The sequence below is a fragment of the Vipera ursinii genome, assembly GCF_947247035.1.
Source record: "Vipera ursinii genome assembly, chromosome: 2".
NCBI classification, from domain to species: Eukaryota; Metazoa; Chordata; class Lepidosauria; order Squamata; family Viperidae; genus Vipera; species Vipera ursinii.
This window is the reverse complement of record NC_139513.1, coordinates 123,863,810-123,924,352: the sequence shown is the minus strand read 5'-3', so window position 1 is coordinate 123,924,352 and position 60,543 is coordinate 123,863,810. Positions and strand designations below refer to the sequence as shown.

General features: G+C 40.3%; 5 protein-coding genes across 13 annotated transcripts in view; 2 read left to right on the top strand and 3 right to left on the bottom strand.

Moving 5' to 3' along the window:
* Nucleotides 1-296: 296 nt before the first annotated feature.
* Nucleotides 297-9,711, top strand: RAC3 (Rac family small GTPase 3). The gene is made up of 6 exons (XM_083352072.1): nt 297-444; nt 3,811-3,882; nt 6,796-6,913; nt 7,495-7,557; nt 7,863-8,022; nt 8,914-9,711. The coding sequence occupies exons 1-6, from the start codon at nt 410-412 to the stop codon at nt 9,042-9,044; spliced, it is 579 nt and encodes a 192-aa protein (XP_083208198.1). The 5' UTR covers nt 297-409; the 3' UTR covers nt 9,045-9,711.
* Nucleotides 9,712-9,906: 195 nt separating this feature from the next.
* On the bottom strand, nt 9,907-15,024 carry DCXR (dicarbonyl and L-xylulose reductase). Its single transcript, XM_083353008.1, has 8 exons — nt 14,897-15,024; nt 14,699-14,796; nt 12,447-12,601; nt 11,873-11,915; nt 11,537-11,636; nt 11,377-11,441; nt 10,770-10,887; nt 9,907-10,137 (listed from the first exon to the last, which is right to left on the bottom strand). Exons 1-8 carry the CDS (start codon nt 14,943-14,945, stop codon nt 10,034-10,036), a joined length of 732 nt encoding a protein of 243 aa, XP_083209134.1. The 5' UTR covers nt 14,946-15,024; the 3' UTR covers nt 9,907-10,033.
* A 510-nt stretch (nt 15,025-15,534) lies between these two features.
* On the bottom strand, nt 15,535-26,944 carry RFNG (RFNG O-fucosylpeptide 3-beta-N-acetylglucosaminyltransferase). 5 transcript variants are annotated; one of them, XM_083353006.1, is made up of 10 exons: nt 26,640-26,811; nt 25,746-25,888; nt 24,337-25,005; nt 21,709-21,757; nt 20,873-20,975; nt 20,417-20,570; nt 18,016-18,101; nt 17,765-17,930; nt 16,592-16,677; nt 15,535-16,454 (listed from the first exon to the last, which is right to left on the bottom strand). In XM_083353006.1, the coding sequence occupies exons 3-10, from the start codon at nt 24,817-24,819 to the stop codon at nt 16,388-16,390; spliced, it is 1,194 nt and encodes a 397-aa protein (XP_083209132.1). In that variant the 5' UTR covers nt 24,820-25,005; nt 25,746-25,888; nt 26,640-26,811; the 3' UTR covers nt 15,535-16,387. The 5 variants fall into 5 exon arrangements, with proteins under 5 accessions (XP_083209132.1, XP_083209130.1, XP_083209129.1 ...); XM_083353004.1 differs by lacking the exons at nt 25,746-25,888; nt 26,640-26,811 and adding an exon at nt 26,821-26,944 and having other exon boundaries at nt 24,337-25,025; XM_083353003.1 differs by lacking the exon at nt 25,746-25,888 and having other exon boundaries at nt 24,337-25,025; nt 26,640-26,829.
* Nucleotides 26,874-48,352, top strand: GPS1 (G protein pathway suppressor 1; the record flags this gene model as incomplete). 2 transcript variants are annotated; one of them, XM_083353000.1, is made up of 14 exons in its annotated part: nt 26,874-26,945; nt 32,254-32,346; nt 33,923-34,104; nt 40,245-40,409; nt 41,302-41,437; nt 41,725-41,802; nt 42,323-42,383; nt 42,648-42,733; nt 42,984-43,078; nt 43,538-43,643; nt 44,442-44,522; nt 44,652-44,789; nt 45,517-45,651; nt 46,748-48,352. In XM_083353000.1, the coding sequence occupies 14 exons, from the start codon at nt 26,913-26,915 to the stop codon at nt 46,820-46,822; spliced, it is 1,464 nt and encodes a 487-aa protein (XP_083209126.1). In that variant the 3' UTR covers nt 46,823-48,352. The 2 variants fall into 2 exon arrangements, with proteins under 2 accessions (XP_083209126.1, XP_083209125.1); XM_083352999.1 differs by lacking the exon at nt 26,874-26,945 and adding an exon at nt 28,783-28,935.
* Nucleotides 48,353-55,170: 6,818 nt separating this feature from the next.
* Nucleotides 55,171-60,543, bottom strand: part of DUS1L (dihydrouridine synthase 1 like) — a 19,827-nt gene continuing 14,454 nt past the window's right edge. For all 4 annotated transcript variants that reach the window (XM_083352991.1, XM_083352988.1, XM_083352990.1 and 1 more), the window contains 3 exons: nt 59,863-59,900; nt 57,766-57,841; nt 55,171-56,839 (listed from right to left, as the gene is read on the bottom strand). In XM_083352991.1, coding sequence (XP_083209117.1) covers nt 56,691-56,839; nt 57,766-57,841; nt 59,863-59,900 — 263 coding nt within the window. In that variant the 3' untranslated portion in view covers nt 55,171-56,690. The remainder of the gene's footprint in view (nt 56,840-57,765; nt 57,842-59,862; nt 59,901-60,543) is intronic.

Below are 60,543 nucleotides of genomic sequence, written 5' to 3'. Positions count from 1 at the left end.
GAGGTTGCCAGCACGCGCGCCAGTTGCTAAGATACCGCCCGGGCTGCTCCCAAGCTCAGCCCCTCCAGAAGCCGGGAGAGACGCCGGGATCCCGGTGGGGGCGGGAAAGCGCGCGCGCGTGTGTGTGTGTGTGTGTGTTGCTCTCCGCGGCCGCCTCCTTTCACGCGGCGGCTCTGGAGAGCAAAGGGGCGCAGGGAGGGGCCCCCCGGCCTCCCGCTCTGCCTCCGTCCCCCCTCCCCCTCCTCCTCCTCCTCCTTCCCCGGCCCCGCCCTGCTACGGGTCTCGCTCGCTCGCTCGCTCACTGCGGCTGCGGGGCGGCATCCATCGCCAAGGCAGGAGAAGCGCTGAGCCTGGTGCCGCCGCCGCCGCCGCCTTCGTCCCCTCCCAGCCCAGCGCGCTGCCGGGGCAGATGCAGGCCATCAAGTGTGTGGTGGTGGGAGACGGGTGAGCGACGGCGGGGCTGGGGCTTGCGGGGGGGGGGAGGGGGAGGGGAGCGCCGCTGGGCAATCAATCCATGCGCTTGCCTGCCCGCTGGGCGAAGGAAGGGTGGGGCCGGGCTCCGTGAGGAAGCGGGGACGGATGCTGCCGCCTTTTTCCTCGGGGATGGAGGTGGGGGTTGGAGGTCGCATTCAACCTTCCCCCTTCGGTTCGGAAGCGAGCCCGAGGTGGGGAGCCGGCGGCGAGGCGAGATGGAGCTGGGAAGCGCCGGGCGCACGCCCATCCATTCTCCCGGTAAGGCGCCCGGGCGCCTTTCTCCACCTATTGTCGCCGAAGCCGCCCCTTTCTGAAGACTTTGCCTTGCTGGTGACTGACTGCTCCTTCGCCATTCTTCTGTTGCTCAGCTCTGCCATCCCATCCCTCCTGCTGCTGCTGCTGCAGTCTCAAGGGAGGTTCTCCCGCCCCCCATCTGTTTTCCTGGTCCCCCTTAGCCTCGCCATGTGGGTTGATAAGGCTGCTTTCTCAAGCAGCAGCTGCCTTGATCCCTCGCCCTTCAGCCTTGTGCTGTGGCCGGGAAGCAGTCGAAGCCTTGTTCCCCAAAACTTCTCTCATTGTACCGAAAAGTGTAGATTGAGCCTTGGTGGAGCAGTGGGCTAATGCCTCCTTAAAGCAGCGTTTTCCAACCTTAGGAACTTGAAGATGCGTGGACTTCAACTCCCAGAATTCCCCAGCCAGCTATGCTGGCTGGGGAATTCTGGGAGTTGAAGTCCACGCATCTTCAAGTTCCTAAGGTTGGAAAACGCTGCCTTAAAGTAACACCGGCTGCCTGCAATTAGTGCAGGTTCGCATCCCACCAGGCTCAAGGTTGACTCAGCCTTCCATCCTTCCCAGGTAGGTAAAATGAGGACCCAGATTGTTGGGGGCAATTAAGCTGACTTTGTAATAATGCCGCTTGGGGTGTGTGTGTGAAAGCCCTAATAAGCAGGCATATACATAGAATGAAGGCTACTGCTAAGCTTGTAAGCCGCCCTGAGTCTTCGGAGAAGGGCGGGATATAAATGGGATTAAAATAAAAAATAAAATAAAAATGCATCTTTTGAGTGGGATGATGATTCGGGATGCTTGTCCAGCTTGCTTCCAGAATGATGGGAAAAGAAAGCCAGTTTAAAACCTAGGACTAGGACTAGCAGACTCCATCCAGTGCCCAACCCCAGGGATTTTAAGTTCTGGCTCTCTTACATTCTGTGATCCCCTAACAGTGGGTGAAGGGGGGGGGAGGGTCAAGTGTACCACAAGGGGAAGGGGTGGGTGAAAAGGGCTTACTAGGATGACATGGGTACTTAGTAGAGAATAGAGCTTTAAACGAGACTATTGCATACAGAAGATGGTGGGGGCATCTTGAAGCATTAAAAAGCAGGGTTTTTTTTTAAAAGGGACGCTTGGGGTAATTCTGTGAAGTCTCCCTCTGTAATATCTACAAAATACAACAGATTAGTCTGTAGAGTACTGGAATGTTGGACTTGAAGCATTCTAGATTCCTGTACCCAGAGACCATCCATCCTACTAAGCAGAATGAAGCAGCTACTTTGCAGCATTGTGAAAGGGCAGCAAATCGTATCTTAATTTATTTAGTATTGTGCTTTCCTGTTGGGGCAGGGAAGGGACTTGTGGAAGTTTCCACCCGTGGTTCCAGAATAATTTGAAGAGATTTTGGACTGTGGCTGTACAGCATAACTTTGCAACATGTGTTGGGAGGGGGAGGGAATTGGCAGGTGCTGCTGAGTTTCGAGCTTTAGATCCTTGCTGATTGTGCTTTGGGGTAGTCACTGCCATGATTCATGCATCATGCTAACCAATGATCTACTTAATCATGGTTTGTTGTTGGATTGTGCTGTTAGTGGCTGGATGGTGCTTAAACAAGTTATTTGTTTGGTAAGCCATTGATTATTACAAATCATCATGCCTGGATCATATAATACATTAAGTGAAAGCCAAGGAGTTACAGGTAAGCCTCGCTGCTGTGTCTCTGTGTGGTGGAATTCTGTACTGTGGGCTTATTTCTGAGGACGAAAAGAGATAACAGCTGTAGTTTTTTGCTGTTAGGATGCATTAAATAATATAGTTATCATCTGAGTTCAACGTCTATCTACCCATCTAATTTGTGGCAGGCATCTGTCCTCACTGCCCATTAGTTCAGGTACACTGCCCCAATACGAAATTATCTAAGTGGTTTCATTCAAAAGTTCGGGAGTGTTCATAGAGCTCCCTTCTCCCATTTTACAGTAACCTACCCCATGGGATAGGTTGGGCTGAGGGAGACTACCTGGCCAAAGGGAGTTTTTGTCACTGGGCCAGGTGGGCTTGAACTAGGGTCATCCCCATGCCAAACTACTGCCCTAACCACTGCATTGCACTTGTATTTAGTATATGAGAATATATGGACATTATTTTGAATACTCGGACATACTCTATAAGTGCTACACAATTAACAAAAGAAAGTCCTCTAAATTATAATTCAGATCCTTAATCTCAAAAACATATCCCTGGTTCAAAATTAGAAGTGAGAGCCAAATTATGCATTATTTGACACCCTCTTCCTATTACATTTTGGTTTGCTAAAAATGGTGCTGATCTCAAGATAGTCTGTAGAAAGAGCATTAATTGCTTGGGAGCATTGAAAGATAAATAGCAGGGAGTAATATGTTTGCCATCTTCTGAATAGCTATTTCAAAGGCATCCTAAGAAATAGGGTGCTTCAGCACTGTTTTCCTGCCAAATAGCACTCTTATGTGCCAACATGTCGCTGACATTATCTTTGGGCCAAAAGTATGGATTTCTAGTCTACCAGTTTAATCATTGGCTTTTCCAGGACATGGTAAGAAGAGCTCTTGAGCTTGCAGAAGGTAAGGTTACTAGTGAGTTACAATATAAGGTGAAATAAAGTCAACATTAAGGTGTTCTTGGGTTAATAATTCAAAATTTGAATGTGTTACATTTTATTCCTCTAATTTTTAATCTGATTGTGCCCTGGTAATTTAAATAATAGTTTTTGAGTACATTGGAAGAATTGCTGCAAAATAATCTTTATCATCCATTACAAAAAAATGATTTGAAAAATATATGTTATAGCAATATTAACTGTCTTAGAGTTTTGGGAAGGAATCAGTAGTAAGTATACCACATTCAGACTATCTGATGACAAACAATAATAATGATGATATGTAGATGTGCTTTCTATGTATGGGATGCAAAGAAACCTGAGTTAGTAACGAGGTTTAGGGCTATAGAGCATATCTGTTTTTCCTCCAAACTCTTGGATTTATCATCTTACTGTATTTATCTAGCTTAATGTTTCTCCTTTCATGTTTTCAGGGCTGTGGGAAAGACCTGTCTGTTGATCAGTTACACGACAAATGCCTTCCCTGGAGAATACATCCCCACTGTGTGAGTACTGTGGGAGAAAACTTAGGTTTCAGGAGATAAGATAAATGCAAAAGCACAGTGATTTGAACTGTTTCCATATTAGGATTTGGAGACGCTGGATATCAGAAGAATTTGATACACCAAGGGGGCCTTCAAGCGTGACCAAGTTCTATACAGAGAAATAGTAAACTCAATCATGCATGAAGAGTTTTAGCGTGGGACTTAACTAAGTATGTACATCCACCAAGAAGTCAAGATTAGCCACTATTCCATAGTGTAGCTTCACATATGCATAAAGTGTCCTTGGGTGATCTCTGCAGAAGACGAGGTGTTTGAGGATTTTACATTGTTTTGCGTATGAGCATATACAGTGTGGAAATATTATGATGTGACATAGCTCATGTTGGCAAAAGTAATTCCCAGGATTGCCCTCAAACTTAGTTTCACAAAATAAATGTTCACAAGTTCCATTCTATTTTCTTGCTTTAGCTGCAGAGAAGAGAAAAGGATCTTTTCAAGGCGTATCTTGAAATGTTATTATATAACCTATTGGTATGTACCGTAATATACAGATTAACTAATGTTGAGCACATTGTCACTTTAAGACAATGGACTCTGACTGGGCAGAGTCTGGAAAGGAGGAATCAAGTGGTCTTGAGCATGTTACCTGGACTGAGTTCAACCCTGTTTCCCCCGATGACGTGGACAGGATCATGAGGAGACTGAGTTCCACCACCTGTTTACTGGACCCGTGCCCCTCCTGGCTGGTCTATGCGGCTCAGGAGGAGACACGAGGCTGGTTCCAAGCAGTAATATCTGCTTCCTTGAAGGAGGGTATCTTTCCCACCGCTTTGAAGGAGGCAGTGGTGAGGCCCCTCCTCAAGAAGCCTGCCCTGGACCCAGCTGTTTTAAATAACTATCATCCGGTCTCCAACCTTCACTTTTTGGCGAAGGTTGTTGAGAGTGTGGTGGCGCATCAGCTCCCTCTGTTCCTGGAGGAAACGGATTATCTTGACCCGTATCAATCGGGTTTCAGGACTGGGTACAGCACGGAGACGGCATTGGTCGCACTGGTGAATGATCTCTGGCGGGCTCGGGACAGGGGATGTTCCTCTGTCCTAGTCCTTTTAGATCTCTCAGCGGCTTTCGATACCATTGACCATGGTATCCTACTGCGGCGTCTCAGGGGGTTAGGAGTGGGAGGCACTGTTTTACGGTGGTTCTCCTACCTCCTGGGCCACTCGCAGTCAGTGTTGACGGGAGGGCAGAGGTCCGCCCCAAGGTCTCTCATTTGTGGAGTCCCCCAGGGGTCGGTTCTCTCTCCCCTCCTGTTCAACATCTACATGAAACCGCTGGGCGAGCTCATTTGTGGTTTCGGGGTGGGGTATCATCAGTACGCTGATGATACCCAACTTTTTCTTTCCACCCCGAACCAACCCAGTGATACACTCGACGTGATGTCCCGTTGCCTGGAAGCGGTCTGGGTTTGGATGGGGAGAAACAGGCTTCGTCTCAATCCTGCCAAGACTGAGTGGCTGTGCATACCGGCATCTCGGATAAACCAGGTTGTTCCACCACTAATGATGGGGGGTGAGGTGTTACCCCCCCCCCCCCCGGTCGATAGGGCTCGCAACTTGGGCGTCCTCTTGGATTCACGGCTCAATTTTGAAGACCATATAGGAGCCGTGACCAGGGGGGCTTTTGCCCAGGTTCGTCTGGTGCGCCAGATGCCCTACGCACAGTCACCCATGCGCTCGTGACCTCCCGGCTAGACTACTGCAACGCTCTCTACATGGGGCTGCCCTTGAGGACCACTCGGCTTCAACTGGTGCAGAATGCAGCTGCGAGAGTTGTTATGGGAGTCTCCCTATACTCCCGTGTAACACCTCTTCTCTGTGAGCTGCATTGGCTTCCGGTTGCCCTCCGGGTGAGATTCAAGGTGCTGGTAATGACCTATAAAGCTCTAAATGGCTTGGGTCCGGATTATCTAAGGGAACACCTGCTGCCGGCATTAACTTCCCATCGTCCTGTGCGCTCCTACAGGGAGGGCCTTCTTAGGGTACCACCGGTCAAGGAATGCCGGCGGGTTATCCCCAGGGGAAGGGCGTTCTCTGTGGGCGTGCCGGTCCTTTGGAACCAACTTCCCACGGAGCTTAGGACTGCCCCCGACCTTCACTCATTTCGCAGGGACTTGAAAACTTGGGTTTTTGAGCTGTCTGGCTCAGACTGAGGGGTTTTAATTATTTATTAATGGGGTTTTAGTTTAAATTCAGGGACTTAATTTAATCTTAGTTTTAATCGATTTTGACTTTGTATGTTATGTATTTTTAATTTTTCCCTGTAAACTGCCCTGAGTCCTACGGGAATAGGGCGGTATACAAGTTTAAATAATAAATAAAAAAATAAATAAAGACAGTTTTTCTGCAGTTAGTTGAAAGTTGTGTTTTCACAGAGAATTTAATGTATCACTGTATTGCACAGCACTATCTAATCCTGTGGCCAAGTTTTTTTAAAATTTACCAGAGGTCCAACACTAAGCTTTCTGCTCATTGGTTCTGGTTTTCTATTTGTTCCACAGCGGGACTGCTGTTAATGGTCAATTACTGTCTTTGAAGACAGTTTTTTTAAGTCCATATAGTGCTAGCTTACTATAAAAAACAAAACAGAAGTACAAAAGGCATTCAGAAAACAGCATCTTGTAAGCGGCTTACATAATACAGAAGAGAAAACCATGTTTTTAACTAGACCTCAGTCTTAATTGCTTATTGTTTGTACATAGAAATTGTGCTGGGAGTTTAATGAGCAAAAGTAATAAAAGAGATATTTATTAAAGGAGAACATAGAGACTTTTACTAATTGAGAAAAGAGAATTTGAGTTATTTTGAGAATGTATTCATCTGACTAAACTACTGCTGACAAGACCTTTTGCCCTAGATTTGATAACTATTCTGCCAATGTCATGGTAGATGGAAAGCCCGTAAATCTGGGCCTTTGGGACACAGCAGGACAAGAAGACTATGACCGGTTACGACCTCTTTCCTATCCCCAGACGGTAAGTAAGGGGCTGCCACAAGGAAAAGGGGGTTAGCCTATTCTCCAAAGCACCTGAGGGCAGGATAAGAAGCAATGGATGGAAATTGATCAAGAATAGAAGCAACTGAGAACTAAAGAGAAATTTCCTGGCAATTAGAATTAATCAGTGGAACGACTTGCCTCTAGAAATTGTGGGTGCTCCAGCACTGGAGATTTTTAAGAAGAGATTGGACAACCATTTTTTTGAAATGGTATGGAGTTTTGTTCTTCAGCAGGGGGTTGGACTAGAAGGCCTCCAAGGTCCCTTCCAACCCTGTTACTCTGTTCAGTGCTGAAGTGGAATTTAGGTCCCAGTAGGCCCTATTTGTGCAAACTACACTAAACCCATTCCATATTTCATAAGAACCAGACATGAGTAATATCAGTTCCAGTCAATTAACTGTCAGGATGACCTGATATGTCAGTTTTATAAAACCTCGGATTTAGAGTTTCTATGAACTGATGTTGGGTGGGTGGGAAATCCAAGATTTGACGTGACCTGAAAGAAAAGTTTGCAACCTTGACTATTTCACATGAACACTGTTGCTCATATTCTTATAGGATGTTTTTCTCATCTGCTTCTCACTGGTGAGCCCCGCCTCCTTTGAAAATGTCCGAGCCAAGGTAATATTCTTTCACATTGAGCATTGTTTTCCTAAGGAGGGGACTGTTGCTTACATTCTTGCTATTGATTAATAAAGGATATTTTACTCTTAGTTGATGGCAACAAAGGATGCCTCCAATAGAAATGTAATACAAAGGAATTGGATATGGAGGACAATCCATCCTACCCCTCTTTCTAAGGATAACCAGGTTTTGGTCAGCTAAAATGCAAGAAACAATTGTTTGATCCTGAAACCATTATCTGCCACTCCATCTATTTCTTACATTAGTTATCAAATGAATAGATGATTCTGTCTTACTTGTAGTGGTATCCAGAAGTTCGACATCATTGCCCTAACACCCCAATCATTTTGGTGGGCACCAAACTGGATCTGAGAGATGACAAGGACACCATAGAACGGCTACGCGATAAGAAATTGGCTCCCATCACCTATCCCCAAGGTCTGGCCATGGCCAGGGAAATTGGTGAGTCTTAGAAACAGAGTGGAGAATAGGAGTGAGCAATGAGGCCCCCTTTTTTGCAGCTTCCAGAACTCCCTCCCTGTTAAATATTGATGGCACGTTTACTGAAAAGTGGCAGCTGAATTCCCATTCTGTTGCATGAGAAAACACAATTCACTTAAACTGTGAAGAATCTTTTATCACTCTTTTCCTAAACAGGGAAAGATGTTATCCTCCATTTCCCTTTCTCTTAGCGGTCCCCAACCTTTTGGGCACCAGGGACTGGTTCTGTGGAGAGGTTTTTCCGCGGACTGAAGGGTGTATGGTTTTGTGTGCTGCCTGTATCTCATGGATGGGCTTTGCTTGTTTGTACGGCCTGGTTGCTGACATGCCATGGCCCGGTACTGGTCCACGGACTGGGGTTGGGGACCCCTGTGTTAGATTAAGTAGCATCTTTCCTTTTAAAAATGAATTGTGGCGATATTGATCAAAAGGAGAGAGGAGAGGAGATTCATTATGAAAACTGGTGCAAGCTTTCAAGATTCAGGAAAACATTGGAATCATGAAGTGATATTCAAAACAGTCTGTTTCCAAATATAGGACATCCTGAGAAATTCCAAATTCATCTCTGATTTCAGGCCACATTCAGCAATTCTAGAGGGGATCTGGCAGTTTTTAGGGAGTAAACCGCAAACCATTTCCTATTCTCAAAGAGAGTTCCAGAAAACTGCCAGGTCACCTCCCAGCACAGTTGAAGCACTATGGCCAAGAGAGAGAATAGAATGTTTAAGGGATCCCTGTTGTTTTCCTTGTCATAACTTTTTAAAAATGAAATAATAAAAGCTCCATACTCCGATGAAGTCTTCAGAAAGAAAGAAGCATAGTTCCCAACTCATTGATGCCCTCTCCCCACAGGTTCAGTGAAGTACCTAGAATGCTCTGCCCTTACCCAGAGAGGCCTCAAGACTGTCTTTGATGAAGCCATCCGTGCTGTGCTCTGTCCTCCACCTGTGAAGAAGCCTGGCAAGAAATGCACTGTGTTCTAGAGCATTCCTGAGTTCCACATGTTATGGATGACTCCTCTAGGGTCTGAGGAGGAAGAGTTTGTTGGGTGTTCCCACAAGGGGATGGCGGGGTCCCTCATCATGTGTGAAGTCAGTGTTTTTTAAATGTCTCTTTAATTTAACGTGTTGATGTAAAAGGGCCGCATGGAAAAAAAAGAGGAGCTCGGTGCTATCCTGCCCCCAGGGTGGAGCCATGCAACAAACACACACTCCATGGCTCTCTGCTAGTACATAATTCATGAATGAAAGGAACAGCCCTTTCTTACTACTTCTCTTGGTGCTAGAGCATTGTGGTGGGAATATATAACGAACCCCAGGTGCGGCAGGAAAGACAAATGAGACACAGGTTGAAGAACAAGCCATTTGTGCTTTACGAAGTGGGACACTAGCTAAGCCAATGGTCAGGACCACTCTTGTGCTATTCAAAGCTACCACTGCCTTTCAGGCCATTGGCCTGTTGGCTGCTCCTGAGTGGTTTGACTAATCATCAAACTCCCCTAAAGATGGGGAAGAGGGAGGTCTCTTTACCTTGTCCAGCCTCTGCAAAAGAGGGCCACCTGGAAGGAACCTTTCCATAAGACGTGTGAAAGATGTCAGGCGACTCCTTCCTTTTGACAGGAATGATGGGCTGGGGGTTGGGTTAGAGAGAGCTTTGAGGGATTTGGATGGAGACGGGTCCAGTTTTTAATCATCGTGTAGTGATGAGCTGAACACCTCTTATTTTATACAATAAACATTTATCCATAAGTAAGTAGTGTTTTAGAGTCATCAGCTGAAGGAAGAACATTTCATACTCCCTCTTCCTATTAACTGCATTAAAGAAGATAAATTCTTTCTACTACTTTATTGATTTATTGGTATATCATATTGTTCCATTTCATGATCCTTCAGTATTTTGCAAAGGACTAAACCGGATAAATCATGAAGAATTTGGGCTATTCATCCCAAATGAATTTACCCAACAAGGTATTCTAGCCGGAGAGGAATCCTCCATCAATGGGTAGTGTGGCACCAGTGGTCATGTTGCTTTGGTCGCTCAATAAAAACAGGATACCGTTTACCACCTCATCCACTTCTGCAAAAATAGATACATGAAGGATGGTTGAAAGAAATCATGAAGGCAATCAAATCAATAGAAATCTTTGAGCCTTTCACAGACAGGAAGGAATTTCCTATTCCTAAAACCAAATGATACTACCTACTCTTACTTTATCCAGTCAGAAATACTCAACCCTCACGGCTTTTTCTAGCAATTAAATTCATAAATTCCTTTTCACGGGAACAGATGAAAATTTTTGTTGTTGTTAAAATTGTCTGTAGTTGGTGTGATGCTGATAACAGAGAGAATTGAGATGATAAGGTACCAGAGATAAATCTCCAATTGGAAAAAACAATCACCTTCTTCCAAGGAAAACACTTCATTAACTTTATCTAGGTAAAATGGCTTAGGGCTTGCTATGTAAGGAATAGGAAAAGCTCTTCTCCAGAAATGTAATCTATTTCAGCTTCAATATCAGAAGTAGAACAATTGGAAGACTATAGGCCTTGATCAGAAGCTTGTACATTCCAGATGAACAGGCTCTTTAAAGCAGCCACAGCACTGGTGCGTTTCTCAGTGATTGCTAACCACTTTGCCTCTGGCATGTTTTTAGGTCTACAGAGACCCTCTCGTGTCCTCTGACACAGGATGTTTGTATTCCATATTACCTGCAAATTTTCCCAACGGGATGCGGCTAAGCATAGGTCCAGATTTCTGGGGATCACTCCAATTTTGACGTCCCATGTTTGTCATGACAACTGTGGGGTTCACACAATTTACCCGAATCTTGAAAAGTGAAGAAAGGCAATAATGAATGCATCATTAGACTAAGCACCCAGCAGATACGTTCTCTGTTTTTAAGGTGTGGTCTAGAACTGCTGATGGTCTAGAATTCTCATTAATATTGGTAATCTAGAATTATCATCATCCCTCATCAGGCCATGTTGGCCAAGGCCAAATGGGAGTTGGAATTCAGCAACATTTGAAGGGTCACACATTATTCATCCCAGCTTTTTGAGGTTACTCTTCAGGAATTGGCTTTTCACTATGAAAACAGCTAACATTTTAATCAACTGTCTCTCTTGGTGAAATATCACTCTGTCGTACTGAACCTTTCTTCAAAGGAAGGTTCGCATTTTTTTGCAGGTTTGGTTTCTATTAAGCTCTACAAGGTCACCTAAATAACAAAATGTTTTATTTTTGTTTGCTGTTTGCTTGCCCTATAGTTATTGTTTCTTCTTTGCCTTATCTTGCTCTTCAGACAGAGGTGCTTACCTTATGGGGGCCTAATTCCAGAGCCATTGACTTTGTCAGCATATCCAAGGCACTCTTGGTTGCACCTGCAGGCAAACAGAAAAAAATTAAGTGTATTAAAAGCTCCCATTTCTTCCCTCTTCTCTTTGCTTTTGCTTTACTTTCCTGCAGTGATACTCACTATAGACAGTGTGATTTAACATAGCCCGTTGGGAAACCTGGCTTGAAACATTGACAATAACTCCAGGTGCTCCTCTGGCAATCAGTTTCTGGGCAAAAATCTATGACAACAAAGAATTTATCAGACATTTATCATTTGCATTTTAATGATATCCACGGCGTTGGTGTTAAATCTGAAGAGGGTTACCAAAGCAGTGAGGTGGAGATTTATTTCTGAGTAAATGCACAAATCCACCTTCCTTAAGACCATCATAATATTCCATTTGTTAATGTAAGTTTTTGACTAGCTGCTTCTACAGTCCTACATGGTCCTTCCAATATCATGCAGATTTCTCACCTGGGAGACTTGCAGCACAGCCCGAAGATTGACACTGAAAGATCTATATGAAAGGAAAGTCAGATTAAATACACCAAGAAAAGCCAAGTGGGAAATTGCTAGAAGCCCAAAATGCAGGGATTGCATACTAAGCCCCAAGTTGTCTTCCCTATCCCATCTCTACTATAAGGAAACAAAAGTTGCTAAATCAGGTTGCTAAAACAAACAAGTCTGCACTTTTTTCATAGAGGACAAGGAAAACATTTGCAAACTAAAGCAAATTAACACCTGCAGCTTGGTTTTTCTTCCAGAAGAACATTTTATTATATTTACTGTTCAAAGTGAAATGGAAAAGACCACTAATGTTGAAAATCAGAACCCTACATCAGTGGTTTATAAAACCAAATTCTCACATCTCCCATCTCCCTTTAGTTACCTAGTATTAATTGTGGGTCCTATTTTCTTTAAAATTTCTCTCTCTCTCTCTCTCTCTCTCTGTGTGTGTGTGTGTGTGTGTGTGTGTGTGTGTGTACACACACACACTTTGGTCTGCATTTGTTTGTTTGTTTGCTTGCCACCCCCTCGCCTCGATTACCTGTCAAAGGCCTCCTTAGTCACCTCTAGGAATGGCTGCAAAACTGCCACAGCAGCATTATTCACTAACAAATCAATATCTTCTACTGTGCTTAATGCAGCCTCTGTAGCTTCCCAGTCTGCGAGATCAACGCACAATGTCTGGATGCCTGGGCACTGAGGACAGAAGTAACATTAAGGAAGACGGAAACTGAAGCTGTTTGCAAAGTAGGGGATTTAGGACCACTAGTTTTCAAGTGAATTTTCTTTCAAAGTATACAAAGTATACAAAATAAACTTTACCAGGACAGAATACTGATTTCAAACAAATAGCTATGGATATGTAGTTCATTAAATTTGAACTGCAAGGATATTTTCACACAAGGATCCAATTTTTTTTGATACTCAAGAGTATTTTGGAGAGCTGCAATTCTAATTACATTCTTCTATACCCTGCAATAATTGCTTATAATAAAATATAATACGCTATGTGAAAAATGTCCCAAGAATGGCAGAGAGTTCAGTTGGTACAAAGTACAACTTCCCTTTTCATGGCAATTTTGTGAGAAATTTTGTTGTTACCTTACTCCCCCCCCCAAGACTTTTAAACCTTGAATACTACATAGAGAAAATTATGAGAAATGTAGTAAATAGCTTATTTTTAAATCAGTGCTGTTCTGGGGACATAGAGAACAATTGGCTATCTGATAGTGGTAGCTTTTGAGTGACACCTTCAAGGAGGCCAGGCACAAGATTTTAACCTATAAAACCCAGGCATTTCCAGATTAGTTCAAGTCATAAGTGTCCAGATGCAGAAAACAAGGTGGAAGTTAGTTTGCTCTTTTGTCTTTCAGTACAGCCTGAAAGCTAGAGCAGCTGGTAAAAAATGGGACCACTGTTTATTCCTCAATCCCAATAAGTAGGTGAAATGGGGACATCCCTGAAAGCTTTTCTGTGATCTGCAGATTTTGTCTTAAAATATTTCAAATGTTTGGGTAAAGGGAAGGGAGCAATAATCTATAAAAATGGCTAGGATCAGTCAATAATCTCCAACTGGATACTCTGATTAATTGGTTACCTGAGGCATCATAAACATGTAGTTGAAAGACAGGGTGGAAAGTCTGCTTTTGCAATGGTTAAAATCACAAGCCATGCACTTGGCACAACGGTGAGTGATGAAATGTAATAGTATCTGCTTAGGAGTTACAGTTATCCATGATCTGATCATTCTATTGCAGATCTGCTTCAAATAGTTCAGATCTGGCATGTATAGGGATTTTTCAGATATGTATAGGAACATACATCTGGCATGTATAAGGGCTTTTTGAGGGTGGGCTAATAATAGGATGCACTTGGTGTGTAGCTCCATTCACAAACATAAACAAATTTGAAGTAATAAGGGCCCTACAGAATGAAATTCAAGGTTTATCTAGAACCGATTCTCAAAGTATGGTCTTCTCTTTCAAGGGGATGATGGAGTAGTTTATAAATAAGTATTTTAACATTTCTCTGTTTTAATTTCTAATATACTACACATTGTTGTTAGTTGCGAAGTCGTGTCCGACCCATCTCGACCCTGTGGACAATGTTCCTCCAGGCCTTCCTGTCCTCTACCATTTTCTGGAGTCCATTCTCCAGTGAGTCCTTCCTTCTCATTAGGTGGCCAAAGTATTTGAGTTTTAGCTTCAGGATCTGGCCTTCTAAAGAGCAGTCAGGGTTGATCTCCTCTAGGACTGACCGGTTTGATCGCCTTGCAGTCCAAGGAACTCGCAGGAGTCTTCTCCAGCACCATAGATACTACACATAAACAATGATATAACCCGCACAAATTAAAGCTTTTTGGGGTCCTCAATCACTTCTAAAAATGTAAAGAGGTCCCCGGGCTAAAATCTTTGAGAACTGATCTAGTTCAACATGCAGAGACCCCAGTGGGAAAGCTTGTCTTATATTGCTGTTTCCCAGAAGCAAAGCCATCCTTCCTCTGAGCTACTGGCAACCACCCAGGCATGACCCTCCAGGAAGAGAGGATTTCCTTCAGGCTAGAGCAGGGGTAGGCAACCTCGGCTCTTTTATGACTCATGGACTTCACCTCCCAGAATTCCTGAGCCAGCTATGCTGGCTCAGGAATTCTGGGAGGTGAAGTCCATGAGTCATAAAAGAGCCAAGGTTGCCTACCCCTGGGCTAGAGAAAAAGCGAGGACCGGGCCACGCAGAAGCCAAAGGAGATCCACAACTGGGCACAGGCTGAGCAGACAGGAGCCACGCTGCCTCTACCTCTTTTTGCAGGCTCTCGAGATCTGCCTGGGTCCGGCTCACCGCCACCACCTGAGCCCCCGCCTGGCTCAGCCGCACCGCCGCAGCCCTGCCGATCCCTGCGAAGGGGAGCACAACGTTGTTGCACGCCACTAATACGGCGGGGCTCGACCCCGAAGCGCCAGCGTTGCTCCAGCGGCGGGGCTCCGTGGACGGTACCTTTGCCTGCACCCGTCACCAGAGCCCGGCGGCCTGAGAAGCGCTCCATCCTCCGCGGCAGCTGAACTTCCAACCGGTGTTGGAGGCGGCGCCCGAAGGGGTTTGCGCGAGGGGGAAAGCGAGGCCCTCCCTCCGCCGCTGCCGATTTCGCCCCTCTCTTAAACCCTCCCCGTTCCCGGGTGTCGTGTTTGCAGTCCCGCCTGAGGACTCGCCCCCTGTCCCCGTTACGGATCTATGGGCAGCACCCAAGCCTGGTTTCTAGCCTCCCTTGGGGGCACCGGGTGTAAAACCGCAGGCGGGCGACCGCTCCTTTGTCTGAAGGGGAGGTTCCTGGTTCCTTGCGTCGCCATGTTTTTCTCTTGTGGACGGTGGAGGATTCAGATTCACGTATTTGTGGTGTGGCTCCCTATGACAAAATCGGAGTCGTGCAAGGGTTCTTGTGTTTTATGTTATCGGCGCACAACAGTGGAGTAGACTCAGTGATGGACTTGCCATATTAATGGCTTAATTTTTACATCACACTTTTATTTCTTCTTGGTATAGATACCTAGTGTTTCTTCATCTCATTCTCAAATGCACAATTCTGTGTTTTTGGTGAATGCTGCTATATTTACAAGAAGGATTCTGTACCATAATAGTGACTCAGAGATATCTTTTATTAAGTGACTGTCAATCATGGAACCAGTGGAAAACCCTCCAAAAAAAACCCCCTCATGTTCCATCCTTTTACAAATATGTTTGCTAATACTCATTTTCTCAAAGATCCAATCTACTGGGTGTTGGGTATATATCATCAGGAAGTCTAGATGCAATATAATATGTAAGATTCATATGATGGTCCAGCCAACAGAAATATCTGTTTCAATGCCTTGAAACAATTAGTGGTTAGAAAATATTGAAGACCAGTTGGGACTTGACTGTAACAGTGGAGAACTTCCAAAACGGTAAGAATGAAAGCCAATTTTAAAGGGCCCTGAAGTCAAGAGGTTAATGTATAGAGTAGAGAAGTTGCTAGGGACTGGCTTGTCTCATATTCACTGTAAGAGATGACATTTCTAACACTTCTACTGTGGTTCCACAGGAATACAATTAGTAAAGCAGAATTAACAAAAAATACTTTCTTGATTATACTACCTTCCCAAATAAGAACATTTGTCTTAACAACAAAAAAGCTATGCTTTGCTCCAAACAATTACAATTATAAATGACTACTTATCAGCCATATTGCTACAGTGCCAGACTGCAGCTTTACATTGAAATTGTACTAATAGAATGCAGGGAGGGTTATGGCTCGGCAAAGATATATTTAAGACTCCAATAGAAACATTGCAGATATTATTTATAATGTGCCCCAGACCAAAGTTCTCAAGTATTATTTTGACGAATGGCTGATTTATTTGGGATTTGCTTTGTCTTTCGTCTTCCTCCGAAATACAGCTCTGGCTATTCATTTAAAGAAAATTGTGTAAGATTCACAGGAAAGGGGAGATATCATTTCACTATTACAGTAGGGCACCACAGAGTTTCAGGGTAGAGGAGGCAGTGAACAGATTTGAACCTGCAAAGAGTAAGGTAAGAAGTTATAGTCTAATCCTGCAAATATATTATCCGTCTATTTTTAGTTGTCATGTTTGAATTTCTTAACCAGACAAGTAGGATAGGAGATTTAAGATATTTAGAACATAATGTACACACCGAGTTGGATCTTGTTGTATACTGAATACTTCACTCACACTGACAACATTGCGTTTATTCTCAGGGCCACCATAACTCAAGGTAACCTAGAAAAAACACATATTCAAAATTGCACTTGTTAGAAATTATTTTTTAAAAAATATTTGGAACACAGTCAAGTCCTAAAATTGGTTTCTCCAGTTAGTAAAATTAGTTACCAGGGATTGGAAATATATTACAGTCTCTCTACGATTAGAGCCAATTGAAACATCTTAGTTGGGGAAGGGGAAATGAACAGAATTCCACAACTGCTGCTATCAGGTTAAACAATCCTTAAACTCTTATAGGGAAAAAAACATTTTTATCTCTTTATCATAGCCATCTTTTTACTTAGAAGAAAACAAATATTTGCTTTTTTATCTGGATGTGAAAGTAAGGCCAACATAATCGGGAATAGTTTTGAAAATTCAAGTAATCCTTGTTTAATGAACATTTAGCACTGGCAACTTAGTTATTAAGTGGCTAGTAAGTAAAATTGCTACCATGCTTATGTTCTTTCCCTTCCTTTCCTTTCCCTTGCCAGCACAGACCTGTGAAGGTAATAAATTTGAGGATTCGTTGCACAAATATTTTTTCATTACTGCTGTAACTTGAACAGTTGCTAACCGAGGCAGTCACTAAACAACTACAAGGTATTCATAAAGTTGACTAAAGTTCTCTGGAATTCCAGAAGTAGAGTGTTGTATCTACTTCCTGTATTTTTCTTTCGCTTTAAATATTGCTACATCCTATTTACTGTTTCCCCCTTCATGGATCACTGCCTTGTCATGTACTCTTTCACTTCCCTGTTTTACACACATAGTATAGAGATACGTACAAATTCAATGCTGACATTTAACTTCATTCCCAATTGTTTTTTGCATAACTTCAAAACCTAGTCTTCGCCTCAACAATAACTAGCAAGAAACCTATTATGTTTACTTGGAAAATGCCCATCGTTTCTCCTTGTTCTTCCCGTTGCCATGAGAGAAATTCACAAAAGGCTTTTGTATTTTGTTTGTACTACATCAATACTGTCGCAGATGACAAACTTGCAGCAGTTTCAGTTAGAAACTCCCATGAAACGGACACTTTTAAGGAGGGAAGAGGTGGTGGGGGTCAAGAAGCATCTGCTTAGAGGAGAGTTGTCCTTACTTGTCTGAGTACAGCTCCACCCCGCAGCTGCTGTAGGTTTTCCAGATGAGAGTGAAATAAAGGGCTGTGCAACAATTTCACTTCCAAGAGCCCCTCAATGATGTAGCCAATGGTGCAATCATCAGGGAGGCGAATTCTCTCTGCAGTGCTGATGAAGCTCCCAAGGCTACCAAAATAGAAAGTCAAGGCATGAATCTCTCCTCAGTTCTCTTTGGGCCACAGGGGGGAGCAGGCGTTCCAAGGGCACCTACCTAGCCCAGGGGCTCATCTTGAGGGCCAGGCCTCTGCTGATGCAAAATCCAGCACCGCCTGTGGCAAACCAGAATTTTGTAGTGGTCTAGCAAAATAAACAGAGACTTGTTAGAACGACTGAGCATTCCTTTTGTGATCAACTAGAGACTGGCAATTCCATTTGACACTTAGAAAGCCGCAGAAAATTGTTGGAGCTTCAGGAAACCAATCTTAAACCAAACTTGAATTTGAAGAAACGTACTATCTGTGGACATTCTTTGTGTGTAACTAATTCTTCAGATAGCTTCAATGAAATTGGTTCAATCAGACTTATGGAAGCAAACATGTACAGGATTTTAATCATAATACCTATTTTTGTATGGCTGTAGAACAGAATAATCACTACAATTAATTACAGAGAAACAGGCAATTGTAAGTAGAGGAATGAAATCACAACTGTAGCTATAAATTCAAAGTTGAGTTTTGTAATTGGTTTTAAAATGTGAAAATCTGCACATTTATTTCATGTTAAGAAGCTTAGATCTTTTAATTTCAAAAATATTTTTTTCTTGTGTTGTGTTCTGAAGTGTTGGGCATTTACAAATATATGTTGCCTATAAGTTGCATAATTGCCTAATTAGTAAAAGATCTAATTATTTCCATACTGTGCTCTTTACTGTAGGATACAAACAGAAAAGATTGGAGTTGCCCAAACATGACAGCATCATCTGAATTTTCCCTATAATAACAGCAAAATATGCATCAAAGTGAGCTGTGTTTCTCTAAGGCAAACCTGTAAAGAAAGTTTTCAATTTTATTAGCCTGCTATGACTGACAGTGAAGGATGGAAAAGATGGCATTTAATGTAAGCCAAAAAAACTGAACTGACTACCTCTAGTGCTTTTCTGGTGTTTCTGCTGGATATTATTCTTCTTCCATCAGTTTACTCATTTTGGCCTACAAGACATACAGGTAGTCCTCACCTAATAACCCTAAATGGGACAGGCAGCTCCCCTGAAGTGATTTTGCTTTCTGGCTGGAGGCAAGACTAATCAGTTTCTCACCTTGGACTTTTGTTTGCCTCCAAATTGTTCCCCCAGTGCCTACCTCTATTTTGTACAAATCAAAAGCAATGCGATCACACTGGCAGTCTGGGGCTGGAATCCTCAGGTGCACTATGGAAAGAGCTTACAGTACTCTCTTGAAACCTCTTCCTCTCCAATCTCTCTGTTCTGGGGGAGGGAGAAAAAAGCAAGCATTTTTGTAGGCAATCTCTGCCTGAACCTTTCCCACTGCCAGTGCAATTCCATTGCTTTCAATGTGCAGTAGAGCAAACTACTTGCTCTCTTAAAATCCCTCTCCAATCTGGGGGGGATGCAAAGAAGAAAAAAGGACGCGATTTCTGCAGGCAGTCTCTCCTCTGTCACTGCCTTCCCTGGAGAACGGATTTAGAGTACAGTAAGCTCTTTGTGTAGCACGTCTACACTTGTCATCCCTAGGCTGCTGCACAATTCCACTGCTTTCTATATGTAAAAGAGCAAACAGGTGTCTGTCTTGCAATCTGTTTTTTTTCCAATCTCTGTACTGAAGGGTGGGGAAAATCACACATTGGGCACAAGATGAATACTGATTATAACGGCAATCGCATGATTGGGGGACACTACAAAGGTTATAAATTGGGTGTAAAATTATTTTTCAGTACCGTTGTAAATTTGAATGGTCACTGAAGACATGGTTGACAAGCGAGGACAATCTGTAATCAGCTTTTGAATGGCATATTGAGACTTGCAAAGTGGGTGAAATGGGAAATTCTTCAAAACTTAAGGTACCCACTTTGTTCCTAAAAAATCTTCCATCCTACCTAATCCCAAATGATGCCAAAAGAACCAGCTGAAATTTGCTAGTTCTGGGAGTTTTAAGAAGGGATGTCTTTTAAACTTCTGCCTGAATAAGGGTAACTCCAAGGGAAAGATCATAAATACGGTTATTATTCTGAACCTATTAAGCACCTATGCCATAAAGTCCTGTTATGGATTGATAAACTGGAAGGATTGAAGGCCATTCTACACCTTGTTTCTGAAGGATGCAACCTTTTATATTATTCACAAACGGGTTATACTATATGGAGGGAGAGAGCAGTAAATTAAAGTCCGGGGGGGGGGGGGCACTGCTACTGGCAAGAAAATCTTATCAGCTACCAATTCAGTACAACAGAGGAAGCAATGGTAGTCTGAAATAACATCTTCAAAAATCAACCTCAAGCCATGCCTCTTAGGGAAGTGTTGCCCGCACCCATGCTGGTGGGCTAGAAAAATAACAAAGTAGGATGAGGAATTCCAGATGAAAGTAAACATGCAAGACTGTACAAGAATCTGCTTTTTTTCCCGTTCATGAAAACCAACAGTAAAAGAATCTGCTCACTGATCCATCATTCCGGAGATGGTCTGCTGCTTCAATTGGATGGTCCAGACTTGGTCTTCCTATATATATATCTTGGCTGTGTGAGAAAGCAGATAAAAGACTCAGGAGGCTCTTCAAATTCACATAGTTGTCATCGTCTACATGACAAAACCACCTGCGGGAAATTCAGAGAAGAAGATTGCAGTGGAGGTCATAGCAAAGATCTAACAAAGCTCTCTGTGGAGAAGACCTCATCTTTCAAATCTATGCATTATTAACAATGCAAATTACATAATTAAAATGCTAGGGAGTAGGGAGAGAACAAATGGTGAAAATCTTTTAAACTACGTAAAATTAGATCAAACCCAGCACACTCTTATATTATATACTGATCAAAAGAACAGCAAATGAAGATTAATTGATGAAGCCCAAAGAGCACTGAAAGTAACTATTAATGAAACAGTTATTTCCACTTACTTTTGCCCAGACTCTAGAAATTTATCATATTCCACCGACATCTTGCAGCAGAGAGCTTGGCGGGTATGAACAGCTGAGCAGTTGGTATTAATTATATGATCCCCTATAAAATAAAAAGGATTCCATGTAGTTTCTGATAGCAAGTATAATCGTACTCATATATGAAGAAGAGACTTGAACTGTTAGATTACATTTATTGTTCTACGCCACTCGGAGGGGCCTTAGGTGAGATGGGGTGCTATACAAATTTGATTAATAAATAAATAAGCATCCAGTGCTAGCATATGATCTAGCATATGAAATGAAAAAAGCAAATGGGCAAGCATGATAGTTTTACTTAATGCTTCTGAAGTTTTCACCAGGAATGTAAGAAAATTATTGCAATCTTTAAAAGTGTTTATGGTAGTATTTTTTGCAATTCCATGTTCCACAACTATAAAGCTGCAACATATATTAAATTGCTCTCATTCATATCTGCAAGCGCTATTTATCATTACTGCGTTTGGAACACTAATAGTCTGAAGGAATTTAAAGTATTAGCATCAATGCAAAATTCTCAATGCAGGCAAATAGGAAGCATTTCAAAAACAAAATAATCTTTTTGTACCCAGAAATGGAAATAACTGAATATAACATCATAAACAGCACTATCTATTTTCAATCCTTTAGTTCTTAGGACGGGAACTGGTTCCCGCATTCCTAAAGACAATGAGCTGGGGATCTTCTTTCTGCGAAGCATATGGTCTATATAATTCCTTCTCTAAAAAGACAGTGGCTTGTAAGAGTGATTTGTATCTTATTCTAAATATAAACTTGGAAAGTGAATAACAATTTACCTGCTCTAAGCTGCAGCTCACCATCTTCCCCGTCTGTGAATACAAACGTCTATAGGATACAAATCAAGAATTATTCATCTCCTGAAGATTTCAGAATAATGTCACTGCTAATTTCAGTCAGAATGTTATTATTGGTTTCCCACAGCCTCAGCAAAAAAGGACTCTCTTTTTCCCCTTATAGGTTTCAAGCTTGTTAACCACATTATCTGATAGGCCAGTGGCCCCTAATCTTTTGGGTGCCAGGGACCGGTTCCATGGAGGGGCTTTTCTGTGGACCAGAGAGGATGGTGGTTTCGTGCGCTACCCGCATCCCGTACGTGTGCGGATGGGGCTTTGCTGGTTTGTACGGCCCGGTTTCTGGCGTGCTGCTGCCGGTCCACAGCCCCAGGGGTTGGGGACCCCTGTGATAGGCAGGAAGGAAACCAAATCTATTGTCTAATATGGTACAAGAAGCAGTCATGTAATTCTTATTTTCAACTCAGCAAAAATCCGAACCAATGAAAGATCAAGGGTTTCATAACTAGTTTGGTCTAGTGCACAGGTCTGCAACCCGCGGCTCCAGAGCCGCATGCGGCTCTTTCAGCCGTCTCATGCGGCTCCCAGTCCTTTGCTATGTGTAGTCCAAAAAAAAAAGTGGGACTAAAAAAGTTCAATCAATTCAAATATGCAGGGTAGGTGCATATCTTGCCTTGGCTCCACTCTTCAGTCAAACCCTGTTCTGCGCATGCGCGCATGTACGCACATGCACACACATTTTTTTGCGGCTCTGAGTTTTTCCTTTTGTGAGGGAACCGGTTTCGAGTGGCTCTTTCACTGTTTCAGGTTGCTGACCTCTGGTGGTTAAGGCATCAGACTAGAAACTGGGAATCTAATCCTTTCTTAAGGATAAAAGCCAGCTGGGTGACCTTGGATCAGTTACATTGTTTCAGCCCAACTCACCCCACAGGGTTGTTTTTGTGGGGAAAATAGGAGGAAAGAGAATTAGGAATGTTCATCAACTTGAGTTATTTATAAAAAATAATAAAGATGGGATAAAAACATTCTCAACTGAATTATTGTATAACTACCATAAATAGCCAATTATGATCTACCTTCGTGCAGAAGAACATGTCAGAATCAGCATGCATGCATGCGGAACTGATCTGATGCACGGTAAATCTGCAGGGTTGCTTCATTAGGAAGAAGGGACGGGGCTGGCTTGAATAGCCCTTGACTTCTGCAATGTATTATTTGGTCATGCCAGGAATTCCCTGTTATGGAGGGCTCCTAGAACTCTAGGGCAGGGCTTTTCAACCATTTCACAGATTGTACCACTTTTAAGACATGACAATATTCATGGTCTGACGGGATGGGGTTGGGTTTTTTTTTATAATTACCGTAGTTTTAACTTTTAATATGTATCAATTACTACGGGCATAGTTGTTTACTCACTTTTTAATTTTTGTATCCTGTTTTTTACTATGTATTGCCCTGTTCACCGCCCTGAGTCCTTCGGGACAAGGGCGGTATACAAATTAAATTATTAAATTAAATTATTAAATATTCAAGTACCACCAGTGCTTAGCAAGGTGTCAAAAACTTGATAACTAAAAAAAAAGGCTAGTGTATACTATTACGGGAAAGTAAAAAGTTGAGGTTCAATGTTAATGCTTCATTCTACTGCAACAGAGGAAGTTGGAAGTCAATGCCTTTTCTTTTCTTTTTCCCTTCTCCCCCTCACTTTTCTTTCCCTTATTCCTCCCCACTGTGTCCTATTTGGTTTTGTATTTTTGTACTTTATTCTATAATCTAATGAAATGTTACAAACCGTTAAAAAAAGGAAAAAAAGGACCGGTTTTACTCCTTCTATATCCGCTCTTCTCTCCCCCCTTCTCCTTTTATATCCTCTCCTCTCTTCCCCCTCCTCTTTTATATCCTTTCTTCTCTCTTTGATATCCTCTCCTCTTCCCCCTTTTATATCTTCTCCTCTCTTCGCCCCTCCTCTTTGCTATCCTCTCTTCTCTCCCTTTTATATCCTCTCCCCTGCTTCTTTTATATCCTCCTCCTCCTCCTTTTATATCCTCTCCTCTCTTCTCCCCCTTCTTCCTTTTATATCCTCTCCTCTCCCCCCCCCTCCTTTTCTCTTCCGGGTGCGCTGGAAGTGCCAATCAGCTGGAGCTGTGGGCACCAATCCTGGGCTCTCAGCAGAGCCCCGGCAACACTGCTGCTCCAGCTGAATCTCCACCCAAACCCTGCAACTCCGGCTGATTCTCCCTCAGGCCTGTCTGGTGCTGCCACAGCTTCAGCTCATCCACTTTTACACTTTTTGTTACAGTGCTTTTCAACCCATCATATGTGTACCACCTGCCAGGTGCCTAAGTATTACCAGTGGTACACGTACCACAGGTTGAAAAGCCCTGCTCTAGTGTCATTACAGATAGGAGGAGAAGTATGGTAAAATTATCATTTTTACTTTAATTGGATGACAGGTTTAATTTCAACTATTGTGCTATCATAAAAAAGAAAACCATTTCTTTCCAACATTATTTTCAACCTATGAAACATGCTTTAACATGCTTTATACATAAACTGTTAATAATAAATATCATTAACAAAATAATACAACTGTTAAATAAATAGTGTTCTTACCTGACTTTTGGCCTGAGATATCCATGTTTGGAAGAGCAAGTTTAGCCTTGTTTTATGATATTTCCTTGTAGTTTTCACAGCAATAAAAATATCTTTCAAATCCAACTTTTCTTTAGCAGAGACCTCAGCAGATTTCATACGTATCACATTGTATGGCCTTTTATTTATCTTTCCATTAGCTTTCAGATGGGATCCACCAGTGTCTGTGAAATAATGATTCCATTTTTCTAGTAGATTTTCTTTAGTTAAGGGCACTATATTGTCAATCTCAGCATCCAAAGGATTGGGGGAATTGAACTCCACCTGCTGAAGTAGGGTATCATCCTTGTTGGAAGTATTAAAAACAAGTGATGGACGAGGCTGAGGATAGATCTTAAATCTCCAGCTGGATTGGAATTTGGGAATTAGCAAAAGAAGAACTGTGCAAGTGATTACGGAGAGCAGGAAGCATATCTTAGTGAGCCTAATGCAAGAAAAGCTCATTCTTCAGCCCCTAAGGGCATTTGCCATCTTGTAAAACTGGGATATCACTTCCCAGTGATGATGAAGCCTTTGAAATGAAGCTCAATTGTGTAGTTGTGGGACTTTTATAGCTATACAGTATCATCTTTGTGGTATTCAATCATTAGGAGTTGATTTCTTTCTATACCTGGGTCTGGATTTGTTATCCTAAAATACAGGATTTGTCACTTGTTATGTGTGAGAGAGAAAAAAGGAAACTTGAATGTTTTAAGTAACCATGAGATAAGAACCAAAGTGCCTTAAAATAATCAAAGATATGGTTAATATGGACTCACATATGAATATATGAAATTGCTTTATACAGAATCACAATTGTTCTTCCTGTTCCAGTATCATTGGGACTGACAGCAGTTCCCAGGCCTTTTCAATTATCTGCTGTTTTAGTTAGAACTTTAGTGTGTGGGATATTGTTGAAACTCTGCTATTACAAAAGAAAAACTGGGCATTATGCAAAAAAAAGTGTTTTAGAGCTTTATGTTCATTATTAATGAAAATGACTTTAAATAACATTTAGGAAACATGCTGAAAGTGAAATATAATTGAAAAAGAATATTGTTATGCTGTGAGTTTCTGTCACTTGTTCTACTGATTTAAGCTTACTTAAAAAGGGGTCTACAATATATAATTATTGTATATAATCTATATATACAATCTACAGTATATTTAATTTAGTAGAAACTCCCTCCCCCAAACTAAGAAGATAAACTTAACTGCATTTTTTGTATGATTAGGCTTATTTTGGGGAAAATAAGTGAAACCAAATTAATAATTGAAGTTAGATGGTTTATTCAAGAGAAGAAAAAAGAAAGACTCACATAAATGGTATACTGTTGGACCACATAGCATTAGTGGGTGTTGTCGAATTAAAGCAATGGATAATATATTACCTCTTTTCCTAACACCTAATTTTTCTTCATGATGCTCCCCCTTTTCTCTCTTGTTGACGTTTTCTCTTTTTCCCATCCAGCAGACTTCCAGAAAAAAACAGATTAACCTTGCATAACTCTCTGAATCAAGTCTTTGCAGACTGCTTTTGAAATAAGGCCAAAGAATGCAAGAAATTAAGGCAAGAACCACATTGGCCACCCCCCCTGCTTTATATTAGAGGGGTTGTGAAATACATTGTAGAATTGCAGTCCATTCTGCACAGAATCAGATGCATTAAAATCAATTGTGCTTAGGAAAACCCTAACAGGGCAAACAAGTGAAATTTACAGATTTGCTTTTTAAGTGCACTGGTGCCTCGGTAAAGAAATCATTCCAGTAAATAAACAAAAAAAAAAATACAGCATATATTCCGAGCAATGTTTGTACTTTTTTTCGGAAAACGACAACTGCTTCGTCCCAAAGGAGGCGGCGGAGGAGGAGGAGATGATTGCTACAGGTTGCTACGCGCTATATAATCTTTGGACAATTCACGCAAAAACAAAATCAAATAAAATTCAACGAGTAAGCATTTATTCTTAAAGTAAATTTAGGATTGCGGCCTCCAGACCATTTTTAGGGTCGATTGTAATTTCAAGCAGAAACAGTTTAAAGCCGGCACATTTAGAAACAACTCCTAGGGATCGTCGGGGCTTTTTCGGGAAGACCACCTTCCGGGCGAGGCCTCTCTAGGGACCAGGTGTCCCAAACTGGCGGCCTCGACTCCTCACCATGGCAACAAGCACACACACCTTGACGCTCCCCCTCTTCTCCCTCCCCCTCCCCCGCCCGTGAGAACGCTACGGGAATTCTACCCCTCCCGCTGCCGGCCAGAGCGAGGCTTCCTGGGCACCTACCGGCAGGGCCGGCTCCGCTCCCGCTGGCGGCGGAAGAAGCCGGGCCGGGCGCTTGGCTCTCGTCGCGCCCGCCGGCCCAGGCTCCGAGCCCTCTCCGGGCCGAATCAAGAGGATCCCGGGGTAGAGGGCGGGTCGGGGAGGAAACAGACAAGGGGGGTTACGGTCCCTTTAAGGGCTTTACCTGTCGCCGGCTTGACCCGCTTGCGTAAGTGATCCGGACGTGGAAGTGGGAGGGGAGGACGTGACCCGGAGGTGCATGGTGCGAGGGTCAATATGCCGCTACCCGTCCAAGTCTTCAATTTACAGGTATCGAGGAAGTTTCGAGGGGTCGGTCGCGGGGGTTCGGTCGCGGGGCGTGTCTCGTGGTGGCTCGCCGCGCGTAATTAACGGCGGCGGCGGGAAGGCGCCTGTTTTGGGAGCGGCTGCCGAGCGGCTCCGCCGGCGGATCAGCCCCATGTGTTGTGCTCGGAAGCTCGCCGGGCTGCCTGCTTGAAGGAGGGGAGGCGGCGGAGGCAGGCGGGAGGCAGGGGCGGCCTCGAGCGAAGACAGATCCGTTACCCGGAGTGCGAGGGGTTCGGCCGCCACGGCCGCCAGATGGAGAGGCCCCGCCGCCTGGTGCGCTTGGCTCTGCGGCTCCCCTCCCCTTTAAGACCTCCCCCTCCCTCCCTTCTTTGCCCTGCCTTTTTGGTTGTGTGGAAATTGTAGAGATGACCTCTCGGGGCTGCTGGCTAGCCGAAGGATCAGTCCCGAGTTTCTCACTCCGCGTACGGACTGAGAACATGTAACGTACGTCTGTGTGGAAATTCCCCAAACAGAGCGGATAGTTTTAGTTTGAATGCTTTAAGGCGGGGGTCTTAAAAATTGGCCCTTTGATGATTTGTGGACTTCAACTCCCAGAATTCCTCAGCCAGAGTGCCTCTGGCTGGGGAATTCTGGGAGTTGAAGCCCACAAGTCATCAAAGGGCCAAGTTTGAAGATCCCTGCTTTAAGGGGTCTGTTTCTGCCTTCATTTCCACCACCCCTCCCAGAGTTGTGTGGTGACACTACAGCGTTAAGCGGGGAAGTAGATATAAATGACTTGTCATGACCGTCTGTCTACCCTACCCTAAATATGACTGAAAGAGAATTGCACTGTAGCACAATTTGCATAACGAAGAGTTGTTTTATTATCTCCTGGTTATGAAATGCAGTGGCCAAGCAAGTGCTGCCACTCAAAAGTTGGAATAAACTGACTGGGGTTTTTTTGGGTTTTTTTTTTTTTTTTTTTTGCTGCTCTTGTAATTGTGCATTTGCTTCCGGAGATGAAAAATCAACCAAAATGATGCCTGAAATGTAATGAGAGAAATTGAAGTACCTGTGAACAGACATTTGGGCAAACGGTCCTATCTCCTATGTCAGAAACTTCACCCTTGCTGGTGCATTAAAAATAGTAGAATCACAGGACAAAAATAAGGATGGAGGAACATTTTCAACTTTCTGTCTCCTTCCTGGTTAACAGTCCTCTTCCCAAAAGTTCTCTTTTGTTTCTCAGGGTTTTTGGTCTTTCTGTTGTTGATTTTAACTGATGCCGGAAACCAACAACCTTGAAAGATGACAACTGAGAGAGGAATTTGGATGTTGAATTTTCTCTCTGATCAGTATCTCCTAAAACATTTTTCAAATGTCATAGGTTTGCAGCATTAAGAAAAGTCTTAGAAATCAGATTTTTTACTTGCCCCTCCCAAAAATCCCTCCTCATCTTTCTTACCTTAGACATGCCATGTATTTTTCTAGCTTCTCTAGGGGCATTATGGAAACTTTTCTGCACCCAAGTTCTCATATTACCATGTCACAAGTGTCATGAAATGTATCTCTTCTGATTTTACTATTTATAATACAGTACATAGGTAGTTGTGCATCCAAGCCAGTGGATTTGACGTTTGTTACTTGTTTAATGTAGCACATAAAGGCTAATTCTTTATAACCTTAAGATGGATATTATAAAGGCCTACGCGGTAAAAGAGAAAGAAAGCCAGTTCATATTATTCTAAGCCTACCATGAATTATAGCTGTTTATGACTGCAGGGGCATTAACTTCCTTTCTTTCCTTTAGCAGCTGGCGAGCTCTGTGTCAGGGCGAGGGGGTACAGAGAGTCAGGACAGGATGAGGGATAGTTCAGTTCCAAGCTCAGCTTCCTCGTCAGTGACAGATCTATACAACACTCCCCGCAGCAGTAGGTCAGACCTCTTCCTCCCAGGTACATCTGGAGACTTCAGCCTGAGTGCCTGCTTATCAGCCTGCACCCTACTTTATGAGGTATCTCAAAGGAGAAAGCACTCAAGGATGTCTGAGTGAGAATGACTTGAGTTTTATCAACATTAAGGCATATTCTTTTATTTTTTTAAAAAAAACCCTCCTTTCTGTGAATTGGATGTATTTCAAATAATAAAGGATTTTATCACCTGCTGTTGAGCTGCTAATAAAGATATTTGTCTCCCATTGTTTAAGAATAGTTTGTTTGCAGAATCAAAGCAATGGGTGACACTATAATTTTCCACAGCAGTTTTATGGCTTTACTTTTGTTATGTATGTAATTTATGTATTTTAAACATTTTTCTACTTTTAAGTAGTGATTTAAACACAACATTGCATATTATTTTTTTTTCCTTAACAAATGTCATTACTTAAAATCAAAGTAATTGACATTAACACAACAGTAGGATCACCCGACTATAAAAGCTAAGAAAATTGCAAGACTGGTTTGGGATCCATTGTTTCATGGTGGGAGGGAGGGAGGGAGGGAGGGAAGGAATGAATCCATAGATGAGGTACTGGCATGAAGAAGGCTGTCTCTTTGGAAATAATTGCCCATCTTTTATTAGAACAGGGATAAGTGGTCCAGAGGCTGCATATGGCTCCTGTATTGTTTTGGTTTGTTTTTAGTGGCCTCCAGAGATCACATAGTTGAAATTTGGCAACAGATTGCTGAGTAATAAAGCGCAGCATTCTAATCCCTAGAAATAAAAACAATATGTGCAAAATATATAGTCTAGCAGGAATCCTTTCTGCAATTCTCAGAGAATTGGGAGAAGCCAAAAAGCTAGGCCTTTTTAGATAGTTTTTGGAGAAGCTGGCTTTAAGAAATATTGCCTTACAATATTTCATCTCTTTAAACCTCCAATAATTCTTTCAAAAATTGAGTTGTGCTTTTTACTCTTCTAGGTTTTGAAGTATGCCATTAATATATCATTATAGTTTAGTACTGTACATTAATGGAGCTGACAGAAGGAGGTGTCATCATGGTATTGCCCTGTCCAATGTGACATTCAGGCACCCCCAAATTAAAAGAAAGTAGTACTTTGCCTTATTCACAAAAGGCAAGGCACCCCCAAAACAAGGTCTAAATGATTAAGAAGATACATAAATAGTCTGCCCTTTCTATATGTTCAGATACCCCACCTTTAATTATAAAGAACTCAAATTATGTTTTCGTCTTCTGAAAAGACTATACTGTGAAAAAGTACATTTTTCTTGAAATGTTGTTTGTATAATATGCATTTCATATGCAGATAATGCAGATTCTCAGTGGGAAAAGTCTTGGGCAATACAAATGGCTTTGAGAGAGGTTTTGGAGAGTTTCTGCTAACCAGACAAGACGGGTTATGAAACCTGTGGCCCTTCACATGTTGCTAGGTTAGTTACTTCAGTCCCAACCTTCCTAACTAGTGGATATTTCTAATAGCAAGTGTAGTCAAATGGCATTTGCAGAACTTCAGATGCCAATTTACATTCTATTAAGATATATTGACCAATGATCTGACACTGATACTATATCTTCAAATGTTCATCTAAATTTGGTGGCTCCAATGTTTGCAAATGGAATGAATCTGTAAAGCCTAGTTTTTACCACTATTTTATTATCCAGACCATTTGAGGTTTATGGTTAATTGAAAACAAATGGTGATCTCAGCTTAGGTGAACGCTGTAAACCTTGGCCAGGTTCATGTAGCTAATTTATAATCACAGAAGGCTCTGTGAAATTGAACATTCTATTGTCCAGCCTTTTAATGTATCCTTTGAATTAATAGGGTTCAGGTGAAAAGTCACAATAGCAGTATTTATTTCTTCAATTTATATAGCCATCCATCTCACCTAAATGACTCTGGAAGACTCACAACATTATCTCTTCACATAAGAATACAATTAGGATCTCATGGCAATAAAGTTTTCTTTGGATCAGAGATTTTTAGTCTTTCTTTGTGAGGCTTATGTCTCATCAAAACAATTTTCTAATTAAAGTAGGTAAAATATCCTTCATTTTCTGCTTAAAATGACAAGTTCCCAAACCTGTTTTTGTTGATTTACAATTAAAAAGATTTAGAAATAAAGGAACCTTATGATATCATATTCAATCCCTGCTGTCACACCACAGAGGAAGATTGTGGTAGGTAGGCTGTCATGCTATAAAACTAATTTTCTTTCATTTTTCATTGGTAAACTTCTAATAAACTTCCAAGGAAGCCTAGATTTTCTTGAATCTCTTGCCGTCCTATCCTTATGGGCTTTCTAAAGGAACTCAGTTGGCCAGAGTATAGAATAAAAATAGGGCTTTGATATGATCTAATGAGATTCCTGATACTGATGTTCTTTAGGTCAAGATTATATCAAATAAGTGTGCAAGATGACATCTGTGGAGGTTCAGACATGGCTTTAGACAATTGTGCTTTTGTACGGTTCATATTTAGCTCCCTTGGTTATAAATAGTTTTCTTTGCATTTCTAGCCGTGTTTTTGATGGGTGTATGCTTGCTTGATTTATCCATAGTATATAACTTTGTAAATTTGTATGTATGAAATTGTAAATCTGCATTTGCTCATGCCATGTAAAGTTACTGCTTTTTGTTTCAGTTGTTGAGAAAATCCATGATTTTGCCCTCTCCCCAAAGTCTGAAATGCCCACTTATAAATCCAGCCCTGATCTTGGATAATGAACTACGTATTGCAGAATAACAATAATAATTTCAGACTATAGCAGTATTGTGGACATACAGTATATTCACTACTGTATACATTATACGTATATGTGCTCTTGGGTTTGATTGACATTTTTTTCCATAAAGATTTAAGTTGATTTTCTTGTTAACAATTATTTCCATTCATTACGAATGAAAATAAAAAGTATACCTAGAATTTTCTATGACTTATATGAAACAATATAAACTTTAGATAATAAGCTGACAAGCCAGAAAAACATCCCAATTTAGTTATGCTAAATTCTGTTAATTTCTTTCCCAATATAACATTATTCCATTTGCTCACCATAAGAACAAACTTTGTAGACATACTTGGTAGATACTGAGGGGATTAAACTGCCTTTTTTGGTTCAGAAAATGGTTAATCATCTCCGTTTTATTATTGAGAGTGAGGAAATCTATTGAGTGACTTAGTGATACAAAGCGAGAGTAGCATTTCTGGCAGGCCTGGAGAAGAACTTCATGGAGTGAAAATCCTAAGTTATAGATGCATTGCTTAAATGTCAAGTTCATTTATGTTTGCTGGTGCAAGGGAATCTTCCCCTTGGGGCTGGGAGGGAGACTCCTCATTCCTGTTTCACTCACATGCTTTGCTGTTACAGGGTGCGGTAGAGCCCATGCAGATTGATGTAGATCCCCAAGAAGATCAGCAAAATGCACCTGATATCAACTATGTGGTGGAGAACCCAACTCTGGTATGTGCTTGAGGGCAAAAATGACAGAACGGGCTTCTTAGAATTGTCTTCCAAAACCTAGGTTCTCCATCAGTCCTTAATTTAAGCAAATGCTATCTGTTCCTTGTTTTCCTTGTAACCTTTGCTTATAAGTATATTGAGGAAAATTGATTTATATTGTCAGTTAAAATGGCGGGCGAGGGGGAATTGAATTACAAGTGCTAGAAACTTTCACATTGTGTAACAAAAACAGTCCACCGTTTTCCTCTTCTTCTATTGATAAAGTGACTTTTGAGTGGAGCTTAACTATTAGGAGACCTTAAGATACATTCATTGTTATTAATTATTAGCTTTATTACTTTTATATATATATGTATATATATATATGTATATATATATATGTATATATATATATGTATATATATATATGTGTATATATATATATATATATATATATATGTGTGTATATATATATATATATATATATATATATATATATATATATATATATATATATATATATATATATATATATATATTTACCCAGACAATATGCTGTTTGCCAAATAATGAATGTTTTTTGGGGAAACCTCAACCCTCACCCACAAACTCTCCTGTACCCTATTCCAAATTCCCATTCCCTTACCCCCCCCCCCTTTAACCCTATATAAACTAATAAACTTTTTTAAAAAGATACCTGTGTTAGTGAAACCAGTAGGGAAATAGGAAATAGGGAAAATAGGGAAATAGGTTGCCATTGCCTTCTTCCAGAAGGCTTTTTCAGCTTTCAGTCTTACAAGTATCAGCCAGCTTAACTTTTTGAGACTGATGGTGCTATTCACTTGTCATATCTCATATAACTATCAGTGCTTGAGTTGTAAGTTTAAAACAAATTCTTATATTTAGGTAGTGCTTTTGATTATAAACCTTACAGTAGCCCTATGGAATAGGTCGGGATTAACCCCATATTGGGAATAAAATTACCAACGTCTATTGCCTCAAGAGAGAAAAATCATTTATTACTGCGGTAACTGTACTTAACTAGTTCTTCCTTGTCTGCTCTGCAGTCTTGGGGAGAGTCATCATCATACAAGCTTTTACAGCATAGAGGTTAAGAACTTGGCTAGGAGTAGAAAAATCTTAGCTCAAGTCTCTTCATCCTTAGCCACAAAAGCTGATTGACTTTGGGTCAGTCATTCTATCTCAGCCCACCATAGCTCACAAAGTTGTTGTGGGAATAAAATAGGTGTATTGTTTTACCAGCTTCTTTAGTGAGCCCAGTTATTACTTTTTTTTTCTTTTTGGAGATAAAAAACAATGTATATAGTATGATATGATCCAGTGCATTAATTCTACAAAGAACGTTGATGCATAGATATCTGTTCCACAGATTATAGAATGTAACAAAAATGTACAATTTAGATAATTGTCATTAAAAAACAAAAATATCCAAGAATGATTCATGCATGCTTCAGGATCTAGAGCTAGGAACTCTATGTTTCCTCTATAGTTATTGGACTACAAATGCAAGGAGCCTAATAGTTGGGCTAGTACTCACTACAATCTATGATCTCTTCATTTTGGCTGGGGCATTCAGGATCTGGAGCAGTATGCAGCAAGTTACAGTGGCCTGATGAGGATTGAGAGACTGCAGTTCATTGCTGACCATTGCCCACAGCTGCGAGTGGAAGCCCTGAAGATGGCACTCTCATTTGTCCAAAGAACATTCAATGTGGATGTTTATGAGGAGATTCACCGAAAATTGACTGAAGCTACCAGGTACTAAGATGAAGAAGAGTCTTGAGAGGCTTGTAGGGGATGCATAGTTTTTTATTTATTTATTTATTTTATATATGTATGTATGTATATATATATGTGTGTGTGTGGTGTGTGTGTGTGTGTGTGTATGTATGTATATATGTATATATATGTGTGTGTGTGTGTATCAAGTATTTTTGAACACCTTGCCATATGTAGGTAGGTAGGTAGATAGGTATATATATGTATATTACTATGTATATAGTACTTTGCGTCAATCAACTATAACTATATCTGTGTGTGTATTTATATACATACACACACACACACACACACACACACAGAGAGAGAGAGAGAGACGGAGACAGAGAGAGAGACAGAGAGAATAACCAGCATACAGCAAGATACCGTATTTTCCGGCATATAAGATGACTTTTTAAGCCATGAAAATCTTCTCAAAAGTCAGGGGTCGTCTTATAAGCTGGGTGCTGAAACTTTAGGTACAGGGCTGGCTGGAAAACCTGGAGCGGATCCCCCATTTTGTCTGCGCAGGGAAAGCGGGACCAATTGGAGAAGAAGCTGCAGTCTGTGATTTTTTACAGGCTGAGGTCTGGGCGTCTTTCCTTCTAAAGTTGAAGAGCAGCTGTAGTCTATCCAAACTTGAAAGGCAGGTGGGAAATGCAGCAGTCAGAGCAGCTGCTTAGCTCGAAGGACACATTTGACTCAGGAACTGGGTGGGCTGACTGGAAAACCTGGAGCGGATCTCCCATTTGTTTTTTTTTTTTTAATCCCATTTATATCCCGCCCTTCTCCGAAGACTCAGGGCAGCTTACAATTTAAAGCACAAATCAATGTGCTTAGCAATAGCCTTCATTCTATGTATATGCCTGCTTATTAGGGCTCCCCCCCCAAGCAGCATTATTACAAAGTCAGCTTATTGCCCCCAACAATCTGGGTCCTCATTTTACCTACCTCGGAAGGATGGAAGGCTGAGTCAACCTTGAGCCTGGTGGGATGCGAACCTGCACTAATTGCAGGTAGCTGGTGTTACTTAAGGCTCTGCGCAGGGAAAGCTTTAGAGTGAATTAGGAAAAGTTTAATCCATTTGCACTGTTCTATGTTTACATGTTTGATGACAAACAGCCTTATGTTTATAAGTGACAGTTTTCCTACTAAGTACCTGCATGTCATAAGCATTTGAATTAAAATTACCATATTAAAATCAAATCTGATGTTTTTTAATTTTTATTTGGTGTGCTTATACTCGTCTTATACAGCGAGTATAGCCCAAACCCTATAATTTAACAGGAAATGTAGGGGGTCGTCTTATACGCCCAGTCGTTTTATACGCCGGAAAATACGGTAAATTACAGTTAAATGTAATAAATCATTCATGCAGATATGAATGACATGAATTAAGTATTGCATGGATTATGAATATTATATCTATAAAATCTATAAAAGTATTAACTTATGAAAGTTTTTTATTCTGGTCTTTTAAAACTAACATTTATAATTTATAATTAATGTGCAACAAACTATAGGATGTAAATTATCATTTCTAACACAAGATCTAATAGATACAAAATACTACAGCACAGATTTCATACAGTTTTCCCTAAAACAAGCACGTGCCCCTTTTTGATATCTGTAGGTAATATAGCAAAATTGAAAAGCATTCCGGGAGACTATATTGTGCCTTTTAGATAATGGAAGTTAAAGATAATAAGTCTGGATGCTCTGGAGAATTTCCTAATAGCATGCATAAATATCCTTATAAAAGGGGCAGTTCAGAAGAAAATGAGCAACTTTCTCACCATTATCCATTCTGCATGGGCAAAGCTGCTAATTGTAAGATATTCTCTTATACTTCAAAGTCAACTGTTGGTAAAATGTTAAATTGTGCTAACATCCTACCTTATCTATATTTAGATACTGCAGTCTGTCTCAGGTATTTGGCTGCATTGAAATTGAAGGTGGAACACTTACGTTTTCAGTTAGGACTGTTATCGCCAAATTCCATTCCCACGGACATTTTGCCGTACCATGTGTATGTATAAAAAGTAGAAAGCCCTGAGAGAGGCCCCCAATTAGCCAGATGACTGTATCCAGAAGGCTATCGCCTTTGCTCAGCTCTTGCATATGGTTTCAGTTTGGGACCCTCCTTTACATCTTAAGAGCCATTCATGCACCAGTGGAAAAGGAGCCCTTTCATTTGCTTTCTGGTATTTTGATGAACCAGGCATTAGAATCAAGTGTAGCTGAGAATGTTTGCTGTTTAAATGAAACCTCACCTAGCCGGGAGGTAGAGCATAGTTAGGCTGCTAAACTCCGTTTTCGATTGTCTTGGCTCTTTGTTTACCTTCTTTTTCCCCATATATTTTATTGATTTTTTAAAAAATATAAATCACTTAATAGTTGGTAAACAGTGGGTTTGCTGGGTTTTCATTTGTAAAGAAAAATCATTAACAATTGGTTTCTATAATCCGTAATCCACATAGTACATTTAGTTAATTTCCCAAAATGTCTTCTTTGCAAACTTTCCCTTTTTCCCTTTTTCCCAAAATGTTTCCCTTTTTCCCAAAATGTCTTCTTTGCAAACTTTGGAATAATACAGTTCTTATTATTTTGATAAATAACAGTTACATATATGATTTTTCCCCCAATATTCCTAGAAATAATGTTCACATCAATATAATATTTCTTTTCTATCTAATCATTCTGGTTGCCTCATTTTATATCCTGTTACAGTCCTTATTTAGATTTGTTTCTCCCATAAAGTTCAAAGTATTCTTGCTGGTTAGGATTTTCTCAACAGTTAATTACATTTAAAGATTTAAATCCATTTTTCCCATATAAACCATCTCAACACTTTTACATTTCTTAAAGAATAGGTAAAAACAGTAAAGAAAAGGAAAAGAGAACCAAGAGTAAAGAAACATAAAAAGTAAAATACTAGTTAAAATATATATTCCTCCTAAGCTAATAATGAATGAACCTTTATTGTCAAAGTACAACCATGTATACATTGAGATTGGCTGAGCCTCCCTTCGTGCCCCCACCCTCAACTCACAGTGACAACAAACCCTCCATCTTATTACACCATGTGAGCTAATTGCACCACACACCGGCCTCGCAAGTCAATTCTGCATAAAGTTTATAAAAGTTATTTCCCGTTCAAAAGCCTAACAGCCCACAGATAAAAGCTATTTTTCAGCCTGTTGGTGCAGCTGGCTATACTCCTGTATCTCCTACCCAATTGTAGGAGAGTAAAGAGATACCGTCCAGGGTGTGAGTCATCCCTGAGAATTTTCCTCACTCTTCCAAGGCAACGAACCCTGGCGATGTCATCCAGTGGTGTCAGGGGACAGCCCACAATGTCTTGTGCTGTACTCACCACCTTCTGTAATACTTTCCTGTCTGCGGCTGTCAGACCAGCATACCAAACCACAATACCATACGAGAGGACGCTCTCTATGGTAGACTGGTAAAAGAGGGTCATTAGCCGTTGTTCTGCCTTGTTCTTCCGCAAGACCGTGAGAAAGTGAAGCCTCTGTTGGGCCTTTCTGGCCACCTGGGTTGTATTAACTTTCCAGGTCAGATCTTCAGAGAGGTAGACTCCCAGAAATTTAAAGGAGGAAACTCTCTCCACACAGTCCTCCCCGATGTAAAGTGGGGCAGGTTCCTCCTTTTTTCTCCGGAAGTCTAGCACCATCTCTTTTGTCTTGCCGATGTTCAGGTGCAAGTTGTTGTTACTACACCATATGGATAGTTTTTGTACCTCCGCCCTGTATGCTGTCTCATCCCCACCTGTAATAAGACCCACCACAGTCGTATCATCTGCGAACTTAATTATCGCAGTGGATGGGTCAGATGATACACAGTCATATGTGTATAAAGATATATATATATATATTCCCAAAATATATATATTCATTCCCAAAATTTCTTATTCTTTTTAACCATGATTAAAAATATATTTAATTTTTAAATATTCCATTTAATGTGCCTAGTCATCTAATCCTTTAATTCTTATTCAAAACTTTTTTCTTTTTTATACATTATAATTTTCCTAATTCAGACATATTGAATTATCTAAAACATTCTAGGCCATTTCAGCAGTATTATATTACTTATATCAAGAAATAAAAAGAGGAGAAGAAGCATACAGTATTATTTAAGGAATTCATCTCTCTTAGAAGGACATATGTATTCAGAATCTTTTCTATTTTTTAACCATATTCAAACAAATGGTTCTTTTTTAAAATATTCTCTCTGGTAGATCACATCATCTATTTTCTTAATTTTCACTTTGATCTTTTTCCTTTGACAAGTATCTTTCTTGATCAATGTGTTTTGCTGAAACAAAAAGTTTTTCCATATATTCATGACTGTTGCTGTAGGTATAAGAAGTAAATCAAATAAAGTGTCTTTATATGAGGCTTTTGCCTTTCCATGTTTCTTGAAAATGTTTTTCTTTTTCTCCTCCTTTGCTTCTCTTATCACTTCCTTTCTCTCTGATGTTTTCAACATCTCTACATTCCATTTTATCCAATCTATTTTTTTTTGTCAGATTTATTTTGTAGTCTTAAGGGAAGAGTTGTTTTTTTCCATTTCTTGTAATTTTTCCCCCACTAGGTTTAAATCATGTTTTCTTGCTTTGTTAAGTTCCGTCTTTGAGTCTCTATTTTCAATTTTATGTTCACTTATTTGTTTTGTCTGCTTCTTTTCTGTTGTTATTTCCTGGAAGTTTTTTTGTTATAAAGTTAACTTAGAGATAGATTGATTTGTATTTTCAAAGTTATTTTGAATTTCTTTGTGATTTGAACTCAGTGTTATTTGAATTAATTGCAGTATATATCTCCTCCTGAGAGGTATTTATGTTTTCTTGGTATGTTCTGTCTACATGTCTCTGAACCATGATGGCCAAAAGTTGGAGTTTTCCTTCTTATCTGCAAATAGCTTTAGAGTCCCCGTTAAATAGATATTTGTAATCCAAAGAGTTCAAAAAAGATACTTTTTTCTAAAATTTATAATTCTCTCTTTGTCTGCAGCCCAGATTGTCGTCTTTTTTTGTCACAGCTGTTCTTTATTATTAAAGTTTTGAAGGTCACAAACACAGATTAGCTTTTCCCAGGTTTTGGCAAGTTCTCTATGGAAATCATAGCTATCATAATCTTCATCCACCAGTAGGTGTCAGCATCTATTTAGTTTTTCAATATGAACAATGGTCTTTAAAATGAGAGTCTTAACCATTCAACAATCTTAAACTTGTCCATAGTTAAATTTTACCTTTAAAGTTTATAAATTTATTTCACTACCATATATTTTGATCCTTCAAAGAAATTTTAATTCGCCGCTTCCGTTGGTATAAGGATGGGGCGGAAGTCCCCCTCCTTCTCTTTCGGAGGTATTTTGCTTCTTGGGGAGCTTTTCAAGGAAATTAAGTGTAGAATAGAAAAGAGAAAATCAGATTCCTCACGCAGTTTCAAGCACGCTGTTTACTGTAGTGCTGCTTAGTTCTTTTGGACTCCAGTTGCAAGTAGCTTGGGCTGATCGATAAAATACAGCCATTCTCCTATTGGGTTAGAAGGCTTTCCCCAAGACGAATGGAATGACCACCGTCATTTCAGAGTCGCTGGGGCACCCTTCTGTCTTTGCTGCCTCTCCAGGGTGGCTTGGACCCATTAGGGTCTCCAGGCAGGACAAAAGTTGGCCACGGGGGTCTGACGGTCCGTAAGCCCGTGACCAGTCGCTACTGCGCAGGACCGGAAGTGTACCTGTTTACCTTCTTTGCTTAAATCACAGATATGTTGCTATTCCTCCCTCAAATTGTGAAACAAAGAGATCTGTCTTGTTTTTCTCTCTGTAGCAGTTTTCCTATACATCATCCATTTTAGTTCCCATCAACCCATTCAGCACAGCCTGTGGCAAGGCATTATGGGAGTTCTATATATCAGCAGAACTTCTTTTCTGAATTTAGAGTTTCACTCTTCAAAATATCAATATTGTCTAGAGCCAATTGATTGTACTCCTAATGCATTACTACGATCCTTCTCAATTCTTGTAGATTGTGGCAGTATATAGGTTTTGTTATATCTGTAGGTAACAGATGATTCTGTGTCCCTGGACACTTTGTGTATCTACTGTTTTCTTTTCAGAGAGCTGCAGAACACACCTGACGCTGTCCCAGACGGTGGGATAGAGCCCCCTCCTCTAGACACAGCGTGGGTTGAGGCTACACGCAAAAAAGCTCTTCTCAAACTGGAAAAGTTAGACACGGATCTTAAGAATTATAAAGGAAATTCAATCAAGGAAAGCATCAGGTGATACTAAGGAAATTAACGAATAAAACAAAAGAAATTGGAGTTGGTAGTTACGAACTTGTAAAACTAATCCCAGAATAACATTTTAAAGTGTCTTTTGGAATCATTTGATGGGCTGCATATTCTTCAAATGGCATTTTCTTGAATGTATTGTTTATAGTTTTCTGATACATATTGCCATGAAATAAAACCACAAGGAGCCATTTGTGTGGAAAATGCTACACATTTCCTTTTCACACGAAAAGGTTTTTCCATAATCTGTAGTCACATTTCTCAAATGTGTCTTGAGAAAGGAAATTGAATGACTGAACTGTTTTTCTCTCATTTCCAAGAATTAATAATTTGCTCACTGAAATGCCCCTCCTCTATGAACCCTTCAGAATGTAGCATGAAATATACTATTTTTATTCTAAACATGTGAGAGACACCGCTTATTCCCAATATTTTTTTTCCGTCTGTGACCCAGCATTTTTTCCTAATGCTGCTACTACTTATTCCCACCCTCAGATTTTGCAATGTATCTTACACTCTTCTTCATGTAATATACATTTGTTGACTGATAATCTGCATAACAGTTGTATTCCTTAACAATGGTGGGTCTTATTCATGGTATCTTATGAATAGTTTTGCAAATGTTCAGAAGAGGCAATGGAACTGTTTAGCCATGAAGCACAATAGGTTTTGTAACAGAAGCATAATAAATAAGTATATTTGATCCTCATTTTTAGTTTTCTATGGAAATGCTGGTGCTAAGTATCTGCCAGAAATACACAAAAACATTTTTCACCATGTGTTACCCAGTAGTTAGACTTTTTGGAGAAGGGCAAACAATGTTTAGGATTATGTATTTCTGACACTTATTTGTTTATAGCTGACACATACCTTCTTTTAGGAGAGGCCATGATGACTTGGGAGATCATTACCTTGACTGTGGAGACCTCAGCAATGCCCTTAAATGTTATTCACGAGCTCGTGATTACTGCACCAGTGCAAAACATGTTATTAACATGTGCCTCAATGTTATCAAGGTAAACAGCAATTTATCTCACAGTCCTTTATTTGGGGAGGGGAGACTACTAGAATTTAATATCTGTTCAGGATAGGCTTTCCCCCCCCCCAACTCGTAATTAACATATAAACCTTCCTTCCTTTCCTATCTTTGCATTTCAAATTTCAAGTTTTCCTATCAGTGCTTTTCATGACGTCTCAATGAGTCAGTAATAGTAGGCTACTACAACTCCTCCAAAAGGTCTCTTTTCACAATTACAGCACAGAGTAGAACTTGTCAGATATGTTTGGGCTTGTTTCTTTGCAGGTCAGTGTTTATCTTCAAAACTGGTCCCACGTCCTGAGCTATGTGAGCAAAGCAGAATCCACGCCAGAGATTGCAGAGGTAGTAAGCTTTTTCCATCTTGTCTGCTGCAATACATTCCAATGATCGACTCAAGATCACCTACTGACTTTCCCAAGCAAATGGGAATTTGGAATTAGCTCACTCTGATTTAGTCATTTGCTAGATCGTGCTAATTCTTTGTTTGCCTTTAGTTGCTCTGTTTTGATCTCCTGATAAAATAGAGTCCTCTATAGTACCTTTGTGATGCTGCATACTGTTTTAACTTGTAGAAGGATTGTTAGAGCTGTTTAATTAATAATGAACTTGGAAGTAGACATGAGGTTCAGATTCCCTTATGAAAAGAAGCAGGGATTCAATTTCCTCACTGGCTTACATGATAACTTTGTTATGCACATGATCCCTGTTTAGAGCTTTGAATGGATGCATCTGCCTTTCAGATGTGCTTTTGATCCATGCCAAGGGGAAAAAAAAGAACAGAATTGCTTCCTCAGAAAAGCTTAATGGAATGAACTAGATAATATTGCTCATTTGCTGATTTTTCTCCCTCCTTCCTGTCTAGCAAAGAGGAGAACGGGACAGTCAGACACAGGCCATCCTTACCAAATTGAAATGTGCCGCAGGTGAGAAAATGGTTTGCTTGCTTAACTGATATTGCCCTTAGTGGTAATGATTGTGTCCAAGCAGTGCAATGTACTAGCAAAATTTGCCTTTCCAATCTCTCTCTCTATATTGTAACTGCACAACCCCACCCCACCCAAGTCAGTCTTTATTCCTAGACACTATTATTAATTTAAGAGGCTGTCCCTTAGGTTTCTATGTGACCCCTAGCCTTCTCTTTTTTTCAATTCATCTGCACAAAAGAGTAACTTAAATCTCATTCTCAGGCTTGGCTGAACTAGCTGCCCGGAAGTACAAGCAGGCAGCAAAGTGCTTCCTTTTGGCCTCATTTGATCACTGTGACTTCCCTGAGGTGAGGATGTGGAAAAGATGTGAGCTGGCAAAACAGTGGGGTTTAATGTGGAGGAAATGGCACATACGAGACCATCTGTGACCTTTCCCAAGCTAAATCTGGAGAGATTGCCTACTTTTTTTTCTCCTTGTTTTTTTTTTCTGGGAAGGCCACCTCTTCTTTTCCTTGGAGACCTGGGGAAATGATTCAGGCAATCTTGGGCTCTTTATCTCTATTCTTTAGAGGCTGTCTCGTCTCTCTTTTTTTTCAGCTGCTCTCTCCTAGCAATGTAGCTGTATATGGTGGCCTGTGTGCACTAGCAACTTTCGACCGACAAGAATTACAACGTAATGTCATCTCCAGCAGGTAAATGATCTGTGGAACTTCGATGATGAAATAAACTAAATTATAATGGACATGTTAGTGGATTTATTAATGGGATCAGACAAATGGCAAGAGTGAAAGAGATTATGTAGTCTCCCTCAACTTGTATCCACCATATTCAATTTTAATTTCCTCTGATTACTTTTCCTTGGTACTGGAAGTGCTCATGACTGGTCAATTATGGTCATTTGTCAAGGACTACCTGTGATTTTAAAAAAGGCAGAATGAAGAATTATAGACTTACTCCGATCTGAGTCCAGATTTTAGACCGTCATGCCTTTCCACTGCCATTCCCTTTGGCTCTTGAGACAGTAGTTACTCACAACCTTGTAGAAATGATCACACAATCAAAATGACTTTTCCATTGAATAGAATTGCCCTCTTTGAAAGAGACATAAATGATGACTAGACTGGGTTGTGTGAATCCTTTTGTATCTGCAGCTCCTTCAAACTGTTCTTAGAGCTAGAGCCACAGGTGCGTGACATCATCTTCAAGTTCTACGAATCAAAATATGCTTCCTGTCTCAAGATGCTGGATGAGATGAAGGTATGTCCTGGAGTTTTAGTGTTTTAGTTTTAACAGCATTTGAACTGTGAGAACCCTTTCTTAACTGGGCAAAGCTACTCTTGTCTCAGAAGCATAAGAAAGACTGGCTTAGGAAGGGGTAAATGAAAGACTTCAGAGATAATATCAAGTCATAATATGGGGGTACAAGAATTTCTGCCTTTCTTGCATGTTAGCCTTAACTACGTTCTGTGTCAGTGTGTTCAGGTAAAATGTTATCACAGGCTACTAGCCATTAGGCTTAGTCTGAAAAATAGAAAAATACGTTATAGCTATGTACTCTTATAGATATACACAGATTCCTATTAAATATCTTTTTTTTTAAAAAAAGGAAAGCAAATAAATGTTGCTAGAGGAAGAGACTGACCATATAAAGCTGTTCAGCTACATGTATAAGATTTGTCTTTGGTCTTCTTACTGTCTCTTTCAAAAAATTATCCTGGCATGCTTTGGATGTCGTTATTGGGTTTTTGTGGGTTTTTTAAGACTGGCTTGTTCAGAAAACACCATGGAAACAGTTAACAGTTTTAGATATTCTTTTCCTCTGTTATTACAGTTACTTCCAGTTCTCCCTGGTTAGTAGCAAATTGTTAGAAAGAGATTAATGGATGTTACAGTAACTCCAAAAGAAATGTGGCAGTGCCTTGGTAAATCTTATTAGGCAGATCCAGTGTTTCTTTTCTGTTTACTAGTAACATTTTGCAAACACTGGAAATGATTGCCTTTATAGAGCAAAGCTTTGGAAAGCTTTATGTCCATTCTTCTTTCTATTCTGGACAGGATAACCTACTATTGGATATGTACCTGGCACCTCATGTGAGAACGCTTTACACCCAGATACGAAATCGGGCCCTTATCCAGGTAGCTGTCTTTACCTGTGGCTGCATTTTGACTGTCCTTTGTTCCTTTTTTCACTGAATACAGTGCAGAGTCACTCTCAGGGTATTTCCCTGTCTCTGTTTCTTTCTTGACTTTTCCCTTTATTTCCAGTATTTCAGCCCTTATGTGTCAGCAGACATGCGCAAGATGGCCACTGCTTTCAACACTACTGTGGCAGCTCTGGAGGATGAGCTCACTCAGCTGATCCTAGAGGGGCTAATAAATGCCAGAATAGACTCCCACAGCAAGGTGAGTCCCGGTCGTACAAGTGCTCCTAAGTGGCCACTGCTGAAAGCCAATGTCAGGCTGGAAAGAATAAAAACTTAATTGTCTGCACGTAGTAATTACGCCAGAAAGGCAGTCCACAACTTATTAGGCCCCCACAATTGATCCCAGCCTTTCTGTCTCTGAGGAAGACAGTTGTTAAATGAGTTTTACCTCATTCAATGACCTTGCTTGGCCTTAACAGTTGTTAAGTGAATCACTGTAGTTGTCAGAAGATCGCAGAAAGTGACCAAGGACACTGCAACCATCATAAATACATGCCAGTTGCCACGCATCCAAATTTTGATCATGTAACCATAGGGATACTGCAGTGGTTGTAAGTGTGAAAAACAGTCATACGTCACTTTTTTTCCGTGCCGTTGTAACTTTGAAAGGTCTCTAAATAAATGGTTGTAAGTTGAGGACTACCTGCGGTCTAGAATATTTTAGCCAATGTTAAGAATCTGGATATTGTACACAGTATAGCTCCTGGGTACAAGGACCCCTGCTTTGGTTTAAGTAATTATTTAAAGAAACAAATTATTTAAATTTTAAATCTTCAGAAGATGCTTTTCTCTATTTCATTTCCCCAAGAAATGCTAGAAGGGCTATTGCTTTTTGTTACTAAGAGACCCTGTGGCACTCATTTGCTGCTCCTCTTCATCTCTGAATAGTCTCTGTTCCTCCCCCACTACCTAATCTTATTCTGTAGATTTTGTATGCCAGAGATGTTGACCAACGCAGTACTACCTTTGAAAAGTCCCTACTCATGGGAAAGGAGTTTCAGCGTCGCGCCAAAGCTATGATCCTACGAGCTGCTGTCCTGCGTAATCAGATCCATGTGAAGGTGAGCAAAAATGCCCTGCCGTCTCCAGGGCTTTGCATCTTCATGGGCCAGCATCCATCAGCTGTTGATGTAAATATCAAGGAGAGCATTTGAGCTGAGCTGATGAGCAGAACGAGGGCAAGTAGTTCCTGTGCATCTCCTGAATTATTTTAGCTGATGTTTAAATATTTGAAGGTCTCAAGCAGGTTAGGTAAGACTTTCATCTTTCTTAGAAGTATCTTATTATTTGAATACAAAGTTACTTTGAAGGTAAGAAGAACTTTGCTGCATTAAGCCTAAGTCCTTTCTGGTCACATTTTCTGTTCTGTAAAAGCCAAATACACTTATCCGCATGTGGATCTGATGACAATAGCCATTTTTTCAATCCGGCTCCCCAGATTGGGATATAAGGAACTTTGCCTCTGACTGTAGCTCTGGTGTCTAGCCCTCAAGATAAATAGCAGTTTTCACTCCCCAAATCCCTCTAGTTCCACTTCAAAAGTGTCTTAGGTTTGAGTCCATTGTACATGTTGTAGCAATGAATGTCTTTGTTTTATTATGTATCACACACAGTGGTTCCTGCAGCAGGAAATGACAAAATGAACATAATCCAAAGGTGGATTTTTCTTGGCAGATCTACAGAAAAGATTCAGGAAGAGAAGAGGGCTATGCAAGGCATTTGAAAGAAGCAGCTGGGAGTGGATTTTGAAGTAGTTGTGTGACCCTAGCAATAGACATAACATCTTGAACTGTTCAGAGGAAGAGGGCTTCACTTGCACACATTACAAAACCCTTCTTTCAAAAAGTTTTGCCCAGCCTTAGGAGAGACTGGGGCCCTAAGTCCTCAGTTTCCCTTAACTGTGTTATATTTTGTGAGACAACCCAAAAGGTGGGGTTCTTTTACCACTACCCCATTTTTCCTTGAAGGAGTAAAACTATGTCTCTAAATGCTGTCTAATTTTTTAGTCCTAATTATTCCATTGATCTGTTTGTGGCTCCTTGGGGGTTTTTCTTCACTTGCCTGCTGGCTGTGGCAACTTGTGGAATGGGAGAGAAGCTTTTTTCCCCCTAGCTGATTACTTACTGGGCCTTGGGTCTCTCTCTTGCCTTGTTACAGTCTCCTCCACGAGAAGGAAGCCAAGGTGAACTCACTCCAGCAAACAGCCAGTCCCGGATGAGCACCAACATGTGAAGCTCTCTGAGCCAGCAAAAGACTGTCCCTTCCCTCCCTGCCCCACATACCCAGGGCCATGTGTATCCAGTATCCACAACATCGACTGTCCCTTGGTGCCTTTCAGACTCTCTGGCTGGGGGGCGGGGGGGGCAAGACCGTTGAAGGCAAGCTTTGAGAGTCTGAGAACTCCTTTTAGAACGGACAACGTTCGTCAGATGCAGCCCTTTGAGAATATGCAAGCCTGCAAGTGCTGGCTTCATCCTATCCTTCCCAGGGTTTCTCACAAACAGAAGCTGATCTTGGTTTCATTCAGCTGCCAAAAAGAGCTTTGTTGTTTTTGTTCAGTAAAAGATAAATAGCATGAATCTGGAGGACATGTGTGTTCGTGCAGAACTTCTCATTTGTACGAATGCATCGTCTCAGACCTTGAGAGTCTCTTGGACAGCATCACAGGAAAGCAGGCATCCGTTCCGTTTATTCACTTCGAGGCTGTGTTTTTATTCACCTGGAATCAGCTCCATTTTAATCTGTTCTTCCTGGGGTTTTTTTTTAAGGGTGTGCGCTCTGGCTTGTTTTCACATCCCCAGACCTCAGTTGAATAGTTGGTTCCTTTGATAATCCCTGCCCCAAGTGGGGTGCGGTGGGGGGAGACACACATGGCATCGTCTCCCTCTGCACTTGGGCAGGACCTGCCTGGCTGCCTGCACTATTACTTTCCTTTTTAATTTACTTTATAACAGGAGGGGTGCGTGGAGTCCGATTGTGTTGCATTAACAAGCGTAGGTTGAGTGTTTGAGTGTTCCACAGTTACTTACATTTGGGGTTAGGGTTCATTGGGGTTCATCCCAAGGAAGCAGTTACAAATTTGGATCTAACTCTTGGCCAATTTATCCACTTTTCCCAGACACTGTTAATGTTGTTTAGTTTAAAACCACATTCTCTCCTATGCATTAAAAACATAATTGCAATGATAACTGCAGATCTGAGCATTAATTCTTGCTCTCCTCCACAAACTCAGCTCAACTATACTCTAGTACAGGTATCTGAAGAGTGCAATTCTGAAATTAAGGATTGAATTATGATCCTAGATATTGAATCCGTCTTTTTGTGGACCCTTTAATCCTAGTGTGTCATACCATACAATTTTTATAAAAGTGTAGAAACAAATCAGTGAGACGGTTGATCCATATTTAATCTACATAATTTTTTGGGAGCGTTACAAGTAGCACTATACAATATTTAACATATTTCATTGCAAAATATGTAAGCTTTCCTGACCTTTCTTTAAAGAAGCCACCATAGGCATTTAGTGCTGAAATATTTTGAATTTTCCTCATAGACATCAAGGCAGTGTGTATATAGTGTGACTTAAAGGCCACTTCAAAACAAACAGCAGGTAAAACTAATCACTGAAGATAGCATAATGTAATAAGCACATCATTACTTTAGACAAGCTTAAACTAAACTGCCTAAGCCAAATAAACAATTTTAACCCAGTATTGAAAACAAATGATGACACTGCAGTATATAAACCTTGACTTTTCTTAATCTGCTGAGTCATTTTACATTATGGGTCAAGTTGGGGGATGGTTCTTGGGTTTCTTAAATGTTGAGATTTTCAGAATTTAAAGGGGGGTTACTTCCGTTGCTCACAAACACAGTTAAAAATGAAATTACAACCCTTTCCCATTACTGCTCTATATGTGTTGGTTGTCTTCAGTTCTTGAGAAGCAATTTTTTGGAATAGCTACATGACTTAATTATTAGTAGACTTAGCAAGCTGCTGCTACTTTTGTTACAAGATATTTCACTTTCCTGATTTTTTTTCCATTTTATAGTTCTCTATGTTCCATACAATTTCCTTGATCTCTAATAGATGGCACTTCCTAACAAAATAGTTGGTTTTTGAGGCAATGGGTAAGGTACAATCTGAGTTAACAAGAAGTCTAGTCTGAAGATTCCTAACCGTAGGGCTTGATGTGAAACTGCATAAGAATCTGATGTGCAATATACACAGTACAATAAGGAAAGATACATATTGTTTTCAAGTCTGTATGGAATGTCAGGGTTATTTATCCTGAGCAAACCTATCTACTGTTTTAGCAGGTTTTTAGCATCTTATGCCACTGGTATAAAGAGGGAATTCTGTGTCCTTTCTAGGTATGGGGATGTTCTTGGTGCAACCCCATTTCTGAATACTCTCCCTAAGGAAAAAAATCATGAGAAACAAACTATAATTCTGAGAATATTACAGATAGTCCTCAACTTATGGCCACAATTGAGCCCAAAATTTCTATTGCTAAGCAAGGCAGTTATGAGTTGCAACTCATTTTATGTTTTTTTTTTGCCACAGTTGTAAAGTGAATTACTGGTATGTTCAGTGAATCATGCCATCATTAAGTGAATCTGGCTTCCCCCATTACTTAGCTTGTCAGAAACTAACTGGGAAGGTTATAAATGGTGATCACATGACTTCGGGACAGTGTAACTGTCATTAAATCAATGCCATTTTGATCACACCCCCATGAGGATGCTGCAATGGACATAAGTGTGAAAACTGGTGATAAGTCACTTTTTTCAATGCTGTTTTAACTTCAGTCACTAAATGAATGGTTGTAAATTGACAGACGGTACCCAGTTCTGTTATGTGGTCATATTTTAAAGATTTCCTGGCTTTTGGGAAGATAGGATGTGACATTCCTAAGGATCTCAGGTACCTTAACAGAATACTTAACTCTTTTGTCTCCAAACTCATAGCCATTCTGTTGGCAGTCATTACTAATACACCAACAGTGGTTTTATTTTATCAAATTATAGAGTTTTAGAAAAGTTTGAAAATATATTGTGCCAATGACATATGAATCAACAAATCTTCAACTCATAACAATGCTGGGGGTCTTTGGGATTAATTCACTTATAGCCTTCAAGTTATTAATAAAAAGATCTGCTTTTGTTACAAGCTGTTTTGGACTTTGAGAAGGCAGGCAAGAAGCAACTTTAAACATCAAATATACAGGACAGAGCGCAAGTGTAAATCTGCAGTAAATCGGACAAAAATAACTGCAGAGCAAAATGTTATTCAGATAGGCTCCATATATCATTTCAATTTATAAGGCTGCTCCCACTCAAAACTGATTCTAGGCAGCATACAATTTCAATCTGAAAAGAAACAAAATGAATATTACAGAAGAAGGAAAATGGATATCACAACCAAAGCAAACTCTACAAATCAAATGGGCCCACCGTTGCTTTCCTATAGCTTGGAGTAAAGGTCAGGTTTTTAGGAAGTGTTTAAAAGTTTGTAGGGGGCAGGGTGGATCCAAATCTTTCTAATTTTGATTTATATCTATTGGGAGTCTGTAAACACATTGATTTATTGCTATGAACTCCAGTGGCTTTTTCCCCTTGAGGTCTCTGACTGGTGGGCCCATTTGATTTGTACCGTTTGCTTTGGTTGTGATATCCATTTCCCTTCTGTAATATTTCTTTTGTTTCTTTTCTAGTCTGGTGCCTTAACCACTAGACCAAAATGGCTCTTATGACATGCGAGTGCCCTAATATGGCATAACTGGGTTCAGATAAAGGTACCTTGAACTAAAACTTTCAACGGCATTGGAGTTTAGAAGTTAGGGACAAAATCTGTGCCAGTATTTCCTTTATCCCTCTGTGCATTTAGTCTATATAAGACTAGAAAGCAGGAGATCATGTTCAAGTCCTGCCTTAGCCATGAAAGCCACCTGGGTGACTTTGGGCCAATCACTCAGCTCAATCCACCTCAAGGTGGTAGTTATGGGGAAAATAGGATATATTTGGCACCTTGAATTATTTGTAAAAATAATAAAGGTGAGATACAAATTAAATAAATTAGGCAGTAGATTATAGAACAGCTGTGCTGGAAAACGGCACAAATCTCTGGCTTACCACAGTATACCCGTATGGAGAGCCTTTCATCAATGTATTTTTTCTTAGCTGCCTTGGCTGATTCAGTCCAGTGTTTCTCAACCTTGGCTGCTTGAAGATGTGTGGACTTCAGCTCCCAGAATTCCCCAGCCAACTTGTGGCCTACTCCTAGTTCTGCCGCTCTGTGTGACACTTGCTGGGAGCAGTACAACAGTCAATGCAATGTAGAAGTGACATTGGGGCTAGAATTTATATTCAAATCCTCACCTACCTGCCAGGCGAAAGATCCAGCCTTTGGGACTTGTTTTCCCCACAGGAAGTCTTGGGGTTTTCTGCCCAAAGGCTTTCAACCTTTGCCAAATATGCGAAATAGGGTTCTGCTTCAGTGAGGGCATTTTTAAGTAATTAAAACCCACAAGTTAGGCTGAGCAAGCTACAAATTGCCTCCCATCACATGGTGAGACCAATTTTTTTAGTCTCTAGAAAAGCAGAGCATTGTTCTCCATTCAGAGATGGGCAGATACTAGTAGATTAGCTTCTTGGTTCCTCACCCCTCCATATGCAGGTCCTTATCTTTCCTATGTTCCTCAATATGTGCATATTAAAGCATGACTAGGCCTTGTTTCCTTTCAAGAAAATTGGAGAGATGAAGGGAACGTTTAATGCAAAAATGGGCATGATAAAGGACCAAAATGGCAGAGACCTAACAGAGGCAGAAGAGATTAAGAAGAGGTGGCAAAATTACACAGAAGAACTATACAAGAATGAGCTTAACGTCCCTGATAACCACAATGAGGTGGCCACTGACCTCGAGCCAGACATCCTAGAATGTGAAGTGAAGTGGGCCTTAGGAAAGCTGAGCAACAACAGAGCTAGTGGAGGAGAGAGTATTCCAGCTGAGCTATTCAAAATCTTAAAAGACGATGCAGTAAAAGTGCTACACTCAATTTGCCAGCAAATTTGGAAAACTCAACAGTGGCCACAGGATTGGAAAAGATCTGTTTACATTCCAATTCCAAAGAAAGGCAGTGCCAAAGAATGTTCAAACTATCACACCATTGCACTCATTTCTCATGCTAGTAAAGTTATGCTTAAAATCCTACAAGCTAGACTCCAGCAGTATGTGGATCGAGAACTACCAGAAGTACAGGCAGGATTTCGAAGAGGAAGAGGAACTAGAGATCAAATTGCCAACATACGCTGGATCATGGTGAAAGCTAGAGTTCCAGAAAAACATCTACTTCTGCTTCATTGACTATGCTAGAGCCTTTGATTGTGTGGATCACAACAAACTGTGGCAAGTTCTTAAAGAGATGGGCGTACCAGACCATCTTATTTGTCTCTTGAGAAACCTATATGTGGGCCAAGAAGCAACAGTGAGAACTGGACACGGAACCACTGATTGGTTCAAAATTGGGAAAGGAGTTCGGTAAGTTCGGTACTGTCGCCCTGCCTGTTTAACTTACATGCAGAGCACATCATGAGAAAGGCAGGGCTAGATGAATCAAGTCGGAATTAAGATTGCCGGAAGAAATATCAACAACCTAAGATATGCAGATGATACCACTCTAATGGCAGAAAGTGAAGAGGAACTAAAGAGCCTCTTGTTGAGAGTGAAGAAGGAGAGTGCAAAACTTGGGTTGAAACTTAACATTAAGAAAACCAAGATCATGGCATCCGGCCCTCTCAATTCCTGGCAAATAGATGGGGAAGAAATGGAGGTAGTGACAGATTTTATTTTCCTGGGCTCCAAGATCACTGCACATGGGGACTGTAGCCAAGAAATTAAAAGACGCTTGCTCCTCGGGAGGAAAGCCATGGCAAATCTAGACAGCACACTAAAAAGCAGAGACATCACTCTGTCAACAAAAGTGCATATAGTCAAGGCTATGGTCTTCACAGTTGCAATGTATGGCAGTGAAAGTTGGACCATAAAAAAGGTTGAGCGCCAAAGAATTGAAGCCTTTGAACTATGGTGCTGGAGAAGACTCCTGCGAGTCCCTTGGACTGCAAGGCGATCAAACCGGTCAGTCCTAGAGGAGATCAACCCTGACTGCTCTTTAGAAGGCCAGATCCTGAAGCTAAAACTCAAATACTTTGGCCACCTAATGAGAATGAAGGACTCACTGGAGAAGAACCTAATGCTGGGAAAGATTGAGGGCAACAGAAGAAGGGGACGACAGAGAATGAGGTGGCTGGATGGAGTCATTGAAGCAGTAGGCATGAGCTTAAATGGACTCCAGAAGATGGTAGAGGACAGGAAGGCCTGGAGGAACGTCGTCCATGGGGTCCCAATGGGTCGGACACGACTTCGCAGCTAACAACAAGGCCTTGTTAACCTGTAAGTGGGTAGCATGCTCCATCACTTAGCTTTTCATTTTCCTCTCTGCATGAGAAGCCCTGCCAAATGTAATCTTGACTGCTTACTGTGACTAAGCTTGTCAATCTTTTCTTATATAAAAGGGAGTGAGGTATTTAAATATAAGACATTGGGATAAGCTCCAGCCTTGCTTCCTGATCTCCACATTGAAGATGGGTCAGTCTGCTAACACATGAAAGTGCAACTTTACCTCCGTGGGTTTGTATTTGTGAATGGATGAGAGAGCAAGCATCCACCCCTCAGCAAACCCTGACTTGCAGTCAAGGGTCAGAAGCAAATCGTGTCGTAGGTGTGAGGCAAGGGCAAAGAGAAACTAAAAGTACAGGCTGGAATGAATGGAGGCTGAGGTGTATGGCAGGTAACTGGTCTTCTCAAGGCATTCAATAAGGTGTCTGTAGTTAAAATAATCTCACACCCTTTTGAAAGCACAGCTAAGCATGATTTGCAAAACGGCTCTGAAGATTGGGCAGGCTACGCCTACGGAAACTGATCAATAGCAGGAATTAAAAATCATGCATTATTCTTAAATGTTGCTTCATACTCTCAAACTCATGGGATTTTGCATATCAATTTATAAGTCATCCCATGTTTATACAATACGCTTTATTGGGTTAGTAAGGTAGTGTTAAAAAGGATTAAAAATTTGTACTAGATTCTGCCATTCAGCTAGGTTATAGGGAGATTTCGTGAGAATTAAGGTTACACCTCCAGTCAGATCCTAACAAATAAGAGTGGGGGGAGGCTGTTCTAGGAAATCTATCAGATTCCTTTTAAGGCTTAGGGCCCCAGGAAGGAAGAGTGAAAGAAGAAAGGACTGCATTTGTGTGATGGTAAACCTGCTGGCGTGGAGAAGCTAGGTCAGTCCCCAACAAATTATTGTAAGATAGCAGCCACTTTTCAGGACTGAGAGGACACTAATGGTGTGTCCAGCTAGCGAACAAGAAGTTTGCTTGGGAGGATTGGCTGTCTGAACTCCTGTTTGCTGGAAGTTACAAACAGAATAAACGTTTAGCAAATATAGAGGAATGCAACAGGGAAGGACAGTCACACGCTATAATGTAGATTAGTTTATGTTCCCTCCCACACACACCATACATATCAAGAATACTAAAGCTATGCATTTAAATGATCGACTATAAATTGCAGTAGTTGAAAAAAGTGCCCACTTTCATCACAGTAATTCCTTCTGGATTGACTTCACCTTACACAGTGTGGTGTAAAATAGCTGTATTTCAGAGGAAATGGCAAATGAAATACAAAATCATAGCCATCTACACTAAGCTGCAATGATGAATTATATACACTTAATGCCATATTGCAAAGTGCCGTTTTCTTTTTTTCATCCCAACTTTAACTGCGAGTATGTACATCACAGGGTTTATATAACAACACATGACACACATCTCTCTTTCCTCTTGATTCCATCACCCACTGGATGCCTAGGTATCAGATACTTGGATTTTTCTCATTACAAAATATTAACTTGACACCTTGGCAGAAAAATGGACAAAAGTGTGTCTGTGTGTGTAAGTTAGTATTGTTAGAAAACCTGATTAAAAGGTTACTAAAGCAATATATTGTAGTATAAATTGCATACGGATGGACAGTCTTTCTGAATACCAAAATAATTTTTCTGTCAACTACAACTTTTAGTATGGTTGCATTTGCTTTCATAGCATTCTCTAACTTTACACAAACTGGACCAAAAGTTGCAAAACAATATGAAGGAATATGAAAGCCATCAGAAGTTATGGATTGCATTCAGTTCTTAAAATAATTATGATAAAAACCTTTTCTCTCAGATAAGACCAACATATGAGAAAGTACACTGTAGTTGAAACAGCAAAAAATGGTTTTTTCCTCATGTGGCAAGGCTGAGGTCAAGTGGAAATTTAAAGAGAAATCACACTATACCTACTGTACTTGCATGTGTTCCCAAGTGACATAATCTGAAGCACTTGAGAACTTAAGTTTATCCCACGAAGGATTCCAAATAGTGCCACCCAGTTTAATTTTAATTAAAATTAAAGAAGAAAATACTTAATGACTGGAGAGTAATAATATTGCATTCGTGTTTAATTTGTTTACATAGAAGTAAAATATATCTGGTTCCACCTGCTGTATTTTGCAAATTCTCCTAAATGGCCTTCAAGTCAAGGGCTGCTCTTGGCCAAGTAAACAGCATGCAACCCATGGCATATCATTGCTACTGTAAGATAATTTCTGAAGCTGTTAGAAAAAAAATCTTTTTGGATCACAATATAGTAACAGGATTTTTTATTCTGAATTATTTCTGGTTCTTCAAGTGCCCAAATACTTAAAAGTTACTACTGTAATAACATTTACTTGGGCATCCATTTAAGGGTAAACAATGTAAGTTGTCCTAATGGCCTATCTGATATTGAGAGTGGAAGTGTTTGTGGGTTTTTATAACGAGAATTACTCTTTCAGCAATATTTGTTCACAAACATGTCAATATTCATGGGCTGATTTATGGGCTTTCAAAATGCTGAAAACTTTGGTAGCTCTTGAAAGCAAATAACTTTGTATTATTAGTGCAGCTATTTTAGGATGAAATCTTTTATGTCTCCTTTGAAAAAGATTAGTAAGTGGTCCTAAACTCTTCCCCAAGTAACTTTAATTAAAGAATGGGCTTCTTCTTAGCCAATGTCCTTTATGATGCATATAACCTGCTCCAATATACCACCACAGAGGTATCCTATTAGGGCCACCTCTCTTAAGGGATAATCCACTGGAGTTATCCAAGGTAGGGCAAGTAAGCTGAGACCAAAGCTAAACTTCAGTGGAAATTCCCATTTCCTTTGGACTAACAGGTTGCAAGGCAAGAACAACTAGCTATCGTTACAGGATCTTAAAAGGGAACTTGGAAATCAAGCTAAGAGTAGTAGCAAGTTAGGTCAGAAGCCACAGATTAGCCACCTCTGTGCTAGTAAGTAGAAACATTGTCTTTTCACTGTTCAAAATTAACATGAAGCATGAATGTGCTGCTTTCATTTTTGGCATCATTTGACTTGCTTATTTGCAGTTTTCCAACAAAGGCATAATTCCAGAGTCATTAAACTATAAACACAAGAATCTAAATCCAAGGGTCTAATGTCCTTTAATTATGCCTTTCCTCTTGAGTTTTATTGTCTTTTTACACCTATCCTGTCTGAGCCCAATCCCAGCTTCAAGCAAACTTTTTTATTTTTTTTTTATTTAGAGTTCGCACATACTGTGTCTTGTGTTTTAGTTATCATATTCCAGAAAACTACTTTTATAAAAGGTTTATTTGCCAATTTTAAAACCATACATAAAGTTTAAAACAGGCAGGTTGTATCTTTAGAGATGTCTCCAATGCAGCATTGTAAGGCCAGTACATCTGGCTCAGTCTTTGAAGTCTTTTCAACACAGCGTGAGAACTTTAATTGCATCCTTTTATTTCCATTACAGGACATTTCCCTGAGAAAGTAACTTTTTCCTAAGTAAAATTTGTCGTTAATTTTAAAACAGGCCTTGTGGTGTCAACAGCTGTGTTCTGGAAGCAGAGGTTTCTTTGGCGGGGGGGGGGGGCAGTTCGAAGATCCAGGAGGGCTTTCCAAGGTCTCACGCCACACCGTTGATGGCCTCTTTAAGCAACATTGCTTCCTCCACCTCACCTTGCTGTGTTGTCCGCTTAATATTTTCCACGTGGGATTGGCCACTTTTCCACAAAATAGACCTTTCGTGTTTGGTTTTAAAAAGCAGACCATGACCTGAAAAAGAAAAAAAAAAAAACCACACATCCTGAATGGCTAGCATTTGAAGAATAAGAAATGGAAAACATTACAAAAATCAATTTCTTTGTGGTTTTATTTTCTTCTGATGTGTGTGATTTAGGAGCGAAACTGATTATTATTGTTGTTGTTATTATTATTCCATTCAGAAGCTTGCTGTATTGAGCAGCAAACTGAAATGATCCCAAATACAAATGGCTCACTGTGATCAAATGGTTAAAATGGGATAGGCATGAATTTTAAAAAGCCACTATGCAGGTGATTATTTAAAGGGAAAATTAAAAACCCAGTAATTTTATATCGTTATGATAAACAGGATTCTCTATAAAAGTTACCGAAACGTTTATTCATGACCACTTGCTGATCTGATTCTGCGAGTTATTTTTGTGTGACTTAATTAAAGAAAGTGGCTTTTGTATTAAAAGTACTGTGGCTTTCAAAATTCATACAATTAACAATTCTTTAAAAAAAATCCTTACAATGTAGCTCCTAAATCACATACATCAGATGAAAATAAAACCATAAAGCAGTTGATTTTTGTGAAAGGTTGTAATTAGTATTTCAAAAGAGAGAATTATTTTGAAACTACCGTAAATTTTACGTATAGGGTCAAAGCTTAACCAACTTTGGTTAATATATTCTAGAGCTATTTGGGGAATAAAGGCTATCACTGTCATGCTATAATTTGAATGTGGTCTTTTTTTGGTAAAGAAAATCTGCTTTGATTTTATTATATCAAGCATGTTATTTCCAGGAAATATTTCTGATTTGGCTTTGGGGTAAACAGTATTTGAAATGTAAACTATATGTTTATAAGCATAAAATCATGCAACAGACTTTAAAATTCTTTCCTGTAGAAGCACTTTGTTATTTTAAAAAACAGTTTTGGTTACATGGGCACTCACCAGGACAATCTGCTGTCTCTCGGAAAGCTCTTTTCTTACAGCAGCCTCGGCACAGATTAAATACACACTTGTTACCCTAGGAATAGATAGATGCAAATTAGTTCAATTTTCATATGATAATATCACATTGCCAGTATGTGGGGGTAGTTAAAAGTTCTATGTAGTCCCAACTAAAGAATGAAACAAATCTAAAAACTAAGATTTTTTTTCTTAATAGACTGCCAATTCACAAGAAAAAAATTATTCACCCTCCCTTTAATAGGATTTACTGCTAATCCAGGAAAAAAGGGCAAGACTTAAAAGAGGGATATCTGTTTTAAGCCACCCAAGCTTTGTGAAACCTTTTAAAATATGTCTGTGTCACGTAGATTTATTTGAAGAATTAGAACAGTGCCAAAGTGAACACATCAATTTTAAAAGAATCTAAGTGAGCCTTATGCATCATGGCAAATCACATCACATCACTATCATTAAAAAATACCAACACTTGCCAACACTTCCCACCCATCTAGGTATTTGGACAAAATAGCCTTCTACTCCCAAGCTGTATAGGTGTGGATTAAAGATTATAATATTAACTTTATGGTGCAGACAGATTACCACACCTACATTGGGAGAAACACCCTACTGAAAAATAACTTTAATATATGAACCCTGCTTCCCTCCCCTTGCCCCCCCCCCAACAATATCAAGAAATGCTACAGGGTAATGGATTATCAGGATGATCTCAAGCTTCCCCAAGATGGAAGTCAAACTCTCTGACCAATAAAATATACACACACAAGCCAAAAGTACAACAAACTCAACATTTAGTCCATTATGATCCCACCACAGGCAGTAATAAATACCATCTTTTTTCCTGAACAGATGTTGATGTCACTATTATTTATCTATAACTGTCTTTGGGAAAAGAGCAAGACCCACAATCACAGCAGATGGTTAAATGAGTCAACTACCTTATGGATATAAATCTATTCCTTCTATACATAATTTTTTAAAGAATCCATCATAGGTTTGGATAGCATTATACTTCTGTTTACAAGTAGTCCTTGCTTAGCAACCATAACTGGGACCAGCAACTCCATCACTCAGTGCCACAGTTGCTAAGCAAAAATCATGTGACCATGACAGGCTTATGACCTTACTATCCCTTTGGTTGTTAAGCAAACCACCACAGCTGTTAAGTGAAACATCACGTAACTGACCTATTTTATTTCTGCCTTCTGTATTAACTCTGCTTGTTGAAAGCAAGTTGTGAAGCATAGAGATGATGATCGTATGATTGTAGGACACTGCAGCAGTTGTAAATGCGAAGACTGGTTGCAAAAGCAATTTTTTTACACTGTTGTAACTTCAAAGATTATTAAATGAGGCAATTCATAAGTGAGGACTGGTTGTACTGTTCTTTGATAGTGAAGATATTTAAAACTAAGAGTAGTGGTATAAAGTGCTGCCTGTAGACGGCAGTAGGTTTCCAGATAACTTAGTAAAATCTGCTTGTTCAAATTCATTGACCTAAACTGATTTTGCCAAGGAGGGTCAGACTCAGTTCATACTTGCATGGGAATCTTCTAGAGAATAACAGACTGTAGGTTAGACTGGGATATGCTATATGGCTTCTATGAAAACTGTATGGCTGTGTTCATGAAACCAGCAGGAGTCAAATCTGACTTGGAGACAGTGCCTTTTTGGCCTACCTTTCTAAGCAAGCATCTTAAAAGCCTATAATAAAGACATATGATAATTAATTTATTGTTAACATAGTGGTTATGACTTTATTTTACGGACTAGAGCACAGGTGTCAAATTCACCACATCACGTGACGTATCGTAACTTTTTTTGCACTGCTGGAGCTGGGGTGGGCGCAGCCTCCATTTGATACAACCTCGCCCACGGGCTGGCAGTTTGGACTGGAGGATAAAATAGTTTAAATCATTTAGTTTTTTAGGATTTGCTCTGAATTGCAATTTTACTGGGAGGAATATTATTGAAACTGTGTTGCAGCAGATCCCTTGGCTCAATGCAGATTTTTAAGCATTTATCATTTCACTCAAGGTTTTAACGATTAGCGCATTAATGAATTCTTTAAAGATTCACCTTTGGATTTCCACACTGATCACACTTTGCATATTTAGCTGAAACAAGAAAAAATGAATTAGTTTTCAGGTTATTTCAAACGTTTCCCCTAGAAAGTGACATACAATTTCTATCTCTTGAATTTAAAAATAGTTCTGAAAAAAATAGTTCAAAAGAGAATTTTGAAGGACCCTAATTTAAATAAAAAGCTAGGAAGAGATGATGGCCATGAAAAAATACAATATCTTTTGAAGGCAACACCTTTATAAGGCTAACAGGGTTACAAAAGAGTGGGATAGTATTTCTGCTTGCAACTCTTTTGCAACATTCAGTTGGCCTAATTAAGTTGTTGTCTCAACTAGCTTTTGAAATTAAATGTTCCACTCTTAGCTAAAAGACCTAACAGATTTATTGTAGAGAAAAAAATAGAGAACAAGACAACTAGGGATTGTATTTGTCAGCTAAAGCTGTTGTTATAAAGAAATGAAAAGGTTATATCATGGCAACTAGACCAAAGTTTATTAAAACTAAGATGTTTCATTGCTCATCCAACTAACTTCTTCTTCAGTCAAACTAAAAAATTGGGTAGGAGAGAGTCAGAGTGTCCTTGGAAAAAATCAACTCTTGCCATACCACACTGCAAGGGGTTTCTCCCCAAAATGAAAAGCAACATGTAAATGAAGATTCAAGGTTTTGGCCAGG

Excerpts from the sequence above, each read along its gene's own strand:
- RAC3 (XM_083352072.1), top strand. The coding sequence starts at position 410 with ATGCAGGCCATCAAGTGTGTGGTGGTGGGAGACGG. Across the intron at positions 6,914-7,494 it reads CTCTTTCCTATCCCCAGACG|GATGTTTTTCTCATCTGCTT; the intron begins GTAAGTAAGGGG and ends ATATTCTTATAG. Across the intron at positions 7,558-7,862 it reads TTGAAAATGTCCGAGCCAAG|TGGTATCCAGAAGTTCGACA; the intron begins GTAATATTCTTT and ends TCTTACTTGTAG.
- DCXR (XM_083353008.1), bottom strand. The coding sequence starts at position 14,945 with ATGGAGCGCTTCTCAGGCCGCCGGGCTCTGGTGACGGGTGCAGGCAAA. Across the intron at positions 12,602-14,698 it reads TCGAGAGCCTGCAAAAAGAG|TGCCCAGGCATCCAGACATT; the intron begins GTAGAGGCAGCG and ends TTCTGTCCTCAG. Across the intron at positions 10,888-11,376 it reads TGGAATTAGGCCCCCATAAG|ATTCGGGTAAATTGTGTGAA; the intron begins GTAAGCACCTCT and ends TCACTTTTCAAG.
- RFNG (XM_083353004.1), bottom strand. The coding sequence starts at position 24,819 with ATGAGCTTTTCTTGCATTAGGCTCACTAAGATATGCTTCCTGCTCTCC. Across the intron at positions 20,976-21,708 it reads TGAGCTGCAGCTTAGAGCAG|GGGATCATATAATTAATACC; the intron begins GTAAATTGTTAT and ends TTTATTTTATAG. Across the intron at positions 16,455-16,591 it reads ATACAACAAGATCCAACTCG|GTTCAAATCTGTTCACTGCC; the intron begins GTGTGTACATTA and ends TACTCTTTGCAG.